General features: G+C 38.7%; 3 protein-coding genes across 4 annotated transcripts in view; 2 read left to right on the top strand and 1 right to left on the bottom strand.

The window, feature by feature from the left end:
* The window catches only part of PPM1M (protein phosphatase, Mg2+/Mn2+ dependent 1M), a 23470-nt gene extending 13096 nt beyond the window's left edge, over positions 1-10374 (top strand). Inside the window, exons 6-10 of the mRNA XM_032211914.1 lie at positions 2039-2157; positions 3000-3063; positions 5647-5754; positions 7760-7908; positions 10178-10374. Of these exons, the coding sequence (XP_032067805.1) occupies positions 2039-2157; positions 3000-3063; positions 5647-5754; positions 7760-7908; positions 10178-10322 (585 nt within the window). The 3' untranslated portion in view covers positions 10323-10374. The remainder of the gene's footprint in view (positions 1-2038; positions 2158-2999; positions 3064-5646; positions 5755-7759; positions 7909-10177) is intronic.
* Positions 10375-15935: 5561 nt separating this feature from the next.
* On the bottom strand, positions 15936-35002 carry WDR82 (WD repeat domain 82). The gene is made up of 9 exons (XM_032210809.1): positions 34527-35002; positions 29287-29384; positions 25293-25359; positions 24673-24772; positions 23251-23367; positions 22800-22955; positions 21140-21209; positions 20786-20928; positions 15936-18149 (listed from the first exon to the last, which is right to left on the bottom strand). The coding sequence occupies exons 1-9, from the start codon at positions 34685-34687 to the stop codon at positions 18120-18122; spliced, it is 942 nt and encodes a 313-aa protein (XP_032066700.1). The 5' UTR covers positions 34688-35002; the 3' UTR covers positions 15936-18119.
* A 7653-nt stretch (positions 35003-42655) lies between these two features.
* Positions 42656-62090, top strand: GLYCTK (glycerate kinase). Of its 2 annotated transcripts, none has more exons than XM_032210227.1 (5): positions 42656-42731; positions 46939-47352; positions 47717-47868; positions 58513-58688; positions 60494-62090. In XM_032210227.1, the coding sequence occupies exons 2-5, from the start codon at positions 46976-46978 to the stop codon at positions 61397-61399; spliced, it is 1611 nt and encodes a 536-aa protein (XP_032066118.1). In that variant the 5' UTR covers positions 42656-42731; positions 46939-46975; the 3' UTR covers positions 61400-62090. The 2 variants fall into 2 exon arrangements, with proteins under 2 accessions (XP_032066118.1, XP_032066116.1); XM_032210225.1 differs by lacking the exon at positions 42656-42731 and adding an exon at positions 46701-46848.
* Positions 62091-72089: the final 9999 nt, after the last annotated feature.

Genomic DNA, 72089 nt, shown 5'->3' with positions numbered 1-72089 from the left:
GATTCAGAGTAAATAGGCGGGTGTGAGTCCCTTTTTGTGAAATGGGGCCTTGGAGTCCAGGTGGGCCTTTTTGTTACGTACCTGTCTCCCTGCTACGTTTCATTGGCCCTGCCTGAGCTGCTGGATGTGTTAACCGGATTGGCGGTTGATTTCCCCAGGCTGATGATCCTGGGGGATTTCAATCTGCCTTCCATTGGTGAGACATCCAAGTCAGCTCGGGAGTTCATGACTTCCATGATGGCTATGGACCTAACTCAGTTAATTCAAGACCCCACCCATAACAGGGGACACACGCTCGACCTGATTCTTGTCTCTGGGCAGTGGATGAATGATCTAGATTTAGGGGATATTTCTATCCATATCCAACCCTTGTCATGGTCTGATCATTTCCTCATCAGGCTTGACTTCCATACTTCTACCCCTCACCGCAGGGAGGCGGAACTGACTAGATGGTTCCGCCCCAGGCGCCTGATGGAGCCTGAAAGGTTCCTGATGGAGCTTGGGACTTTTCCTGAATCGCTTGCTCACAGCTCGACCAAAGCCTGGGATAGGGCGGCCACTGGAGCCTTGGATCGTGTTGTGCCTTTGCGGCCTCTGACCTGGTGTCGATCCTGGGTAGCTCTCTGGTTTACCGAGGAGCTCCGGGAGATGAAACGTCAGAAAAGACGCCTAGAGAGTGGTTGGAGGGCCAGGCGATTACCAATGCTTCATTGAGAGAGGGGTTCTTTCCCACTGCCTTGAAGGAGGCGGTGGTGAGGCTCCTCCTTAAGAAGCCTTCCCTGGACCCAGCTTCTTTAGCCAACTATCGTCCAGTCTCCAACCTTAACTTTGTAGCAAAGGTTGTCGAGAGTGTGGTAGCACGTCAGCTTCCTCAGTACCTGGATGAAGCTGCCTACCTGGATCCGTTTCAGTCGGGTTTCAGGCCCAGGTACAGCATGGAGACAGCATTGGTCGCGTTGGTTGATGATCTCTGGCGGGCCCAGGACAGGGGCTGCTCCTCTATCCTGGTCCTATTAGACCTCTCAGTGGCTTTCGATACCATCGACCACGGTATCCTACTGCGACGACTCGGGGGGTTGGGAGTGGGGGGCACCGTTTTACAGTGGTTCTCCTCCTGCCTGTCGGATCGGTCGCAGTTCATGTTGACTGGAGGACAGGGATTGATCCTGAGGCGCGTCACTTGTAGCCTCCCACCGCCCAGTGCGATCCCACAGAGTTGGCCTCCTCAGGTGCCGTCGGCCAGACAGTGTCGGCTAGCGACCCCCAGGGGAGACCCTTCTCTGTGGGAGCGCCTCCCCTCTGGAATGAGCTGCTCCTGGAGCTTCGTATAATCCCCGACCTCTGGTCCTTCCGACGCACCCTAAAAAGTTGGCTTTTCCAGCAAGCCGGCCAGGCCTGAACAGAATAAAATAAATGATTAATTTAATTGTTAATTTTAATCTAATTTTTAAAATTGTATTGTTAATATTAATTGGGGTTTTTTTGGATACTTTTATTTAATTTTCTTTTTAACTTTTGTAATATGTGGGGTTTTTTATGTTGTATGCTGCTGTGATTCCTTTGGGAGAAGGGCGGCATATAAATCCAATAAACAAACAAACAATAAAGAAATGTTATGATTTTTTTGAATACTGCATGTTGTAATTCTGTAATATTTTCAGTATTACACTGAGCTGTGCTTAGTACAGTCTTCTCCAATTTGATACCTTTCTGATAACTTCAACTCTCTACATTTTTAGCCCATCTGCTAATGTTGGCTGCAGATTTCTGGCATTTGCATATAACTATACAAAGAGTACATTAGATTGATGCTCTTATCACTTAGAATAACAAGTTGTTTGCCCAGTGAAGAAATCCAAACCTTTTATCTTTTCTTATGAGGAAAAATACGTGTAAAAAAATCCTCATGGCGAAAATTGAGTGATTTCCCTAACATCTGTTAATATAAGAGTCAGTTCTTATCTTCAGCTTCAGCTTATCTTAAGGCTCATTGTATTCTGAGAACAATATTGTTCCCCATTTTCATTTCCCCCCCTAGGCTTTCATGTACCCAAAGCTCCTTGCAGATGAGTTCACACGGTTTGAGTTTCCAAGGAGATTGAAAGGAGATGATGTAGGCCAGAAGGTCCTCTACAGAGATTACTCAATGGAAGGCTGGTGAGTTTCTTGAATGGCCTGGTTTTAGGTGTATTGTATGAGTAATCTTTTAGGGCTTTCTGTTTCCTTCCTTTTTTTCCTTAGGTTGCTTCTTAACAACCTCGTCTTGATTATGGCTTGCATCCATTTGTCCCACCTTCTTTTGTTCTTTCCTCTCCTGATGTTTGTAATTGTTGCTTCAAATTAAACCACTTAGGCTAAGAGAACCCCAAGTAACATTGCAGGGGCCAGTTTGCCTACAGCCATATTGTTTTCGTTGCGTATCAAAAATATTGAAGCTAGAATGGATTCTGGTCTACAGAAGGAGGGAATATTTGTAAAACATAAAGGGATTTTTTTTGTTTCTTTCTATGTACTGATAAATATGCAGTGTTCCAATGATCTTTAATAGTTACCTACTTTCCTTAAAAGTGGAAATGAAAATTAGGAGTCCTCGGGGCCAAATTTATTAAATTTAGTAATAAAGAACAATAACTGATGGGGGAGAATGAAATAGGTTTGCTAAGAAAAAAATATTTTGACGTTTGTTGAAGTGGACTTCTATAGGCCAGTTCACTGAAACTGCTTTTGAACTGCTGCTTCTATTGCATTTCATGCAATGTATTCATGTATGGTGTCATTCAGATGTTGACCTCTTCGCAAATCATTTAGATTTGTATTTCTCAGTGTTTCTCAATCATTTAGAGAAAAGAATACAATTTTTCTGTATAAGGTATTCTATAAATGTCAACACAGAATTAAATGTCCATTAAGATTAGGTGGTTTAAACATCCATGTTAACTTGTAGACACTGCAATGTAATGGCAAATAAAATGACGACTCACTTATCTGGTTTGTTTCAGGGGATATAAGACAGTAATGAAAGAGGATCTCAAATACCCTCTGATTCATGGACATGGGAAACAGGTATGATGTCCCTCAGGCATCCCACTTTCATAGTTTGGATTATACTAAAACTGTGAATTCTTTTGTTCTGTTCTTGTAGAATTTGATGACCAATTCTTCTCTAGATGGCTTTTGGGTTATGGGCAAATCATTTTGTGGTCCCATTGGAAAATTAATTATCATGTCCTGTTGCCTTCCCTTTTCCATTTTTTAAGAGAGTTTCTTTTTGACCTTAATCTCAGGTCTTTTCCAAACAGTTTGTCATTCTTGAATGTGGTCAGTATGAGGAATAAATTTGGATTTTGGCCATGTTGGCTTCCATGCTTTTACCTGGAACACAAAGCTAAATAGGCTAGCATTTATGAGGTAAATCTGTATGTAGCCTTATGAGCCCTGGGGTATAAAATTTCATTCTGCCTGTCCTCTGTATGATTGATGCTTCCACTATGTTAACAAAGAGTTCAAGGTAAAAGCTACCACAGAATCCACTCTGGGGGAAGAGGTCACGAGATGATCTAACACTAGCTGAAGAAAGAGGTATGACAATCAAGGACACCTTCACTATCCTGAGCTTTATATTAATGAGTGTAATTATTAATTATCTTGGGAAACATCTATGTAGATTTTCAGTTATCCATGTCATGGTTATCGCAAAGGTACTTTTTCAAGAGGCAACTGGACTTTCTGGTTTTTCTTTCAAAAAGAAAGAAAAAAAAAGAAAGCCCAGTTGCCTCTTGAAAAAGCATCTTTGGAACTATTTTGGGAAACAGAAAACCTACAATTAGTAACCGAGGGAACTACCTCTGACCAAGAGAGTGGTTCTTTCAAGCCTTGAGTCTTGTGGTTTGTGGAAATTTTATTTTATTTCCTAGAAAAATCTGGTAGATTTGAGACCTGGCTGTTACTCCTCTTTGTCATCTAGGGACAATTCCCTATTCCTCTCCATCTGAGAAGTCCTGAGGGCACACATCTATGTAGTATAAACTAGGGAACTAGGGCATGTATCACTTGTTGAATGGCCTATCCCTTCATTCAGGTGTCAGCCTATTCTTCACTGGGTCATTGGGAATTAGACAGGAATCCTGAGGAAGAGGAGGACAGAGGAAGGGAATTGGCACCATTTTTTTCCATCCCTCTTTTTGCTTCTCTTTTCTCATGTGGCACAGTTAATGGAGAAGGCTGCTTTGACAATGGGACAGCTGAGGATCCCGTGGTCACCCAGGGAGCTCTGATGAGTGGAATGCAGGGACTTTGTGGATGGAAAGTTATTCCACTGCTACAAATTCTTAGGTGAACAGAAGTGAGGGAATAAGACATTTGGCCCTGTCAACTTCTGTCCTTTGCTATCCCAGCTATCCCAGCTCACCAGAGACGTGATGATAAATGCAGTTGGGGTGTTGGTAGCACTTTATTGTGTTCATGGCAACAGCACCAGGGACAGCCTTCTTATTTGTCCCCAACAACCAGAGAAATCCTCTGACTTGTCCACAGACAGCAAGCTGCTGTCTGTGGTTTTTTGGGCCATGAATCCTCTGCTTCTAATAATTACAGTTCACTGATTAAAGAAACAAAGTGTATAAGAAAAAAATAAAGCTACAAAGCTGTACTAAGGGAATCCTTGCCATTTGAAATGCTAATGGACATATCGGTCATGAGTGCTCTCCAGATCAGGTTAGACTAAAAGGAGAAGCTTCTCTGGCTGCTGTGTGGGTGCATGTTTCAACATTTTATGATCGTGTACTAGGGAGTAAGTGAACTATTTCAGGGGAAGTAGTTCAGAGAAACTTAATTGTGAGAATGCAATGTTTATGTTAAAACCTAAATAACCTTCAATAGTCATATGTTCCCTGGTTGTGTTAAGTTTAGAATTCCTAGCTTAAAAAGTTGTCAGCTATGTGGGTTGGAAGTTGCAATTTCAACACAATCTGGAGGACACCAGATGGGAGAAGACTAGTTACTCTTCTGGATATTTAAAAAAATCAAAGCATCCAGTTTATTTATCTTATTGGATCCTGGGTCCTCCTTGCTTCTAAAGTACCGTGCTTTCCCAAAAATAAGACAGGCTCTTATTTTTTTTGACTCACGAAATAAGCGCGGGGCCTTATTTTCAGGGAGGTCTTATTATTTTTGAGGTGCAAGCGTGGTCACCTCATGGCTGCTGCTGTGTTGCAATATTTTCAGGGAGGGCTTACTTTCGGGGTAGGGCTTATTTTAGTGCATGCACTCAAAAGCCCGATTGGGCTTATTATCTGGGGAGGTCTTATTTTCAGGGAAACAGGATAGAACTATTGGCTAAAAGCACAGTTACTAAGAGATTAAAACTCTGCCCCATGCTATTCCATCCCCATTTTGATTCTTAATTTCTAGGTAGGAACAATCTTGTCCTTTTATGGCATGCTTCTTATGCTGTGGGAAAATGCTACTTTTTACATGATAATTATACTGTTGACTATACTGATGTGGCAAGCTGCAAAATAAATATTTGGATATAAATATACTGTTAATTACCTATATATTACTGCTTACTTTAACTCTTGGTGACATTGTCTCCCATGCCTTAAGTTATTACATCTTTAGCCTGGAATCTATTCTCATCTCTTTCAGGCTCGTTTACTAGGCACCCTGGCTGTATCTCGAGGCCTGGGAGATCATCAGTTAAAAGTAATTGAAACAAATATTGAAATCAAGCCTTTCCTCTCCTGCATCCCTAAGGTAAGAAAGTACTATGTTGCATTGATAGTAGCAGCCTGTATTTTAGATACTTCCCATTCTCTATATTCAGCCTAGTCATTCTTTTGCGTAGAGCAATGGCTTTATTTCAAAGAAACTACAACAATATTCCAAGTGTTATGTCTGGATAGGCTGTGTATGTAAGTACCGTGTGGGTGTTTATATAAAAAAATAGATAGCATTGCCAAGATCTTCCTGGATTGAATACTGTAGGGAAGTCTGCCACAATCTTTTGCATTGGTTAAATTAAACATGAGAAGCCTCAGGATAATGAGGTCCCAAATCACAGGAAAGGTTCTTCTGATTTTCAAGTAGTCTCCGCTTGCAGATTTTTTACCTTAACATGAAGATTTGAGAAATGAAGTGGCATATAAGATGTTGAGGGCAAGACTGTTGATGTACATAGCCCACTTCCTTACAAGTGTCCCTATATTTTAATCAACTCAAATGCCTTCATAGAGATTTGTTACACTACATCCAAGTAGATAACTATGATTTACAGGGTTCGCAACTTGGGAGTCCTCCAGGACCCACAGCTGACCTTCGATCACCATCTGACGGCTGTGACCAGGGGGGCATTTGCCCAGGTTCGCCTGGTGCGCCAGTTGCGACCCTACCTGAACCGGGAGGCCCTCACAACAGTCACTCGGGCCCTTGTGACCTCTAGGCTGGAATACTGCAACGTGCTCTACATGGGGCTGCCCTTGAAGAGCACCCCGCGACTTCAGCTAGTCCAGAATGCGGCCGCGCGAGTGATCGTGGGTGCACCTCGGTTCGCCCACATAACACCTATCCTCCACGAGCTGCGCTGGCTACCTGTTGATCTCCGGGTGCGCTTCAAGGTGCTACTTACCACCCATAAAGCCCTTCATGGTAGTGGATCTGCGTACTTGAGAGACCGCCTCCTGCCAATTACCTCCTTGCGACCTATTAGATCGCACAGATTAGGCCTCCTCCGAGTTCCATCCGCCAGTCAGTGTCGACTGGCAACTACACGGAGGAGAGCCTTTTCAGTAGTAGCTCCGACCCTTTGGAACGATCTCCCCGTGGAGATTCGTACCCTCACCACCGTCCAGACCTTCCGCACAGCCCTCAAGACCTGGCTATCCCGTCAGGCCTGGGGATAAAGATCGTAATCCGTCCCCACCCGAATGATGAATGTTGTGTACTATTTTTACTTATGTATTGTTTTATGTCTTACTGTCTTGTACTCCCCTCCCTATATATTGTAAGCCGCCCTGAGTCCCCTCAGGGAAAAAGGCGGCCTATAAATAATAAAACCATAAACCATAAACCATTTAGATTAAGTATTGTATATACCCAGCCCATGTATCCTGTAGGAAGAATCTAGAAACTGGGAATTCAACTAATTAAGCAATGTAATTAATGTAACTCGATGAGTCTTCCTAAATGCAGAACCAAGATTCTTGGTCCCAGAAAATGCACTTTTTAATTCAGATTTTTTTCAGTGACCATATGCCATAGTGACTAAGTACTGTCAGGGAATTGAGTCACGGTGGCGCAGTGATTACAGTGCAGGCTATTTCTGCTGATTACCGGCTGTCCTGGCAGATCGAATCTCACCAGGCTCAAGGTTGACTCATCCTTCCATCCTTCCAAGGTTGGTAAAATGAGAACCCAGATTGTTGGGAGCAATAGGCTGACTCTGTAAACTGCTCAGAGAGGGCTGTAAAGCACTATGAAGCAGTATATAAGTCTAAGTGCTATTGCTATAGCTATCACATAATTGCAAACCTATACAAAATTTAGATTTTTTTTCCTTCAAAAATTTATTACAAATTGCGCCTTCAATTTTTGATTTATATTTTGGTAGTGCAATCTTCAGCGCTTCTAAAACAGAAAAATATATTGAATGGGTTGTAGATAGGGCATAGCTTTTCAGTGCACAGGTTTATAAAATTTTAGCACCGAGACATTTAGAAATCTCAACTGAAATTTTTTTTATCATTTCATTATTTCTGACTAGGTGGAAGTGTTTGACTTAACGTCAGAAAATGTTAATGAAGATGATGTCCTCATCATGGCAACAGATGGCCTTTGGGATGTTTTGTCCAATGAAGATGTTGCCCAAATTGTCAGAAATTTTCTCCAGAACAATACAACAGATCCTTACAGGTACAATTAGAGGTTGCAAAAATTATGGGAATATCAAGATTATTCTATCTCAGTGGAACTTTATAGAACAGAAGTGTAACAATAATTAATAAATTCCATTTCCTGACTGATAGTTAACTATAATTTATATTGTGTGAACTTTTTAACATTAACAGTACAACTTTTAAAGGAATCCTTAAGAAATCTAAGGCAATAAAAATACTTGGCAGAAATACTGATGTTAAAAATATAAGAAGTGAAACATGTTAGTTAATCTGTGCAATTATAGTTCTGGTCCTTTATCAGTATGCTTTACTCACAGAGCTATTAGAATACCAGGCAACTAATACATTTTTACATAGGAAAAGGGCATAGCATTTATTGCTGGAGACTTACCATATTTCTCAGAGTATAAAACATACCTTTTTCCCTCAAAAAAGAGGCTAGAAATCTGAGTACGCCTAATACACTGAATACAGCATTTTTTTGCCTCCTAAAACCCCACCCCTTCACCAAAATGGCCATGTATAGGTTGTAGGAGGCTTTCAGAGAGCTCCTGGGCCATTCTTTGCTCAATTTCCCCCCTCCCCCCCAGCCTCCAGGAACACTATAAGCTTCCTAATGCCCTTTTTTTGCCAGAAAACGGACCTGTTTTTGCAAACAAATTGGCATTTTGTGCTCATTTTTGCCCCCCTGGAACACTCTACAAGACTCCTAAGGGCTATTCATGCCCTTTAAAAAAAAGGGGGGGGTCCATTTTCACGAAAAACAGGCCATTTTGGGGAGGTTTGCAGAGTGTAAAAACTTTTTTAAAATTTTTTTGCCCCTTTAAAACCTTGGTGCGTTTTATACTCCAGTGTGTCTTATACTCCGAAAAATACAGTATAGAGGTAAAAAAAAACCCACCTGAATTAAATTTGGATGAATGTTTCATATGTGATAGCTTGAGTATTTATTCTGGGAGACATTTGATCTTTGCTTTTTAATTTACCTCTTTAGTTTGTAGACAACTGTATTTTCTATCCCAACATGATATATGATTTTTTTTCTCTTTATAATTCTTTACAGCTGGCAAAATACCTCCCTAAATTGACTAGGATGTAGGGAGATAAAGTTTAATCCATTTTTTGATAAAGAGATTTTTAATTTTTTTAATTCCTAAACTACTTTTTATAAAGATGAGAAAAAACAATTAGTAAAAGTGCTGGGGTATTTTTTTTGTTATTTTAACTTGTTCAGGTTTAAACAATATTTTGCCCTTTTTTGCTACTACAATAAACTACCATATTTTTCAAACTATAAGGTGCACATTAGCTGTAGGGGAGGAAAGCAAGAAAAAAAAATCTGCCTCTGCCTCCCAGCATCCATTCGGTATTTATCTGGCTAGTGTCCTTGCAGCAAATAGCAAACAGTCTGGTCAACCTCAGCACATTATCGCAGCCCTAGCATGTGGTTTGTCAGGGCTCCGCTCCGTTGCGCCCACCACCGGTCAACTCAGCTGAGCTGCTGCCACTGGCGGGGAACACTGGAGCCGAGCAGCTAATTGGCAATTGGATTTGCCTCCTGGAATACTGCCGATCAACTGTTCTAGGCAGTGAGGATTGTTGTTGCTGCTGCCGCCGTGGCCCATTTTTGTGTGGTTGGTCACACATTATTTTCAGTCTTTGTTGGTAAAGAACAACACAGCTTAGTACAATCCGTCAATAATATAACAGCAAAAATGTGTTTTCAGGTGTTTGGGTTAAGTAGTCACAATGCATAAGTACGATGCATATTTTTGTATTGGCAGCTGCCAGACAACAGTGTTTAGAAAACTATATATTTTTTCCATTCATAAGACAACCTGAAAATTTATTAGGAAGCACATGCGCAAAGAACACACATTAAAGCTCAAGTAATCAGCACAATTTTTGTATCTTAATATAGAGTAGAGCTTTTCTGGAACACTTGGATAATTCACACAGCCTGCTGTCCGCTCTTTGTGAAAGACAAAAATGGTTGCTCACTAAGCTTAAGGCCCTTGTAAATAGCTGTAATTTCACTTACACTTTCCTACTTATCTTTTCTGTTCCAAGAGAAATAGAATGTCTGTATGTTAAGAAAAGCCAGTGACAGCATTTAGAATGTTTTTGTCTCAAAACCTGAATTCATTTTCTGAATTTCAGTCAAAATGGTTAGTTTGTAGAATATATTGTACAATATTTATACCATTGATGGATATTTCATTTTTAGCTGTTGCTTTAGGATTATTTATAACTGCACTGCATAAAATACAGTATTATTTTCACAGGTTTTCAGAATTGGCCAAAATGCTTGTGCAGGAAGCAAGAGGGAAGGAGGATGGCTATTACTGGATCAAGGACAGTAAAGAGCCTGCTTCTTATGATGACATTTCTGTATTTGCAATTCCATTGTATAACAAGAATGAATACTAAGCAATATGCTGCTAAAGGAGGCACAACTGCTCTTCAGATGATAATGGAACTGTATCAAAACATACAGTTGCTGAGAAATACAAATCCAGACTTTGAAAGCAGAATAACAGAATTGGAAGGGACCTTGGAGACTTCTAGTCCTGTAAAGGCGAACCTATGGCACGCTTGCCAGAAGTGGCATACAGCGCCCTCAGTGGGCATGCAAACTGTCGCCCCAGTTCAGCTCCTCCACATGTGCGTGCACCTCCCACTGCCCAGCTGCTCTTCAGGTCACTGCTGCTCATGCATAGGGGGTGAGGGGTGTGTGGATGTATGCTTTGGGCACTTGGTCCAGAAAAGGTTAGCCATCACTGTTCTAGTCCAACCCCCAGCTCAAGCAGGAAATCCAGACAAATGTTGTCCAATCTCTTTTTAAAAACTTCCCAGTGTTGTAGCACCCACAACTTCTGAAGGGAAGTTGTTCCACTGATTGTTCTGTCAGGAAATTTCTCCTTACTTCTAGGTTGGTTCTCTCCTTGATAAGTTTCCATCCATTGGTACTTGTCCTGCCTTCAGGTGCTTGGAGAATAGGTTGATTCACTCTTCTTTGTGGCATCCCTTGAGATATTGGAACCCTGCTCTCATGTCACCCCTTGTCTTTCTTTTCATTAACTAGACATACCCAATTCCTGCAACTGTTTTTCATATTTTTGCCTCTGAACCTAATCATCTTTGTTGCACACTTTCTAGTCTCAATATCTTATTTATAACTGGATGCAATATTCCAAGTGTGGTCTTACCAAGGCATTATAAAGTACTACTAGCACTCCATGTGGTCTTGATTTTATCTTTCTGTTAATACAGCCTAGGACTGTGTTGGTTTTTTTGGCAGTTGCAGCACACTGCTGGCTCATATTTAAGTGACTTAAGATCCTTCTTGCAGTTACTACTATTGAACCAGATACCATCTATTATATACATGGGCATTTGGTTTTTCTTGCCTAAGTGTAGAACCTTACATTTCTCAACTATGAATTTTATTATATTAGATAGGATGTCAAAAGATGTTGAGATCCTTCTGTATCTTGAGCTCACCTTCTGGAGCATTGGCTATTTCTGCTAGCTTGGTGTCCTCTGCAAATTTGATGAGTACCCCTTGTATGTCCTCATCTGAATCATTGATGAAGATATTGAAGAGTACTGGGCCTAAGACAGAGCCTTGGGGTACTCCACTACATACTTCTCTCCATGTAGATGCAGTTCCATTGAGGACTACATATTGGGTGTGGTTGATCAGCCAGTTATGAATCCCATCTGGTGGTGATGCTGTCTAACTCAGAAAAGATCATTGACTTACTTTGTTTCACACTAATCTTGTGTTTTTCTTGGTTTTACAAGTTGCTAACTTACCATAAATGCTAATTTAGTATTTTTATTAAGATGAAGAATTTAATAGGAACTTAACATCTATTTTGTAAGAGACAATTTTTATATTGTGTCCTAAAACTTTATGCAAGATCTAGTTTCCTCAGCAATACAAAATATATTAAAAAATAGTAGTAAAAACATATTGCTATACAAAGCCATTAGCAAAGATCTGTCTTAAAGTTGCTCAAAAATTTGAACTACAGGAAATGGATTAATTTCCTGTTAAATATTAAAATGTTCTTCATTGTATGACTTCAGACTGAATCTGTCAAGACAACACACTGATTTGGGCTTTTGACAACGATTTTTATTGTAGCTCAGGTTATCTTTGTATTTTATGTGTGTGATTGTATTTATATATAAAACTTACCTGCATATTAAATTGTAATAGTATAAGCATGGCTTTAATATCAAACATAAAGAATATATATTTAATATCTTAAAATAACTTTATTTTCAATAAAATATGTACCAGCAGAATTTGTCTCATTTATTTGAAATAGCAAGGTCATTTCATATTTATTTTTTATTTATTAGCTTTAAGTGCAGTTTTAAAATATTACACAGTACTGGTACATTTTAATATACCCACTGTTTGATATATGCTATTTTCAGAATGATTGTCTTATGTAAATAGTGAAATTCCATGATTCATTATAAAATGTTTCATTACTTTGGCTTGTCACAAAAATGATTTTATCAAAATATTTTTTAAAATAAAGGTATTATCTTTTCATCTGTCCATCGAAATATTTCCCAGGTATTCCCATTGCTATAGGCAAAAATGTAATGTTTTCACTCTGTGGTTTCTTAATCTGGCCATCAAATATGCATAACAAATGAATCTTTTGTTTAGCTACATATTTCTTTAAACAGAGTCTTCCAAAATTCCAATACTTTATTGCATTCCCACTAAAGATGAAATAATGTTCTCTTTGACTGTCAGTTTCATCAGCATCTCAGAATGTTGATAAGTTACCGTATATAGGAGCTTGATGCCACTGATGTAGAAGTTGAAGATATAATTCTTTTATTAATACTGATAAAAATTCTTGATGCTGCCATAGGGATTGGCAAACATCTTTAATTTTAATATTTATTTTTAAATAACTAAAAACCCAATTGTTCCTTTTTCTCTTAAGTTCCAGTTTCTTTTAGTCCTGTGGCAGACTTGTCATAATACATTTCAAGTATGTTTTTTTGTAGTCCATCTTTATTATTTTTACCAATAACTCAAGGCAGCGAACATATCCAACACATCATCTTCCTCCCATTTTCCCCACAACAGCAACCCTATGAAGTGAGTTGGGCTGAGAGGGAGTGACTGCACCTAGGTCACCCAGCTATGGCAGTGGAGGGGATTTGAATTCATGGTCTCATGCTTTCTCTAGCCTGGTGCCTTAACCATTAGACTAAATTGGCTCTCAACAGTGTTGGAAATCCCATTTTTGGCAGCATGTTTTTATGATGGTATACGTTGATTTAAAACAGAACAAAGCTTGTTTCTGCCAATTAGAATTTTGTCAACATTTTATTTTTTTAAGAGGGTTTGAAATAAATTTTGGGCGCCACTACTTTACTGCTGTAGGACTCAAAATGTTTACATAAATCTTGTCTTCTTTTAAAACTCCAAACAGGACTATAATCATTATGGAATAGCTTCAATTATTTGATATGCTAATTCCTAATTACCTAAGATTTGAAGGGGAAGATCTAAGATATAGGAAATATTTTTTTTTATGGAGTGTATAAATGCAAACAATTGTGGACTTTTTGAAATTAACTGCTAAGCTGAAGACTGACACTCTTGTTCTTTTGCATTGGAAATTATAGTCGTTATTGACAAATACATTCAATAATTTTTACTTTCAATGCTAATTCCCTTAATTTGGTCATTTGCACAAAGTCCATTTTGGTGACTTGATGCTTCTTGCTATGAGAAATTCATGGCGGACTAAATATCCTTGAAGGAGCTGGGATGGTACTGCGGCAGAGATTGGTGGCCAGAGAAATCCTAATCAGCAGGCTTTCAGGAAAAAAGGAGAGATTGCGAGATTGCCCACTTGCACTCTGGATTGGTACGTTTCGTGAACAGACTGCAGAAACTAAAGTTGTAGTTGAGTCATGAGTGGCTGGGAATGGAGGGATTTCAATCAAGCTCGTAATCATGATGCAATAATTTCTTAAACACTTGGATGTAATTAATTTACAGTTAAGAGATTTTTGGAGCAGCAGGATAAGAGAATTCGACTTGGTGAAAATCGTTTTGAATTACAAAAGGGAAAAAAGGTTTTTTAAAACTTTTGGTAAAAACTAATGTAAGTAAATTTAAGATAAGCTATTTGATTATTTTGTGAAAATGCTTTTGAACAAATTGGGAAGGGCATTGGAGGATAAAAGAAAAAAAGAGAGATAAGCTTTCCTTTTACTTTCTCTCTTGTAATGGAGACACAGGAGAATATTACAATTACAACCACCAGAAAAGTGGCAAAACAGTAGAGGGAAGAGAGGATCACTAGAGCAATCTGCACAGAGAATTACACTAGACTTACTCCAGGGAATATTTGAGGAATTGGGAAGTACACTATATTGCCAAAAGTATTTGCTCACCCATTCAAATAATCAGAATTAGGTATTCCAATCACCTCCATGGCCACAGGTGTATAAAATCAAGTACCTAGGCACGCAGACTGTTTTTACAAACATTTGTGGAAGAATGAGTCACACTCAGGAGCTCAGTGAATTCCAGCGTGGGAGTGATAGGATGCAACTTGTGCAACAAATCCAGTCGTGAAATTTCCTCGCTCCCAAATATTCCACAGTCAACTGTCAGCTGTATTATAAGAACATGGAAGTGTTTGGGAATGATAGCAACAGCCACGAAGTGGTAGGCCACGTAAACTGACCATCATTTGTCAGCTGTGACCAGGGGGGCATTTGCCCAGGTTCGCCTGGTACGCCAGTTGCGGCCCTACCTGAATCGGGAGGCCCTCACAACAGTCACTCGAGCCCTTGTGATCTCTAGGCTGGAATACTGCAATGTGCTCTACATGGGGCTGCCCTTGAAGAGCATCTGGCGACTTCAGCTAGTCCAGAATGCGGCCGCGTGAGTGATCGTGGGCGCACCACGGTTCGCCCACATAACACCGATCCTCCGTGAGCTGCGCTGGCTACCTGTTGATCTCCGGGTGCGCTTCAAGGTGCTACTCACCATTCATAAAGCCCTCCATGGTAGTGGATCTGACTATTTGAGAGACCGCCTTCTGCCAATTACCTCCCTTCGTCCCATCAGATCGCATAGAGTAGGCCTCCTCCGAATTCCATCCGCCAGTCAGTGCCGACTGGCGACTACGCGGAGGAGAGCCTTCTCAGTTGCAGCTCCGATGCTTTGGAACGATCTCCCCGTGGAGATTCGCACCCTCACCACCGTCCAGACCTTCCGCACAGCCCTCAAGATCTGGCTATCCCATCAGGCCTGGGGATAAGACCCTAACCTCGCCCCACCCGAATGTTGAATGAATGTTGTGTTTTATTGGTTTATTTTTTTATTCACATTTTTTTTCTTGTGTTTTGTCTTGCACTCCCTTCCCATTAATTGTAAGCCGCCCTGAGTCCCCTCAGGGAAAAGGGCGGCCTATAAATGTCAAATAAATGACTGAAAATGAAAAAAAAAAAAAAACTTGTCCAACATCAGTGTGACCTCACAAATGCCCTTCTGGAAGAATGGTGAAAAATTCCCATAAAAACACTCCTGAACTTTGTGGACAGCCTTCCCAGAAGAGGTAAAGCTGTTATAACTGCAAAGGGTGGACCAATGTCATATTGAACCCTATGGATTAGGAATGGGATGTCACAGTAAGTTCATATGCGAGTAAAGGCAAGTGAGCGAATACTTTTGGCAATATAGTGTATATTAGCTAAATCCCTTAATACTAATTTGACATCTAAAAAAAACACCCAAAGTGGTATTTTGTCCAAAAACATTTAAGACAGAAGGAAATACATAAGCTCGTCAAAATATGACACTGCATTTTCAACGTCCAAATGGTTTACAATTATATGAAAACGGGTTGGATGCAATTACATATTTATCTTACTATCTTGAGCTGTTAAATAGCCAACCAATGTATTTTGACATAAGAGTGTGCTTAGAGATGAATTTAAAAAGGAATTTTAAAAAACCCAATTTATACAGGAGAGCAATCCTGTCTTATACCTAATACTGTAATTTATTTTTTAGTGAAAATATTTATAAAAAATATTCAAGCTGCAAATACAGATGTAAAAATGCAGTATGTTATTAGAATGCATAATGTAAGAAATCAGAATACATTGCAAATGATAACATTTCTAAATAAAAAAGAACGATCCCACAGTCAATTCCCAGTAAAAAATTAACTTTTACTCAGTTAAAAAAACCAGTTCAAGGTCAAGGGCAGTGTATTCAAAAGTGTATTCATTTCTTAAAAAGACATTTCTATTGATTTGTGTTACTGAAGAAATGATGCTAAAATTATGAACAGGTCTAAAGTTAATTAAATGATATCTAGTAAAAACTGGCCATAAAAAAGAATATATTTATAGTGTATTGTGCAATTAATTGTCATAAAGGGCACTGTGAACAACAATCCTGCCCTGTGTCCCAAAATTGCTGCTCATTGGCCTGCAAAATCTTTCACAAAGAAGCCAAGAGGTAGAACATTGATGTATCTACAGTAATTCCCTAAACTGGAGTTATCTGTATTATTCGATGCTGGCTGGCTAATGAAAAAATCTTACTGTGGGATATAAGATGTTGAGCATAAACACAAACCCCAGTTTAAATTTGAATCCAAGTGTCAACTTAATGTCAGGTAGGAGATTCCCCCTCCCCTTCTGTTATTTGCCAAAACAAACTTCCCTGATCATATTGCTCAGGCTGACTCATGCCTCTCAACTCCATGGAGGGTTTAGTACAATACCAATAATGCAAACATCTCCATAGAATAGGAACACTTCTGAACAAAGCCAAATGTACTAAATAAAGGTGCTGATATTATCCAAATGTTCTGATGAATGGAAAAGACAGCAGCATCTTAATATTAAGAAACCTAGAGCATGAAGCATTACAATTATGCTTCTATGAAATGCAGTTTTTTAAGTGTACAGATTGTTATCGGGTGCTGAAGATTATGGTAGCTGATACAGCACCATTAACATGTATGGGAAATGCAGTATCAATAGTATAAAATCAAAATCATAGTAAGTTAAAAGAACATGAATTTAAATTTCCTGCTGCCTTGGAAAGGATGCTTAGAGAAAGTTAAAATGGGCCCCTTCATTCTACTGCAGGGAATAAAAATGGGCTTAGATGAAATTGTATAATTACCAGTAGAAATAAAAATGAGATCAGCTGGTAGTTATACAATTTCATCCAACCCCTAGTGAAAAAGACTAATTTTCATGTACAGAATATCCCAGTGCTTAATGAATGGAGATCCCCTGTGTAGGTGGAGTTGTACTACTTACATTGTGAAGAGTGGAATGTAAGTTTGTACTTGGAAGAATAGAAACTTGGAATGCTCTCAGAAAGACAAGTACACTAACACCCATTCCAGAATACTGTGTTGGTCCAATATTACTATTTTTTTAATACCTGCTAGTAAAAAAACAATAGTGACCCTTTCACATTCTTCTACCCTTCCCTGTTATTTATAAAAATCTGAAGGAAGTGCATTTCCATCCAGCCCTGCTGAGACTTCTGTATTGCTTGGCTTTCTACCCAAATACCCCAATTATCTGTTCATGTTAGAAGCTGCCCATGACAAAGAGGATCAGTATCATTTTCTAAAGATTCAGAATCTGTTGGAGCACTTAAGGCTAAACATCTTAAAACAATGTCCCCTTAGCAATTAATATCGATCTGTCTCTCTCTGTATAAATGTATGTGTGAATGTATGTATGGCACAAAGGTAATTATATAGCACAATAGCAAACAGCATGGATACTGCTGATATTTCAAATGGGACAGAATATGTTAGAAAGTATACTTTTAACCGAGTCCAAAATCCTGGGAGTTTACAAGTCAGCTACAAAGATAAAGGACTGGCAAAATTCTTTCCGAAGCAAAGCTGCTAGTTGATTTCAGCTGTAATAGTTCTGCTTCAATTTGATGTTGGAAGAGATGGTCAGAACAGGAACTGCTCTGTGAACAGGAACTAGCCATGTGAAGAAATCCTTTGTAGGAGGTGCAGGAAAGAGCTTGACAAAAGGAGATACAGGTAGAATGTGCTTGGTGGGAATATTCATCTCCAACTGACCCAATTCCAATACTTCCACTGTTGTCTTTATAAATACTGCATTGCTTTCAATACAGTATGGACACTGTCCATTGGAAGTGATGAATTCAGATTAGTCATCTATAGTTGGCAACCAAAAAGCCTGAATAAAGAACAGAGGATAATATTAATGTTCAAGAAGGTTTGTCTTAAAACAATGCCAAAAACTGACATACTGCATCAGCAGGCAATCCTGGCTATATTGTGATGGCCACCTATGCCCTTTATTTAACAGCTATCCAAATGATTATGCAGCGGCTGTGCAGACACAATATTTTTCTACTCCACCAGTAATAGGGAAGTAGCATCAGAGAGCTAACCCTAGTTGCTAGTACTTCCTGCTGGCAAGGCTGTAGGAGTTACACTGGTGGGCAACCAGCATTCATGGCCCTTTAGAAATTCAGTTTCTAAACTGTGATACTCTTTTTGTCAGAACCTTCATATGTTCCCAAGTAACACTGACGGTCTTTAACACTCTGACTTTTCTGATACTACAATGTGATTGATTTAATGTGATACTAAGATTAAAACAACGCACTACACATTTTTCAGCTACTACTATTACTACAGTAACGCAGAATATTCGTAAATGCAACTTTTTGGCAGAGGAAAAACAGGCTAGAAGAATGTTATGCATATATATATATATATATATATATATATATATATATATATATATATATATATATACATACATACATACATACATACATACATACATACATACATATACATATACACATACATACATACATACATACATACATACAGTATCTTTATCATTAACACCACTATTACATTCTGAATGTAAGTGATCCATTAATATAACTGAAATATATTTTAAAATAAATTATTTTAGTTTTTATTAAATAAGTGTTGGGAGAAGATCAACACAAAATCAAATTCAGTATAACAATTTGTATAATACAGAAACCAGGATGCATATATGTAGGATAAAATGAAAGGTGTTTATTTAAATCAACCTGAGTGCCAAATATTTTCTATTTCAATTATTCCAATCCACATTACCTGACTGGCATAGGCCAATGGGATTCTTAAAATGATACCCTTTGATATAACCAGGGCTTTTAATTAACACTAAAGGAAGACTGTGCCTCTGAATAGTCATCATCTGAAGTATGTTTTACCACTGTTTAAAAATATTTACTTAAATAGAAAAATAAATATTGTAATAGCCTCGTAAGTCCTTGGACTTACGAATGACAGCTCGGCAGCAGCCAGGCGTGCCTTAGCCAATCAGGCGGGCCTGCGAGTTGCCGGGCTGTCATACGAGAGGCTATTGGCTCGTCCGTCTGACAGCTCCATATAAAAAGCTGTCAGACGGAGGAGAGGTGCCGGTCTACCAACAGTTACTGTTCTTGCCTGTAATAAAAAGTTTCTTACAGTTACCTCAGACGCCTCTGCTTTTCCTTCCGCCGATTTAACAAATATTTTTCTGCCTACCCAGAGAGTCATCCAAGTATACAGAAATAATTTTCCATTGTCTAACCTGGGTATGACTTGGGTGTGGGTGGGTGTCTTCCTTACAGAAATAACACATTCATTTGTGATAGTGAGAAAAATGGAGCTATCGTATTGCTTCTTTTTTAAATATTGGAGAAACAGCATTTTGGTAACATATGTAAAACAAAGTAGCAGAATGATATCCCATGAGCACCATTTTACCACTTCTCCAGATCCACTTCTAGTTGCAGTAATGACTTCAACCAGCACATATGCCTAACAGGAATTTTCGGAAAATAAAAATGACTGCAGCCTAGTGGCTTTGTTTGAAAATGTCTGCCTGGAAAAAAGATCAGGGCTATTAAGTAGAATACGGGCAGTGTATCTGGGCTTTCAAATATGGATGCTGACTACATAGTTTTCTAAACTTTCCCACTATCTCATGGTTGTCCATACCGTTATTACCCATGGAATTATAAGGCTGTACGTGACAATAGAGATCATCTATTCCAGGCCCTGTCCAGCACAGATCTGTTAGAAGTTCTCTGACAAACCTTGTACAGAAAACCTTGAGCAAAGGAGATCTTACCATATTATATGTTTGCCTGTTTCACTGGCTAACATGTTGTACAATCAGAAAGTCCTTTCTGTCATTTAGCGTACCCACAGTTCTTTCTTTAATTTTAACCTGTTGGATCTGGTCCTTCCTTCTGGGTCAATATAGAATAAACCCATTCCATCCTCAGCATTATTTCAGATATTTGATTATTACTATCTTGTCTCTTAGATGCCTCATGCCAAAGGGTGTACGGACTACTGGAAAACTGATTGCTTCCTGGTAAAAAGATATTTTGGAAATAACCATACCTGCTCTGGAAGTTGTTGTTGCATTGTTTTGAATTTGAAGCCTTTTTTACAAATAGACAAGCTCTCCATGGTAGCCATTTTGTGAGATCATTAATAATATGGTCTCAAAATTTCAAGATAATGTAGAAAATTAACAAGAATTACAAAAGTAGTGATATATTATTGATAATAATCTCTTGATCTTTTTAACTTAAGTACAATCATTCCTGAAGGTACCAATACAAGAATAATTGTAGGTCAAGTCTGAAAGGAGGATCCTTGGTGCTCTCTGAGCTTGGTTGTTTCCTTGCAGATGTTGGGTAATGAAACATCTGCAAGAAAACAGTCAAGCTCAGAAAACACCAAGATCCCCTCAATCCAGAAGGACTTGATTTGCTTAGAAATGTGAATCAACTTAGGTTTCCTTACCATATTGGAGCATGCACTGGCGAATGTCATAAACTTGGGGTTGAATTGCAAACAGGTAATGGGTCCTGTGTGTTTCCCATCAAGCACTGCTACCTTCATTCCAGTCTCTCCGTTCCAGACATGAATCTTCCCATCCTCTGATCCTGCAGTTTCAACCAGAATCAACAGAATCAGGACTGATTAATCAAGCATCTCAAGTAAACAGCAATAAAATAATACATTATAGCAAAAATGAAGTATAAAAAATCCTCCCCAAAAGATATAAACTACTTAGATGCTTTATGGAAATGTCCCAGAAATTATTTTATATAATTGGTGCTGCATTGATATATACATAGGAAATCAAACTCTTACCAATCATTATAAATTGAGAATCTGGAGTGAAGGAAGCTTCCAATGTGACAGCTTTGCTATTATTATATCCCTGTAAAAAGAGTAAGATGAACATAAATTTGAGCAAACTCTGAAATCAGTAGAGGATGGGGGGAGGGGCTAGCGTAGAGTTGGACACAATTTAGCATCTGAACAACAATAACATAAAACAGTGTGACCATAAACTGTAACAGAAAAGTTAAGGTAATTCAAGCAAAAAATGGTTTGCAATGTCAACGTGCCCAAGCCCCTTCCAACCATTGTCCTTGCCATTTCAGGAGAGAAGCAGATAAAAAGTCTGCTGAAAGCTCCAAGGAAAATGCTCACCATCAGTGAAGGAGAAAACCACGCTCTCATTCAATAATGGAGCTCATCAATCAAACTTTTCCTTAAAATACTACACGCAACCATGCTATCACAAGGTTATCCTATTTTAGAAGATTTAATTCTTCAACAGCCTTAGGACAAAATAGTCACAAAATATTTCTTAACTGTCCATCTCCTTCAAAAGGCGTTATACAATATCAAACACATTTATTTAAAATCAATTGCTATCCGTTAATCTAAATTTACAATTAGTCTTGGAAAGATCTGGCTCTATGGAAACTTTGTGTAAGAGGTTACAGCTGACAACAGAATGAAAAAGGCATCACTCAGGAGGTCACCACCACCATTTTATACTGCCCATTTTTCTGTATTGATCAACTGAAGGCAGCAAGCGTTCATAATACTCTTGCCTCCTCTTTTTCCCACAACAACAGTCATTTGAGGTTGGCTGGATGGGAGAGACAATGACTGGTCCAAAGTCATACAGCTGGCTTTCATGTCTAAGGGAGGCCTAGAACTCATATTCTATTGGTTTCAGGCCAAGTGCCTTAACTACTATGCCAAATTATCTCTCAAATTAAGCCTTTATTGATGGAAAAAATCTGAATAGCATTACAAGGACACCATCTATAATTTTCCCCAGAAAAATATAAAAATCGAAGAGCTGAAAAATTATTACCATCTCTGGACTATTTAAAAATCCAGAATGGACCACAGAACAGGAGATTTTTCTTCCTGTCATGATTAATGAGTATACTTGTAGCTATGAATGATTGTGAAATTTAGAATAATATTTTTTTTAACTCCATGGATTGAATAGAGCAGTGGTCTCCAACCTTGGCAACTTTAAGACCTGTGGACTTCAACTCCCAGAGTTCCTCAGCCAGCAAAGCTGGCTGAGGAACTCTGGGAGTTGAAGTCCACAAGTCTTAAAGTTGCCAAGGTTGGAGACCACTGGAATAGAGTATAAGAGGATGCTAAGTCATAATCTAAAGTGTGATTTTATAAAGTGCTTTTTCCTTTATCAATTATCTTTTCAACTCTTTATTCCAGTAGATCTCTTTCAGTTAAGAAGTTACTCTCAGATATTCCAGCTTAATGGCTCAGTTTTACATATGGGATGCACCATCAAACCTCAATTTTCACTTAATAAAAAGGGGTCAGCAAAAATAACCTGATGAATTAAATGTCCTTATTTTCAGCAATAAAAGTGTCTTATACTGCAATGCTAACTCAATATTCCATAAATCTTGTCTTAATTCTAAAGAACATCCAAAACGAAGACCCTATGTGGAGATATAGAAATGTCCCTCACTGTAAATGTATGAAGAACTGCTCCTTTAAAGGCATCAATGAGCCGTATGATCCCTCCATTAGTTGAAAGAAGAACAAGTTTTCCATCATTGCTGAACTTCAGGCCAGTCCACTCACAGGTTCGGTCATATTGCATCTTAAAGGTAGCAAATGGACCCTTCAAAAAAGAAAGACAGATGTTGGCATGGAGCAAAACTATTCCACATGTTCAGATCATTTTTCAAAAAATACCTTACCAGGCAGACCGTGTCTGACTTGGGAAGGAATTTCATTTTCTTAGGCCACAAAACTTGCCAAGTATAACTGAAAATTATTTATACTTCAATTCCCAGAAATCCCGAGTTTAATGTTTTGCTTTTATATGTTTGAATATTAACTCTACGATCCTAGGAATTTCATCTAAAAAAAAGATGCCATATTTAGGATGCACTTAAACATTACATACTACTTACCTTATCAAAGGAGCGAAGATCATAAAGTTTCACCATTTCAGAATTCACCCCAGCTGCAAAAATCAGCCCCTCTGGATCAAATGAGCATACAGGTTTTCCTTGTGGATGCATCAGACCCTAGAGGTTGAATACATATACATACATATAAAGCCATCCAGAATTCAATGTAAGATAAGCAGCTCTATAAATGTTGTAACACACACATACACAACACACGCATACACATACCTTTGTAGCTGCACTAGTTGCCTGTTTGCTTCAAGGCACTGATCTATAAAGCCCTTTTTGGTGTTGGGCCAAATTACTTCAGGGACTGTCTGTCTTCCATAGTTATTTACTTGGCTTATTCAATCTCCAGGTTCCATTGACTATTAAGCAATGAGCTACTGGGACTCTGGAAGCAGCATTTCTCTGCTGCTGCACATGTCCTCTGGAATGAGTTTCCCTCTAAAATCTGATCCCACCTATTGGTGCTTCAAAGGAATTTGAAGACTGTGCTGTATATCTGAGTCTTTGAGTTGTATAGGTCTGTGTCACTTTCATTTCTGTTGGGCGCTTGTCATCCTTGTCATCTTTTATTCTTGTCTCTTGACTGCATTTTGTGTTTTGAATAGTTGTACTTGTGGGCTGCCCAGAATCATTGGGAGTTGGGCATGTGCAAATTTAAATAATAACAATGATTAATTAAAGTCATGATTTGTTAGAAGCATCCATGGTGGATCTATATTAATTCTCCAAACTACTAAAATAGTTAGAGCCATATGTTTGTATTTCCAATGTTGAAAAAGAAGCCTTTTGCTTACATGTTCATTTTCACTATTAAAAAGTCAACACCCATGCAATTAAAGTAAATTTCAGGCTGAGTTAATATATTCAACTGCTTTTTATCAAAATACAAAGATCTATTTAAATAAAGTGATAGCATCTCTAACAGAAATGCAAAACAATCATTTCTGAAATAAGGCTTTTTCTTGAAAATGATGTGATCTAGAAATGTACTGAAATGTTTGGGCTTTTTTATTAGGTTATTAAAAAATTCAGGTAAAAAAATTCAAAAGTAGAAACATAAATACACATATGCTTAGTCAACAAAATTTCAAAAAACAATTAAAAGGAATAGATCAATTGATATTTTGGTAGCCCCTCCCCTTTTCCTCTAGCCATTGTTACTTATTGTACTTTACTTTGGCCATTGGTTTGAATCCTTTCAATTTTTGTTATTACTATTATTATTCAAAACTGTTTATTTTTCTTAAGAATCACCTAAGACTAAATGTACTTTTTAACATGCCAGGCTTAGGCTTGAGGTTCTGTGTATGTGTGTGCATTGTTCATATCTACTACTACACTGGAAATAAAGTCTATAACCTACACAATATTTGAAATACATTAACATACTTCATGTGGACTTTAGAAGTTTACCTGACAATTTGGTGACCGAAGATCCCAAAGTCTGATAGTCTTATCAAGTGAGCCAGATATAAAGGTATCATCCACTGGAGACATAGATAAAGCAACAACTCTGAAATGAACAAGAAAAAAAATAAAGCCAAAGCAGTCTGCATCATATATGCCATATATATTTTATTCTTCAAAAAAAGGTGAAAATTTAGGCAACATAAGTAAAAACAGAACAAAATCTATTGTGGATTAGTTATAATGACTCTTAAGTGTTTAATTCTTCCTATAGTCAAAGCAGTGGTGGGTTCTGGATCCCGTTGCAATTGGTACGGTTGCAATGGGCCCAGCATCCTCCACATGAACACACGCAGCGCATGCGTCTTACCGTCCAGTCATGCTTCCACGACACTCCAGCTGCTTGGCAGAGTGTTGCGCAGGTGCTGTACGCACCATGCGTGTAACCACCGAAGAGTTTAAAGACAGGTAAGGACCATGGGCGGGCGGGCCTCCGGAGCACTGTACTGGAACAGTACCTGGTGCTCTGGGCAGGCTCCAGTACGCCAGTACTAGGGTGTACTGCCTGCAACCCACCACTGAGTTAATGCAATATAAAAGTACAAGCTATACTCAACTCATCTTACCTCTTGCTATGTCCTGGAAAGTATCTAATGTATTTATTGTCATGAAGAGAAAGGTATCTGATAGTATCTGTATGGAAACATCAACAAGGCAAACATTATATAAAAGTACTCTCTAATGCAGCTTGCTTATTAGAGTAAGACTTTTGTGAATAATATTAGCCTACTTGCACATCTCACATTTTAATAATGGAATTAACTACCGTGTTTAAGTTCACACACATTCAGCCATGAACCACGGTTCCTAGTTCATCCACGCATACAAAGATTTAGTGCTATGTATGAATTCAGGTATATGGTTTGGTATTTTATATGAACTAAACACAATTAAAATCACAGTGAAAATAAACCATGGCATAACAATATATGTAAATCCAATCAGCTACTGTAGGTGTAAACAATAGGGTCAGTGTAACATTCTGTAAGAATCTGGCTCAAACAGATACAGTATTTCTATAGTCACAGATATAGAACCAGAATTCCTCTCTAGCTCAGAATTGCTATAAAAATGTTTATATGAAACACTGATTACACCTTATATTATAAAGCAGATAAACCACGTAAAAGAAAATAATTTAGTAGCATATATAAACTATGACTTTGAAATCAAGAGAATTGTGTAATATTTTATTGCAGCATTTCTTAACTAATTTAAATGTAGATAATTGTTAAATATAGGTTGAATGCATTGGAAGGTTGATAAATATAGGACTTTCTTAAAAAATAATTCACCTGTAGGTGATCAAGTCTCAAAGTATATGTAAGTCAGCTACAACAGGTTAAGTATATGTTTCCTACAGGATAATAAGTCAAATTTCCTTTCTTCAAAGATAAACTAAATGATATCAATTTATGCCTGCAAGCTCATATTTCTGCAGTTTTTTCTATTTTGTGGAAATAATCTGCTCCAGGATTTTCCGATGAATCAGCAAGCATTTATTCCAGCACATAGTTTTTACAGAGAAACATGAATGAACAAGATTAGACCTAAAGGTTTGAAGAGCTGACTCTCCACTAAACAAAAGAGCTACAAGGAAATCTGCAACATATACAAGCATTTGAGATAAGCTGGTGCTTTCCAGAGAACAACGGTTACCTGGCACCAAACAAACATGGGCAGGAAATCTCTTCTTGTAGTCGTCAAGCTCTGCCCCAGGCAAGGCAGTGGCCTGTACAGTTATCTCCTGTACCGGGTGGTATCATAGACCCTCAAACTGTACAAACTACTACCTCAGCCTGGAACCAGGCAATGTGCAGTAAGCAGAAGAAAAGCTAAAAAATTGAGAATTCTTCATACAGGATGATATGAATAGTCCACATTCAAGATATAAATCAGACACACTAATTTCTAGCAGGAAAAAAGAAAATTAATTTATCTGTGTTTTTGTAGGCTTCCTCATAAGAAAAATGACCATTACTATGTAGTAAATACAGTAAGTAACATACCATACCATATCACACATACCACACCACACCACACATAACGGTGCTCTTCTAAAATACTTTTTTAACATCAAACATTTGGAAAGCAAAGAAAGAATTTGATCAGGATTATTCCACCTGTATCATCTTGCAGCATATGAAATTGATTCTCAGTGAATGAAGGTGAATATACGTGTCCAGGGGTAACGTTGCAGGATCCAATTTTGGTAGGTCACCATAACCAGAATTTTAATCTTCTGAACCTGTGCTGGAGCCCATCTTCAGGAAATCGCTCTCTAGCTACAGAGAAGTTTCCTGAAGATGGGCTCTACCACATGTCCAAAAGCTCAGAAGACAAAACCTTTGGTCCCAGGACCGACCCAGATTGGACCTTGCTTCTCAGACTCACAAATTTGTGATACAAACAGGAAAGTAATAGTAATATAGAGCAAAGCATGTAGATTAAGCACAATAATGAGTTACATACAGGAAAATGTATTAAAATGCTCCACCCAATAGCTATATGGCATCTTCAATACACATTCACTACTAAAGTGATGATACATCTTCTACAGTGCCCTCTGGGACCGACTTGCTGGTCAGAAACCTCTCTGTCATTAACATGGCCTGGTTATTGGGCTTTTTAAAACATTAATTTCCTTTTCTAATTCCTGCATTTCTGACATGAGAATACACCAATGATATCTAATTGCATACATCACAATCCTGAGACAGGCTGGAGACATTGTTAAAGTTCTGTTCCAGTGCCTGGAAGCGGGGTAGGTCTACATGAATGAGAACAGACCTAAAGAAATGCTAGCAAGATGGAGCTACAATATTATTCATATTCTAGGACTCCAACACACACTCTTTGTCTCTGGATGGAGTTGCATTGCCCCTGGAAGAGATCTATGAGTTGAGAGTCTTCCTGGATTTGTTTTCTTTTGTTTAATCCACAGGTGGAAACTGCAGCCACGAGGATCTTTGCCCATCTTTGGCTGGTACAGCAGTTGTGACTTTACATGGCACAGAAAGACCTGATTACAATAGCACAGGACCTCATTACCACCCTTATTAGACTGCTGCATTGTGTCCTACATAGGGCCGCCTTTGCAGATAATCTGGAAGCTTCAACTGATGCAAAATAAAGTGACTAAGGTGCTTACAGGACACCTTATATCTGTTTTTTAAGTCTCTAAATGGTTTCCAATTAGCTATCAGGTACAATTTAAAGTGCTAGTTTGAACCTATAAAGCCATTTATCCCTTGACATCTAGATACTTGCAGGACTTTCCTCACTAGAGTTGGACTCAGCACTTCCAATCATTCCAGAAGCAGCTGTTTCTCTCCTATTTGGGCTAAGTTAGGGAAAGAAACCCAGAAGCTTTGTTTTTTCAGAGGACTGGCCCTCTGGAAAGACCTCTATATAGAGCTTTTTCCATCTCCAACGTTGCCCACTTTCTGAAAAAAAATGAAGTTTTTTTTTTTACAGAGGGTCTTTGGGCCCTGAAGTTATGAATTAGGTCTGGGTTCAATTGGCCTATGTTTATTTTATAACTCCCTGTATTTTGTAAGCCATTCAGTTTTATTACTGTAGCAGGATACAAATTGTTTAATAATAATAATAATCCAACAAATATTTTATTAGTTGAGGATAGCAATAAACCAGAGGTAAAACTGCTGTCTCTGAAAGAATTAGAAAAAACAAAAGACATGGAAAACTAGTTGTTACCAAAGAATCAGGAGGAAACGTATTAAAAGGAGGCCCTGAAAGAAAAAGACATGCCAACTAGGTGTAAATTTTCAAAATGCAGAGATTTTCAAGTTACAATTTTTACTTTGTGTGATTTCAGACTTTATAGGAACATGTAACAGATTTTAGACCTTAGTGACATTTGTGTGTTGTTTATGGTTGCTAAGAAAGGCATACACAGTCTCCAGAGTAAATGAAGACATTCCTGAATTAGGCAAAAGATCTTGCAGAAACCCAAAGCTTTTTAAGAGAAACTTTGAAAGGATAAAAGTAAGTGAAAAACTGTTGCTTAAATGGATAAGAGGGTCTATGGAGATTGATATGTTTAACAGGATTTTTTATTGCTTTGATAAAGGACAACAATTTGCATTTTTACTGATGTGCACTGTTCTAATAAAGTATAAAATTTACTGTCATCTAATGGAGGAAGCGGGAAAGAGAAGTAGCCTGTTTCTCTTGTTTGCAAGTTAAAACAATAAAAGCCATCTCATTAAATGTACAATTTATTCCTTGACAAAAACTTTATTAATTGTTCAAAGAATAGAGAAACTTCTTAAAAAGTTAAAAACTGATATTACATTGCTACTGTATGCTTGCATTTCATTCTGATTTATTTCTGACTCAAAGTTAATCAGGAAACTACCTTAAAACAGTGCTTTAAAATTAGTATTCAAAATTAAGAAACATTACATTATCAATTAACAGCTTCAATGAAAATAATTATTATTTTCAGTCAAAATCAGTCTTCTCAAATCTTCAATACTTATTATTGTTAAACATCCAATATGCAAAGGCAAGTATCAGGAAGAATGGCTCACTTACCATCTATTTTATTGGAACTGTATACAACTGTGTTGGCAGCATGAGTGTATCTGATGAGATCAACTCCATATTTTTTACTATAAAGTGTTCTCTTGGGCCTGCCAAGGAGGAAAAAAAAATATTATAGAGAAATTCCGTTTTGCCATACAGATAGTTCTTGACTTAATGACCATAACTTTCCATTGCTAATCAAGGCAGGTGTTAAATGAGTTTTGCCTTATTTATGGCTTTTTTTGTTAATGCAGTTTTGAAGTGAAGCATGTAGTCATTAAATGAATCTGGCTTTCCCCACTGACTTTGTTGTTGGAACCTGGCTGGGAAGATTACAAATGGTGACCACAGGACTGCACAGCTGTCATAAATACATGCTTGTTGCTAAGTGCCTGAATTTTGATCATGTGACAGTGGGGATGCTGTGATAGTTATAAATGAGAAATAAGGTCACTTTTTCAGTACTATTGTAACTTCAAATAAGTTACTTCAAGTAAGCAAATGACTGTAAGTGAAGGACTACTTGTACACAATGTTTACTCATAAGATAGAATAATTATAAGCAATATATGTGTGTGTTGACAACCAGAATTTTCATTATATTTCTACTATGTACAACTAAGATATGTTTACATTTAGTGATATTTAGTTTCCACAGGAAGACTACTTTTTGGTTTAGTTAGTTTGAACAAGACTTCAGTTAATAGCAGTATTGTAATTTTGCAAGATGACTGTTAGCATTTTTTAAAATTTAAATGTAGTTATTTCATGTCAAAATTCTAAGTCTAGATGTAATACCGTGCAAGGCATGGAGGTGCTACAGAACAAAAACAAAATGAAAATAGTCTGTTGTTTTTTTATGATTAGCTTTCAGCAAATTAGAAGAAGAGCTGGAAGCTCCCCTCTTTTTAATCCAAATATTTAGGGAACTATAACAAGCTCTTTGATATAGTCTAACTTGGAAAATGCTGGCCACTTTTAATTATAACATTTAACTAAACTTTTAAATTTGAAATAAAATCCAGGACTAATTGTATTTTATTTCTAAACATATTGGTAGTACTATTATTGAATTATAACCTATGTTGCTCCCTAGACTGACATACAGCAAAGAAGCCCGTCTTTGAGAGAGATGAGCAGTTTAGAAATAAGAAACGTAAATAAATGAAACAGGACGCAATTTTAACAGTGACAATGGAGAGGAATGACAATGTGGTTAGTATTGATACTGTTTGCAAAAGGTTTCAGTTCTAAGATGATATTTATGTATTTATGAGGCATATGGTTGCTTCTCCCAACAGCAATAACTGTGGGCAACTCATTCCAACAGCAATAAAAAGATAAAAGAAGCAATGAAAACCAGCACCCACAAAACAACTCCTGGCGCTCTAAGCAACACTCCCTAATACATAAACAGTCAGAATCACTGGGCTCCAGCCTTACCCCATCCCGATGCTTGGGAGAAAAGCCAGTACTTTAAAGCTTTTTGGAAGATCAAAGTGATAGGAATTGTGTGGATGTTAGTGCCTGGCAAGAAATATTTGTTCCTGTTACCAGAAAAGTAGCTGAAGTAAAGCTATTTTTCTTGGCTGAAAAGTGAAAAACACATAGTTTCTCTGCAAGCTATCCAAAACCCCATTTAAGAGTACAAGCTGGTGCAGCAAAAACAACGCTCACATCCCACTACTCCCATTGTTTTAGATTCTAAGTCATCTAAGTTAGTAAAAGGGTCATGAAATCTTGAAAGTTAACCAATAAAAGATTTCTGGATATTTTCCCTGATATCGGTCTCCTTTTTGTTGTATATGTTAAACTGCATTCAAACTACAGTAATTGTCAATAACTTGAGACATACAGTACCTATCTAAATAAGAATTAGCAATTCATTACCAGTTTGAAGATTTAACAAATTTGCTTATTGTTACTTAAGGAACTGAGAAGGTCAGCCTCATGCTTAAAAATTGAAGAATGCCTGGCAAGTGTGAAGGTCAAATACTTTGCTGACAGATAAAGTTTTGGATTTGGGACAAGATAACACTGATAGTTTATATATAAACTGTATGCTTAATTATAAAAAAACAGACAATATCTATCTCCAACTTCACTATCCACTTCATTAAAATCCACTGCTATGAAACTGCATTTGCAATAATGATCCCCAAATCATTGAGTTCCAACTATACAGAAAAATAAATACAGAACAGTTCTTGAAGTAATCACAGCTACAATTTCATTTTTATTGGTTCACAGTAGTGAAAGTATGGTCACTTAGCAAATAAGTAATTGCCTGATGTGATTACTAAATTAAGTAAGGTCATAAAGGATATTTGTAGCTCAGAGTTGAAATGAGTTCTTGGTGCTTCTGCGTTTGGCTGTTTTCTTGCAGACATTTCCTTACCTAAAACTAGGATACCGAAAGACTAGCAGAACACATCCATGAACACCAATTAGCTGTCAGAAGATATGAGAACTCCATCATTTCACAACCTATGAACAGACTTAACCACAGTTTCAACTGGGAAACCACAGTTTCAACTGTGACCATCCTAGACCAGGAGCCTGCAACCTTAAACACTCAAAGAGCCATTTGGACCAATTTCCCATAGAAAACAATGGAAGCCACAAAACCTGGGTGGGTGTGGCCATCTCCATGTCATTCACTCCCACCAAGTCACATGACCCCTCCAGTCACACCTACCCAGGTTTTGTGGCTCCGGGTGTTTTCTTTTCTGTGGGGAAACATGTATCTCTCTCTTTCCCTCTCTCTCCCTCTTTTCTCTTTCTCTCATCTCTCTCCCTCCCTATCTCTCTCTTTCTATCTCTCATATTGCTCTCATATCTCTCTCTCTCTCTCTCTCGTGTTCCCTCTTGAATCATTTCCAAAAACAGGTAAGGAGTGGATGGTTTCCTGGAAGCCTGGCTTTTTGACAAAATGGCCATCCACAGGCACATAGAAATAAACAATATCTACATACTCTTTAAAAGAGACAAGCCAAAAAGGAAACATAAAGACCAGAACACAACCTCACTAGTAACCAACCCCCAGATGAGCATAGATTAATACCAAGTTTAATACCAGACCTCCAATCAAGTAAACAATACTCCAATCAAGGAACTGTCAAAAAAGCTAACAATAAACATCCCAAACAAAGAATCACCAAGATCATTCCTAGTAACACTCACAGGGCAAGCCACTAGAATATAAATTCAGAGCAAACCCCATTCCTTACAAGCACTGATGATTTTACTTACTTTGGGTAATGAAATTTCTGCAAGAAAACAACCAAGCTCAGAGAGCACCAAGCATCTTTCATAGTTAAGCCTATTTCATATTTTACTATTAACCCTAAGGTAAATAATTATTGAATAGTGTCTCAAACTATTCACACTAAACCCACAAATATTCTTGCAAACTGTTATCTGAGTTCTCCTCCAGTATAATACTGTCCGACACAGCCTACATTTGATGATCAAATGTGTACACTGCCCATTTTACTAAGTAGGCAATTTACAAACAAATACAGAATAAATAACACTTCTTGAAATGGTGAGAAATTTAAGAGTACAGTACTAACCTAGATTTGAGATTTTGGAATGCTGCCACAGGAGACTTATTGATATTTTATAGTTTTTTATTTATTTACAAGTCTATGCAACCGAAAGACTCAATAAAAGCCACTGCAAATCTCATTTCTCCCCCACCCCTCATTTTTGCTTTCCGATGGCCCCTAGACTCAAATTACATATTTATGTACTTTAAAGATAACATACAGGAGATGGTGAACAAGACATTTGGCAGCCATATGACATCATTGCATGATTTGCATGATTACATATCACCTTTCTGGTATCACGTTAATGTTATGGGGTAGCCTCTATCCTTGACCATTTTTAAAATTATGAATGATGAAGATGGAGGTATTCCATGTTGGAGATGGTTAGTGAACTAGGAAGAAGATCCCATCTCTACCCATAATATTCCGGCTTTTAAAACTTATTTCTTATGTTATAGTCCTTGACTTAACAATAGTTCTCCTTCTTGAGCAGGGGGCTGGACTAGAAGACCTCCAAGGTCCCTTCCAGCTCATTCATTCTATTCTATTCTATAGTTTGTGACAGGAGTTTTAAACAGAGGTGCCTTTCATATATTAAAAAATATACATTCTGAGTTAGAATGGGAATTGTTAGAATCATAGTTTAGCAGAATATGAACACGAACAAAGTTTTAAAAACATATGTTTAATTTAGGCCAAGGGTCAGCAACCCATGGCTCTGGAGCTGCGTGTGGCTCTTTCATCCCTCTGCTGTGGCTCTGTTGCTCAAAATATGCATCACAACCACCAATGTGTAACACCCGGCACATTATTTATTGAGCTTTTCAACCCCCATATGGCCAACCATGGTTAAATCCAAGAAAAGAAAGGTTTCAGAAGAAAACAGAATGTTTAATTCAACTACATATACTAGTTTTGTGGCTGCTCAGAAAAAAGTCAGGCACAGGATTTTGTCGCTCCTGGTGTTTTCTTTCCTGTGGGAAATAGGTCCAAATGGCTCTTTTGAGTGTTTAAGATTGCCAACCCCTGATTTAGGCTTATCACACATCTTTTTCAGAGCAAGATAAAAAATGTTCCTGGTTTCTTCTACTTTCAGACCTTGTTCCTGCAATGCAGACTGAGAGATGCACCTGAGCATCCACCTAAAAAAGTAACATCTCTCCCCCCCAACCATTAAAAGCTCAAAAGAGCCCCCTCTGAGCAAATGATAATAAGAAAGGTACTTGAATGTGCAGAGATGGATAGGTTAACCATGGAGTTAAAGGACAGAGAAGAACTGGATTCTATAAAATCTCGAATATACGGTACATTTGGTTGGAAGACAGCCATAAAGCTAATGCATATAGAATATGTAAGATATATATAAAAAAGAAAGAGAAACGGATATGTACGTAAATATTGCTATAATTTAATTGTATATATAATACATAGTATAGTAATCTCTATAGTTAGTAACTATATGTTAATGTGAGTGACATTGATACAGAAACGCTGTAATGATTGGAACTATATGTTTAATGTTGAAATATATTTAATAAAGCTTTTAAAATAAAACTAAAAAAAGCTCAAAAGTCCCGTTCTTTGGGTGAAAAGAAAAGCCGCTTCTCTCCTTCGGGTCTTTATCCCGCCTTCCCTAACCCGAGAAAGGCCTTTTTTCCGCGAAAAGCTCCTCGCACCCCCCACATCGCCACTCACTTCCCCTCCTGGCAGTCGTAGAGCACGATGGAGTCATCGTCGCTGCTGGAGATGACCGTCTCGCCATTCGGGCTGAAGTCGAAGCAGTTGATCTTGTCCGAGTTCTCGCGGAACACTTTGGCCACGCGGAAGCTCCGCAGCACGTTGTCCGTCAGCTTCATGCCGCCGCCGCCTCCTCCTCCGCGGGGAAAGGGAGCCGGCGGGGCCTGCGCGCTGGCCAAGGTGAGGGAAGCGGAGTCGGGCAGGGCTACTAAGCCTACGAGCGGGAGGAGAAGGGGAAAGGCGGGAGGAGAAGGCTGGGCCGGCGAAGGGCCGAAGCGACTGTGCCCTCGGGCGGGATTCCACCTCAGGCGGCGGGGAGGAGGCGGCGGCAATTCTGGCTCATTGTGTCCGCCATTTTGCGGCTTTGGGGCGGAGGGGAGAGGGGGGTGAGCGGCGGCGGCGGTGGCGGCCCGCGTGGGATTGTGGGCCACCGGAGGAAATAGAAGCGACGAAAAGGAGCAGCGAGGGAGACGCTACCGGTCTGGTGCATGCTGGGATAGGCGAGTGAGGCTCGAGGCCCGCGAGGCGTATTTTAGCGCGCGCAGGGGGTGGAGGTGGGAAGAGGCTGAAAGCGCGCGCAACTGATTGTGGGGGGTCTAACGATCCACTACTACAGAGGTGTTCAAACTTAGCAACTTTAAGATTTGTGGACTTCAACTCCCAGAATTCTCCGGCCAGCATAGCTTCAAGATCAAAATCTTCCACAGCTGGCCGGAGAATTCTGGGAGTTGAAGTCCACATGTCTTAAAAGTTGCTAAGTTTGGGGACCACTGCTGCTACTACTACTAGGCGGGACTATTGTGGTGATTGCCGCCCATCCCTACCTAGGGTTGGGAACCTTGTCCCGCTCTTCTCTTTTGGGAGAGATTGAGTCTTTTGCAGGGCCTGCTATGCGGTGCCATGTCCCTCAAATTTGGCAATTTTTAAAGATGTTTGGATTTGAAAAACTGGCTGGGTGTTGAAGTCGGCACACCACCTTCAGTCGATAAGTTGTATCCAATTCTTCGTGACCCCATGGACCGCAGCATACAGTGCCCCCCTGTCCTCCACTGTCTTCCCAAATTCATGTTTTCAGGGTTCCCAAAGTTTCCCCAAATCCAAAGTTTCCCCAAATTCATGATCGTTGAGTCCGTGACATGATCTAAGCCATCTCATCCTCTGCTGTCTTCTCCTTTTGCCTTCAATCTTGCTTAACATTGGGGTCTTTTTCCAATGAGTTCTCTCTTCTCATCTGGTGGCCAAAATATTTGAGCTACAACTTATGAATTTGTCCTTCCAAAGGACAATGGGTTGGTTTCTTTTAGCGTTGACTGATTTTGATCTTGAAGTGTAAGCACCACAATTCAAAAGTGTCAGTTATTTTGGTGCTCAGCTTTCCTTATGGTTCAACTCTCATTACATCTGGGAAAACCATAGCTTTGACTTAATGGACATTTATTGGCAAGGTGGTGTGTCTGCTTTTTATTATGCTGTCTAAGTTTGCTATAGCTTTCCTCCCAAGGAGCAAGTGTGCTTTAATTTCATGGCTGCAGGTGTCGTGGCTGCAGAGATCGTGGAAGCCAAGAAAATAAAATCTGTCACTGTTTCCATTTCTTCCCCTTCTATTTGGCAGGGAGTGATGGGGTTGGATACCACGATCTTAGTTTTTTAAGGCTGAGTTTCAAGCCAACCTTTGCACTCTTTTCTTTTATCCTGATAAAGAAAGTTTGTCAAATTTGATAAACACTAGGAAAAGGCATGCCTTTCCAAGTGCTATATGGAGAGAAGATTCTGACTGCTTTTGTACATTGAACATAGATACTAACCTTATGTGTAGAATTGGGCTGTACACAAAAATCAATTTATTACATATGACTACCCATCTCATGGAAAATTGCTCTGGGCAGTATACAATCCTCTAAAATAAATATAAAATAGTTATATAAAACCACTATGTAATTGTTAAAAATATTTAAAACTAAAAAACCTTTGTATACCATGCAAAAATGTTGCCTTTAAAAAAAAATCTTAAATTCCCAATGTTAACACTCCGTTTAGTGAATGGAAGGTCATGTAATAATAAATAGTAAATATCAAACACCATTAAGCAACGTCTATGCATACAACAATTTTCAAGGGTTAAGAACAAGTGGCTCTTACCTCCGGTCCTTGGACTGTCACTGGGCTGCGGCATGCCAGAAACTGGTCTGTGCAAACAAGTGAAACTCCTCCCGAGGGATGCAGGAACACACAAAAGTACGCCCCCTAGGTTTGTGGAAAAAAACTTCTCCACAGAACCAATCCCAGGTGCCCAAAAAGTTAGGGGCCGCTGATCTAGACTAACCAGTATGGGAATGCCTCGGTTGAGTCTCCTGAGAGCCATCTTTCATAGGCAATGAAAATCTTGAGTTATCAAAAGTTTTGTGGTTCTATTTTCTAAACCTCCTTGGATGTTCCACAGATTCTAATATTAGAAGAGGAAATGTAGCATCTGACTATATTTTATTTATTTATGAAACATACCCCATAATAGTCAAATGACTCTTGTGCATGCTTCACTTTACACACTTTTATGGAATTCCCCATGGTCATTTTTTCCTAAATTAAAATACTTCAAATTATATTACTTATCTTCTAAAGGAGAGGCTTGAGATTACTCCTAGTTTTCACAATACCAGGCTATGTTTTTCCAGTTCTGAAGCGTACTTTGTAAGAAATAGTAAGAAATTCATTGTTGTGCACTCAGCATTGTGCACAACAGCAATTTTTTTCACTTGCTGTTAGTAAATTATCTGGTCAGTCCATCTACTCTGATGTGTCATTTGTCTTCTTTTGAAGGACCTGATTTGTAGTTTGGGACTGTTTTTAGATCTAGTCTCAATCTGGCATGGTTCCATAAATGAATTGTTCTCTTTCCAAGTAATAATATCACAAAACATTTATCTTCCACTCTCAAGTCCAGTTGCTACTAGCAGTGGTGCTAGTTTTCATAGTAATTAAACAAATACTGAATTGCTGGAAAGCGGAACATAATTGCAGTAGCCTTTTTTGACTCTGATCCCCTCAACAATGCGATTCAGTGGCAATCTAAGTTTTCTTTTTAGATGTGGCTAATAATGGTAGTCCTTGACTTAACAATCACAATTGAGCCCAACATTTCTGTTGCTAAGCAAGGCAGTTATTAAGTGACTTTGCCCCATTTTATAACCTTTCTTGTCACAGTTGCTAAGTGAATCACTACAGTTAAGTTAGCAACATGGTTGTAAAGTGAATCTGGCTTCCCCATTGACTTTGCTTTTTAGAAGGTGATCGCAAAAGGTGATCACATGACCCTGGGACACTGCAACCATCATAAATATGAGTCAGTTGGCAAGCATCCAAATTTTGATCATATGGCTCATGAAGGGTTCACCGACAAATGCGCGCTGGACAAAAGCACGCCGACGAAACCGCGGGGAAAAAACCCGCGAGTTTGAAATCGCACCGATGAATGAGCGCAGAAGCGCGCTGACAACAGCGCGCCGACAGAAGCGCGCTCTAAACCTAACCCTAAAGGTAACCCTAAAGGTAACCCTAAAGGTAACCCTAAACCTAACCCTGAACCTAACCCTAAACCTAACCCTGAACCTAACCCTAACCCTTACCCTAACCCTTACCTTAACTGTAATCGCGCTTCTGTCACTGCTCTTTTGTCGGCACGCCCTTGTGGGTGCGCTGTTGACATCGCGGTTTTGTCGGGCACACTGTTGTCAGGTCACGCTCATGAAGATGCTGCAACAATCCTAAGTATGAAAAACTGTCATAAGTCACCTTTTTCAGTGCCGTTGTAACTTTGAACTGTCACCAAATGAACAGTTGTTCTACCTGTAATTTATGATAATTTAACCTTTGTAGATTTCTTCTTTTTTTTTTTACTATTTGAAAGCTTCTAAGCTAGAATAAGTCCTAGTGTTATATTTTCGGCTGGCCCATTGCCTTCCCTTCTTCTTTCCATTGTCTTGCCTTCCTTCGTTTATCCACCATAAATCTCCATAATAGGGATGCTGATAATGAAATGTTGGGGTTACTTCACTACTAGAAGGGAAGCCAGATTCACTTTACAACCATGTTGCTAAGTTACTTCACTACTAGACTGGTATATAACAAGGAGGGAGAAAGCAAAAATGTTTGGTAACTGATAGCAGCTGCACACCTGCACTGTGGCTGAAGCTTTTTTTCTTTGTTTCCTCTGTCTTTGTCCAGAAGTGTTTTCTTTTTTTTAATGTGCTTATTTGGTGCCTACAGCAGACGACAGCACTTTGTCAGCCTTGCTTGATCTCAGAAAAGAAAATATTTGGCCTGAATTACTACTTAGATGGCAGACCTCCAGAGAATACTAGGGCTGTAGGCTAGTAGACTGAAAAGCAAAAATGAAATCTCAGGCAAGTGACAAATCACTTCTGTATTGCTGCCACAGATTTGTTCATGTAGCCAGCAAGAATCGGGCATGACTTAAATCATTCTTTTTCTAAGGTTTATATGACAATTATATTTTACAAAACAATAGGAAACTGCCATGAGTTTTCAGGGAGTGGAAGGTCATTTTCAGAAGCAGAGTAATGTTGGTATAAATTTATTTGTTTGTTTAATTTCTACGCTGTCCATCTCCTCTACAAGCTGACTCTAAAGTCTAAATTGATGGAAGAGATGTTTATTTTTTTTTACCCTGCTCCGGTTCTTTGTGTTGCTTTCCTCCCTCTAAGCTCTTTTCTCTTACCCTGTCTGTATTAAAAAGTTCCAAAATAGATGGGAAAATTACTTGAAAATATAATCAAATAAGGCACAGCTAGGAAAATATTGCCTTTCTTGATTTTAAATGATAGGTTGGAAAGGTTACGGGCAGGTGAACAAACCTCGGGAAAGGTCTCAGTGCTTCCATTTCTGAACTTAAACTCATTTTTCTCTTATGTGTGATTTGCAAAATCTCCTTTTTATGTACCTTATTCTGACAGCTGGAACATTATAAGGATTTTTTTTAGTGTAGTGGTGAGTTAACAGAATAACCAGTTCCTGAAGAGAAATTGTGTTTAATATACTGATGTAAACTTCAATGGCTGTTATCAATGAACTTCTGAGCTGAATTGCTGTAGTCCAGATTTCTTTTGTCTGGCAGCATCTGGTGTTTTCAGGCTGGCATCTTCAAGAGAGAGTGAGCTGCTTTATGGTGTACCTTTCGGCAACTCAGAAGCAACTGAACTAGGATGACTGGGCTCTTGTGGTTTTTTTTTCAACCTGGCAAACTGATCTCTGATTGGTCTGTGTCAATTAGTTCCTAACTGGTATTGCATTTAACTGTTTTTTCATTGAATACTTAATCCAGCCTTTTAAAAATAGGTACCTTCCAGAGATATTGGGATATACATTCCATGTCGAGATATTACTATTTTGTTCTACTTTATGCATTCCTGTTCATTAATCCAAATATATGCTCTTTTTCTCAGAGAATTACATCACAACATTTAAAAACACGCAGCTACTAGGGAATTCATGTATTGATTCACAAAGAATGAAACTGGTAAATTCTAAAATTGTCTTGATCTTGATCTTAGTTGTAAATACTGGAATAATGCATGGTCACAAATTCCAATAACAAATTAATGAGGTTTCAGTTGTGTTAGGTCCGCATGTCTCTATGCATTTGTCCTAAATTATTTCTCAGTGAAGCCGAAATTAAGAGTTGAAGTTTAAGCAAGAAATGTAATCAGAAGTTTGCAACAATGCACCTCAGTTTTTGCCTTATTTGAGAACAGCTAACTTTGGAACTACAGTGGTTTTTAGAACTGTATATTATTATTTTGTTAATAAGGAAAAAAAACTCAACACAATTCAATGCTGTTTAGTGGAACTGTATTTCTTTAGATTCAGATTATTAATAGGCAAATGTCAATGGGAGCTGAGGAATCTGTGTGCTTAATCATGGTTTGCCCCCAAAATGGCAGCAGCTGATGTCTGAGTTGATGCAAGGACAACAAGGAATATTTGGGTGCCTTAATTAGCTTGAGGCTCATTTGTTGAAGGCCAACAGAAGATGAGGGGGAGAGTTCTACTGTTGACACAAAGTCTTCTTGCATGGATATTCTTTATATACCTCTCCTCTATTTGTAAACCCACAGTTTATGCCCATAATTGCACTAACTGTGTCTATACACTTAACCTCCCAAAGCCAGGGCAATCCTTCACCATAGGGGGAAGTGGTTGCTGCTTCTTCAGGAAGCACCATTTCAAAGTAGTAGTTGCCAAGCTTTCTCCTCTTCCTTTCCTTTTTTCTCTTTCCGCTGCCTGGTGAGTTGAGTGTCAGGAACTGCCTGTAATGAGCTTATGTGCCAGAAAGTGATGATTTCCAACAGGACAAACTACAAGGGGTCTTGGTTGTTTAATCACAAATGTTTCATTACTCAAACTAGGTAATGAGAAGAGCAACGAAGAAGAGCAGCTTCAGTGCCTGGATTGAGGGGCATACAAGGCCACAGTGTATGTTGTTGTGAAAAGATATTAGGAAGCAACTGATTAGGGATATGCATAACAATAGATGCTCTTAGTTTTTTCTTTTTCTAGTTACAATGTATTATTACAACCAAAAGGTCACACATGACTATCCAAAGGCATATAAAATGTCTAGAATAGAATAGAATAGAATAACATAGGTGGAAGGTCTTCTAGTCCAACCCCTTGCTTAGGCAGGAAACTCTACACTACTTCAGACAAATGGTTATCCAACATCTTGTTAAAAACTTCCAGTGTTGGAGCCTTCACAACTTCTGGAAGCAAGTTGTTCCACTGACTAATTTTTCTGCCAGGAAATTTCTCCTTAGTTCTAGGTTGCTTCTAAAAATACATATTTCCTAGGTTGCTAGAGTGTGTTGCTGTTGTTCCCATTGTTATTTGGTTATGTCTCACAACTGCCTGATTTCATATAATTATTCTCTCTCCTCTCCCCTCCTCTCCCTGCCCCAACTCCCGGCTTAATCACCTTTCTTTGTAGAGGTTGGTGTTAAATGGTGTCATTATTCAGTGATTTTGTAGACCGCCTTAATTAATTCATTTTTAAAAAAAAATTATTCTTGTAATGTTATATCTATTTCTAGTATAGTATATGTTATTATTTATTCTCTGATTCAGTTATTTATTTTAGAATGTTTTTGGTATATCACTGTGGAATTAATAAGATTTTAAAAGTTACTTCCATTTTTATATAGTGAAACTAAACAAGAAGTCACAAGGAACCATCAGAGGAACATGTTGGAATGATTTATTCAAATTAATATGCAGATTAGGACCAGTTTTCATTAATGACAGCTTATGAAGTTTTCATTTAAAAGAGATTAATCTAAGCTCTTCGCAGTCCCAGAGCAATGCTCTCATAGAAGATGCAATTCTCAGCTGATCTGCCAAGATTAATGATGGCTTCTGGATCACTTTCTGAGCAGCTGCTACGATCAAGTGAAAAAAAGAACAAGAAAAAGAAATTTCATTTCGATCTAGCTAGCCATAACTCTTGCCTCAAAGTCCCAGTTTCAGTGCAGAGAATAAATTATTCCCCTTTTGGTCTGCTCTGTTGTTCAGAATTGAGAAGGCGGCAGGGAAGCCCTTGTGGCTCTGAGATCTTAGTGCCATCCCTGATACGCTTGTGACCTTGCTTGCCAGTGGGAATGAAAACATCAGGCTCTTGGCCAAACTGCGGCAGATTAAAGTAGACAAAACAACTCAAGAACATAGACAAAACTTTTAAGCGGAGTGGAGGATTTATTTTCTTCAGCTGCATATGTAGCTGGATGGCATTTGATTATTGTACTATCGCCAGCACTTGATCAGTAATAGCAGAAAAGAGTAGAAAAGGAGATTTATTATCCCAGGTTAGCCACATTTATGAGAAGACATTTTGTAGAAATTAAATAATTTTAGGATTTTATTTTATTTTTCACTCTTATTACAGGTAGCCCTTGACTTACAGCAGTTCATTTAGTAACCATTCAAAGTTACAACGGCACTGAAAAAAGTGACTTGTGACCATTTTTCACACTTACAACCTTTGTAGCATCCTCATGGTCCTCTGGAAAAAATTTAGATGCTTGGTAACTGACTCATACTTATGACCACTGCTGTCTTCTAAGGTTATGTGCGGCCTTCTGGCAAGCAAGTCAATGGGTAAGTCAAATTCAATAACAACTGGGTTACTAACTTATCAATTGCAGTGATTCACTTAACAACTGTGGCAAAACAGGTCATAAAACTCACTTAATAAATATTTCACTTAACAACAGAAATGTTGGGCTCAATTGTGGTCTTAGGTTGAGGATTACCTGTACTTTGTAAGTCAAGAAACAAGAATGCAAGAAAACTGCACAGAACAATGTATCTCAAAATTTCATCATACTTTACTTATACCAATAAATTTAAAAGAAAAATTATTATTGTTAGCATTAGGTTTTCCCAGATCTAATGCAAATGTTATCCATCTGAGAAGTCACTATTCAAATTTTATCAGCAGTTTTTTTTCCCCATAAGAGCAATTTACCATATCTTTGCATATCAATTGTTCAATAATAGGTTATCTAAAAATGTCCACTTTTGAAACAGAATGATTTTCAGAGAAAGAGAAATACTGTATATCTGCTTCATGAAATTGGTAGATTATCTTTGTTTAAATCCTTGAACAATTGGCAAGGTTAACATGCTCTGCAGACTGGAATGGCTTGCTTCACACAATTTGTTAAATCAAACCAAACAAACTCAAATACAGCTTACCCACAGTGTATACAATCTAGTCCTAAAATGGGACTTCTGATGAAGATTTATGGCAAACTAAACATCCCTAAAGGACCAGGAACAGTGTTAAACAGAGATGTGAATTCTGGCCAGTGAAGTATCTCTAGAAAAAAGAGAAATCATGAAATTTGCTCACTTGTACTCTGGGTAGCTGCTCGTTGTGACTGTAGGAATTGAGATTTTGGTTCTCAGTTCATGAGTTGAATGGCTGGGTTTGAGGGATTTCACTCAAGCTCACTGCTGTAATGCAGCCTATATGGACATAAGGTTGCTGAGAGTCATTTCTTAATCACTTTCAGAAATTGCTTCTTAATTACTTTTTAGCTATTACCAACCTTTGCAACAGAATGATATGGAGAAAGATGCTCCACTGGAAATACAAATGAAAGCAGCTGGTGTCTTAATAATTAAAAGGGATATACAAATAACAAATCAAAAGAGTGACCTGGATAACTTTCCTATATTAGTTTTACAAAACAAATTTCTTAAAGTTTGAAAAATTTTGTAAGAAGGGACAATGAGAAATAAGGGAACAAATCAAATTTTTGCCCAGTATTTGAAAGGATTAAAGACTGTTAAAAGAAAAAAGAAGGAATATAAACTTGGTGTTTTTGGTCAAGGTTAAAATAGTTTGTTATCTCTGGTAACTTGCTGACCAGAATTGGATGACAAGGTTTTGTTTATAGATAAGAGATAAGATATGGGAAAATAGATCATTTGTTATATTTTAAGAGAAGTTATGAAAATTGTTTATACTTGTGGTGAAGGGAGAAGCCATTGCTTTATATATTTCTTTTATTTTCTTTACTATATTGTTACTCTTTTTCTATTGTTTTTTCCTCTGTACTTTATGTTTTTCTTTTTTTAGTTTACATTAGTTTTTATCTTTATAATTGTTATGCAGGGAATCAGGTGTGGCTTGGCACGAACTAAGAAGTAGAATCCAAATTCTCTTTCTGTCACATATTTATTCAGGCCTGGACGAAGGTGGGTCCCCCCATAAGACTGGATGAAACTCAAGTGCACATTTATATAGATTTCTTACTTTTATTTGGTTACATAAGCAGGAAACAACTCATAGTAGATAAGACAAGAAATTCACACACATCCTGACACGCTCATTATCAAGCTCTGTGGTTTCTTTTACAAGGTTTTCATGATGTTTTCACAAGATCTTCATGAGGCTGGAGGCCTGCTGAGGCCAGTCTTTTATTTCTGTTATTTCAACATAAGAATCTACATCATCAGACCAACTCTCAAATCAGTTATTAAAATTCTGATTAACATAATGTTTAATAAAATTGTTACATAAAACTAGAAATCTAATCCTAAAATCAGAAGTCTATAAAATTTCAATTGAATTGTCTCCTTTGACAGTAAAAAAATTAATCACAGCACATTGCTTGATGTGAGAATATAATAATATAATAATCAATTAATAGAATAACAGTTGGAAGGGACCTCGGAGATCATCTACTCCAACCCCCTGCTCGAACAGGAAAGTCTAAACTGTTTTAGACAAATGGACGTTCAGTTTCTTGAATGCCTGATGGGGCATTCACAAGTACTGAAGGCAAGTCATTCCACTGTTCATTGTTCTCACTGTTAGGAAATTTCTCCTTGGTTCTAGCTTGTTTCTCTCCTTGATTAGTTTCCATCCATTGGTTTTTGTCTTGCCTGCTGGTGCTTTGGAAAATAGTTTGCCCCCCTCATCTTTGTGGCAGTCCCTTGAATACTGGAACACTGTTGTCATATCTCCCCTAGCCCTTCTTTTTACTAGACTAGACATACCCAGTTCCTGCAACCGTTCTTCATATGTTTTAGTTTCCTGCCCCCTAATCATCTTAGCTGCTCTTCTCTGCACTTTTCAGAGTCTCAGTGTTCATTGCAAGCTTATATTTCACAAATAATAGAAACACAATATCTTCTCAGAGCAACTTCCTCTCAACTTAAGTGAAAGAACAGAGGCTAAAGAACATGTCAGAGCTTGTAACTCATCAGTTTTGCCATTTGTTGGCATCTTTGAACATCAATTAACTGCTGTTAACATAGAAAGTCTGTGTGTATGTGTGTGTGTGCACATGCATACATACATATGTGTAGTTGGAAGATCCAAAAATATACAGTTTTGCAAAGACTCTTGGGAGTCTTTTTAGGGCCCCTGGGAAGCCGGTGAGATGGTTCCAAATACCACAGAATTCAGGATGTCTTAAACTCGACACTCATTTGAAGGACAGTCTAGAAATTTGGATTCCATATACTACAAGACTTGAATGCAAAGTAACATCTCCAATGTTTTGTCTTCTGAGTCAGTGATCAGATAATGAGTTATGAAGCTGAATTTCTTTCTTGATTATTAGGTTGATTCTTAAGACTTGGAGATTTTTCTTTCATGTTTAGTATGTAAGGACAAATTAGTACATTCATTGTTTCATCACCATCAATATCTCTCACTCTTGGGTTAAGACCTTTCTTACTATCTGATGTTCTTATTGACACTATTGCATGACTCCATAGAAAGTCCTTACCAGTGAGGTAATTCACAGCTGGAGAGAGAAAAATTCATTCTCTTATTTATTCATATTTATATTCGTGTGTGTGTGTGTGTGAGTGTGTGTAAAATACATACATACATACATACATACATACATACATACATGTATGTATGTATGTATTTATATATATATAAAACTCGCACACAATACACCCCTGCAAGGTGAGTTATGCTGAGAGAAAGTGACTGCCTAAAGTCACCCAGCTGGCTTTCATGTACAAGACAGGAATAGAACTCTTAGTCTCCTGGTTTCTATCCTGTGTTAAACAACAGAGCAATCTCAATCTCTCTCTCTCTCTCTCTCTCTCTCTCTCTCTCTCTCTCTCTCTCTCTCTCTCTCTCCCTCCCTCCCTCCCTCCCTCCCTCCCTCCCTCCCTCCCTCTCTCCCTCTCCGCCTCTCCCTCTCTCCCTCTCTCCCTTCCTCTCCCTCTCCTTGTCTCTCCTTCCCCCTCTCCCAAGCCAGCAAACTTTTTCCTAGGAAGTTTTAAGTAATTATTTGAAGCTTCATTCATTGTCTCTGCACCTCTGCATCTGACCGGAACTAGATGGGTGGAAATCCCAGCGTGACAGAAGAAGATTGGACCATATGATAGACTTGTGATATTTGGAATGCTGACACTTATTTTGTTACCTTAGCTTCACAAAATACCCATGCTTGAAATGTTATTGTTTTGTAATCAGTAATTTATTTTGTATTGTATGTTTTTGGGTAGGGAGGAAAAGAAAATATGTGGCATATGTTTCTTTTTCAAGATTATGTTGCTTAACTCATACTAGTTTTTTTCCATTCCCTAAATGCCAGATAGATTGTTTTAAAGAAATTCTTGCTGGCAAATTATTAACTTTCCCATTTGATCTATCAAATTGGGTGTATAAAAAGACCTTTGGATCTTCCCAAGAGAACAAAAACACAGGATGGTGAGGAAAAAGAGAAGACTTATGGCAAGCAAAGTTTCTATAAAACTTATATTCTGGAGTGAAAAGCAACTCGCCAGATATCCTTAATACATCAATTTATCCACTTTTTTTCAGGATATTAATCATCACTTATTCCTGGTGGATTCGGGGCATGGTTTCTTTTTTCAAAAGCTTGCCAATCACTGGTAAAATCTGTTGGAGGCTCAATTTTAGTTTCACCAGTGAGAAATCCTCTCTCAAAATGACTCTCAAGGACCATGGGCTACATTTCTTCCGCAGTGCTGTGGATACGGTCTTGCCGGGGCCGATGCTGAGAAGGGCCTTGGTGCTAGAACCAGGTGGGTGCCCCAGACTTTTGCTACATGGCCGTCCTTTTGAACTGAGGAGAAATCTATACCTGGTTGGCTTTGGAAAGGCTGTTCTGGGCATGGCAGCAGTGGCTGAGGACATCCTCGGAGGCTACCTCACTCAGGGAATAATCAGTGTTCCTCGAGGCATCCAAGAAACTCTGCGACATGCAGGAACGAGGTAAGGAAGACGGCCATATTTTATGGAGATGACATACAAAATCTGCCTTGGAAGCCAGCTTCAAGAATCCTATCTTGAGTCCTTCTTGGCTTGGTGTAGCTTAAATTTCAGTTTCCTACTTAGCTACTTGGACAGGTTTATGGAGATACTTCCTATTTTTACTTACCCTGAGGAAAAAACAGAAGCCTGATGTTTTGAGTTGCTCCTTAGAATTTTAGGTGATCAATATTCTTTTGTTTTCCTTTCATTATCACATTAATTATCCTGGCTGGCCATCTGTTTAAGAAGTTTTGAATATCATGGGTTTCAGCAGTACAAAGCTCAGCTAATAAATGACTCTTTTTTGGAAAAACAAATGCTGCAGGGAAATGTTGCTGAAGCCGCACAGCCGAATCCAAGTCCTGGAAGGAGCGAAAGACAACCTTCCCGATAAAGAAGCTTTGGAGGCGGCCAGGGCCATCTTAGAATTAGCCAAGAGTCTCACAGCAGATGACCTTCTCCTGGTATTAATTTCAGGTGAGGCTTAAGAGCCCAAAAGGACAGAGAGGCTTTTGTCACCTCCAGATGCTTTTTAAATTCCCATTTCTAGCCTTGTTATATTTTTGCACGTTCTGCAAGTGTGGTTGGCAACTAGGTTGAGTTGTCTGCTGTGACAAAGAAGAAGAGCAGATGGCATGGGGAGGTGACTCAGGGTGGTTTTCAGTATGACTTTGCCCTGGGTGATGCTGACTGGCCCTTGAAGCACCCTTGTGCTTCCTTGTGTCAGCGTGCTTTGGAAATCGTAATCTTGCTGGCCCTGGTAGCCTTCTCCATCACCTGCCCTTAGCTTTTGCTGTTGTTCTGCCATGGGGAAAGTGGGATCTTCTACAATGGAAGGAAATCTAATACTAATAGTTTAGCGTAAATGTTTTTTTTGTATAGCTTGCTAAAATAAATGTGGTAATTTCATATGAGTCATTTGTATATACAGGGCGGGGCATAACCTTTTCCTAGGGGGTCACAGCAAGATCGACAGCAGTTTACAACTTCCGCGACACCTCATTTTAAAGCCCATAAAAAACTGAATTGAATGAGCTATTAAATGTTAAATTTGCTTTAAGAATGGCTGGAAAATTCGATTCGGAAGAACAAAGGATCATTGACAGAATAAAATGCATTGCCTTTCGAGAGGCTCGCGATGCTGGAGCGACGTTTATCAATCGAAAATGGATTGCAAACAAATTGAAACGTCATCCGGATTGGGTTACTGATAATTGGAACAAAACAGCCCAAGAATGTTTCACAAAATTTGGAGAAGGGCGTCCTCTGCAACTGTCCCAAGAAAGCAAAGCCATCATTGCAACTGGCAGTCGCAAACAACGAAAAGGAAACCGAAAAGTGGCCCAAGAAATCCTTCAAATTCGTGGAAAACGAGTTGATCAAAGGACAATCGGCCGATATCGAGAACGAGAAGGTTTGAAGCCATTCCACGTCATTTGAAAACCATTGAAAACTCAAACACACGTTCAAGATCGGCTTTGGTTGTGCGATTGGTTGTCTGAATGGACCGAGGAAGATTTTCTTCATTTGGCGCCATCTGACGAATTCTTCGTTTATGCCATTCGAAAACCGAATTTCCAGAACGATCGAATTTGGGCTAAAGACGTCGACGACATCGCCAAACATGAACGATATCGACAAATCGTTCGCAATCCGACTTGCATCGGGATTTTCGTCATTTTCACAGCCAAGAAACTGCATTGGGTTTTGAAGGATAAAGGGGAATCCTGGGATGGCAGTTATTTCCGTGAGAAAATTTTATTGGAGAATGTCATTCCATTTCTCAGTGATCCAGACAATGTCTTGGTGGTTGGTGAGGCTGTTTTTCTTCATGACAAAGCTCCTTGCATGCGTGCAAATGCGACTCAGCAATTGTTAAAGGAAAACAATATCGAATTTTGGGGCAATGACGTCTGGCCGGGAAATTCGCCAGATCTCAATCCGGCAGAGAACATTGGGGCCATAATTAAGGATGAAGTGGAAGCTCTGATGATTCAGGAGCAAGGTCAAAATCGATATTCGGTTGAAACTTTGAGAATGAATTTGGAAACTGTGTTGAAAAATCTGGAAAATCGAACGGAACTGTTTGAAGATTTGTTGTGTTCTTATCCACCTCGTTTGAATGCTGTTCGAAGGGCTAATGGTGGTCATACTGACTATTAAATCATGTCAATAAACTCAGTTTTTGATGGGCTTTCGAATGGTGTATGAATTATTTGTGTTGTTATTACAAGTGTTGCTGTGACCCCCTAGGAAAAGGTTATGCCCCGCCCTGTAGTTTCCATGATCCACACAGATGGGTTCTGTGTCTGCCTGATGCATTTTTTTCCCTCTTTCTCCATCTAATTCAGCTTTACTGAAAAATAAGATGTATGTATGCTCTGGCTCTTAATTTGCAACTGATCTCTAAAATAGATTCTGTTGTTCTATTGAGCTTTCCAGTCCAATGAAACTGCTCTAGCTTTTCTTGCTTAGAAATTTCAACACTACTTGGCTTTTTTTTGTCCAGAAGGTGGCAGTCCAGAATCAGAATATACCATGTAATATTGAAAAATACAGTAAGCTGAGAAGTAGCATGAACATAGAATATAGAATAACAGAGTTGGAAGCGACCTTGGAGGTCTTCAAGTCCAACCCCCTGCTTGAGCAGGGGACCCTAAACCATTTTAGACAAATGGTTGTCCGGTCTCTTTTTGAAAACATCCAATGTTGGAACACACACAGCTTCTGAAGGCAAGCTGTTTCACTGATTAATTGTTCTCATTTAAGGAAAATTCTCCTTAATACTAGGTTGCATCTCTCTTTAATAATATTTTACCCATTACTCCTCTTCCCATCCCCAGGTGCTTTAGAGAATAGGTTGATCCTGTTGTCCATGGAAGAGTCAAGTGTGCCAAAAAGTTGACAAATTTGTTTGGTCTGAAGGGCAAGGAAGAACTGAATAGAACATTCTAAGTAGTCATGTTTTGGAGGTATACATCATAGCATTCATTTCATCTTGATGTTCTTGGTATCAGTTATGTTGGTGCTATTAATGCACAGATTGTTCTTTCCACTATTTTCTTAACTCAACTACCGTATTTTTTTTGGAGTATAACACGCTCCGAAGTATAAGACACACCTAGCTTTTCGGGAGGAAAACAAGAAAAAAAAATCTGCCTCTGTCTCCCAACAATTTGTCTCCTTGTAGCAAATAGCAAACAGCCTGTTTCAGTTTCAGTTTAAAATCTGATTAGCACAAGGGGGAAAAATCTGCCTTTGCCTCCCAGTAATTTGCCTCCTTGCAGCAAACAGCGTGTTTCAATTTCAGCACAGCCTGATTAGCCCAGGAAAAAAAAATCTGCCCAGCAATTTGCTTCCTTGCAGCAAACAGCATGTTTCTATTTCAGCACAGCATGATTAGCACAAGCAGCTGATTGTCGGTTGGATCGGCCTCCTGATGATCAGCTGTTTCTGGCTGCAGGGATTGCCATAGCCTATTGTGGCCTCTGCACTCCCCATTTTCTGCCTGTTCTGGGAGGCGGGGATCGGAATGGGCAGAAAATGGGGGCACAGCTGATGGTCGGGATGCCAATCCAGCCGACAATCAGCTGTTTGTGCTAATCAAGCTGTACTGAAGCCGAAACAGGCTGTTTGTTGCAAGGAGACAAATTTCTGGGAGGCAGAGGCCAAAGGGTGGGGGCCGGTGGATGGGTGGGGCTACATTTGGTGTATAAGATGCACCCAAATTTCCACCCTCTTTTGGGGGGGGGAAGTGCGTCTTATACTCTGAAAAATATAGTTTTTCTTTTTGTTTTAGGCATAAGCAATAGTATGACTACATCAGTATGCCCTAAAGGCAGTCTAGGAAACCCAAATATTTGCAGAATCTCTCTTTAAAAGAAGAAAAAACTTTACTTGTAAATATATTTGAATTGTAAGCAGCCCAGAATCATTGACTAAGATGGGCAGCTGTAGAAATTGAATGAATGAATAAACAAATACATAAAACATCTTTAATAAATTTAAGAAACTCTTGAGCAGCCTACATGAGAATGTTATGGGGAGTTCTTAAACAGGAACTTAATTCCCTTTATTAGCTTGAAACAGAATATTCACTGAATTATATGAAACAAAGATACTGAGCCAGCTAGTAATTGCACAGTATGATAGGGTAAAATATATACATAATCATTTTGAGTAACTGAAGCAATTTTAAAATGTTTAGTTTCAGTTGTATAATGCTACGCGAAACATAAGTAAACAAAAATTAAGATCTTATTCATAATATAGCTCTTCTGAAGATTACCCATGATCAAACTGCTTTTATCTAAGAAATAACAGATACCATTAAATTTATGTAAGGAAGGAAGTTTTCAGTCTGAATGCATATTCCATTGGCTGGTATAAGATCTCTTCAGCTCTTTCCTTTATTTCATTGAAGGTATAAAAATGCCATTCCCCAAGTCCCCCCCCCCCCTTTCACTAAGGCTTGTGTTACCTGAAACTCTGCAATTGATCATCTGATTTCTCTTTTCAAGACAGGTGAAAATGTTAACAGAAATTTTATTTATTTATTTTATTTGGTTTGTCAAACATGTACAAGATAACAGGTATAAGTATAAACATGAACATGAACAAAGGAAATGACTACAAATAAATGGGGCCAGTTGGACAGGGACGGAAGGCATGTGGTGCGTTTATGCAACCCCCCCCCCCCTTTACAGACCTCTTAGGAATAGGGGAGGTCCACGGTAGACAGTTTGAGATTGAAGCTGTGGTAGTTTGAGGATGTAACAATGGAGTCAGGTAGAACATTCCAGGCATTGACCATTCTATTGCTGAAGTTGTATTTTGTACAATCAAGTTTGTTGTTAGTTTGAATTTGTTGTTGTTGCTGCTGCTAAGTCTGTTTGGCTCTCCACAGCCCCATGGACCACATCTCCCCAGGCTCCCCTGTCCTCCCCTGTCTCCTGAAGTTCACCCAAACCCATACTCTTTGCATCAGGAGCAGTATATAATCATCTCATCGTCTGCTGTTCCTCGTCTCCTCTTGTCTTCTGTCTTTCCCAACATCAGGGTCTTTTCCAATGAATTAACAGCAATCCTGGTCTACAAATGACAGACAGTATTAGCTCTGACTACTGAATCCCTTCTGCACATCTAGTTTTATAAAAGATCGTCAAGCATCTGATAGTATCAGATTACTAATTTCTATTCTGGATATACATTCAGAAAAACTGAAATTGGCATTGATAGTTTTGTTGAATGACGGAAAAAGCCTTCCGTGTGATGTAGTGGCAATAGATTCTGCCTAAACACAGATTTTTTAAATTTTAATTCTATTCATATGTGATATTCAAATATTTAAAGCATTTAAATTATTGCAGGAAGAATTTGGATTGCCTAACATTGCAAAATGCCAATGTAGAATGCATTGTCCAAATGCATTGTCAGTTTCTCTAGATTTTCAAAACATTTCCCCAAAATCACTGATTTGGGAATGATTCTAATTCTACCTTTTTTTCCTAAATAAACAATTAAAAAGTTCCACTAAGGTAGGCATTAGTTATTTGGAAGAAGAATTGAATAAAGAATTGAAGCATCTCATTAAAAATGAGTGGTTAAGAGTTTTTAAGAATAGTATGTTTCTTCTGATTTCAATATGACATTAATAAAAGTACTTTTAACATATTATAAGCACACCAAATAATATTTTTAAATGTTTGGATGTCAGTCACATGTAGCATGTATAAAAAGGATGAAGGAACACGTATATGTTCTTTTATGTGACTTGATCCACATTACCCAGTTAATGGTTTTATACTCATAAACGTATTAGTGTGGTACAACAAACTTCAATACAATTTAAAGATGTGAATGTACTTTTAATTATGGACCACTACCACCATCACACAAATTAGAACTACTGTATTTTTTGGACTGTAAGACACACTTTCTATAAGACATACCTAAATATACAGGAGGAAAACAAGAAAAAAATAGTTTTTAGTCTCCATGTGTTGCATTTTCACCCTCCCCGGCCCCCAGAAGCACTCTGCAGTGCTTTGCATGGCCCGTTTTAGCAAAAAAAAAAAAAAAAAAAGCCCATTGTGGGCCTCCCAAGCCCTCTGTGCGTCTCGTTTTCACCCTCCCAGATCCACAGAAGCACTCCATGTCAGGTTTCTGAAAAATGCCCTAATTAACTTCTGAGCCTCGAGTTGACACGGCCAGTTTTCACCAAAAATGGGCCTGTTTTTGCAAAAAAATGGCTTGTTTTTGCCAAAAACTAGGCTGCAGTGTGCTTCTGGAGGTCTGGGAGGGCAAAAATGGGACACATGGAGGGCTTGGCAGCCCAAAAATGGGTCTGTTTTTTGGCCTGTAACGTGCTTTTGGGGCCCTGGGAGGGCAAAAATGGGATACATGGAGGGCTTGGGAGACCAAAAATGGGCCTGTTTTTGATGAAAACAGGACATGCTGAGCACTGCAGAGCGCTTCTGGGGGCCAGGGAGGGTGAAAACACGATGCATGGAGGGTTTGGGAGGCCAAAAACACCTGTATTCAGTGTATAAGACACACCTAAATTATTTACCCACTTTTTTGGGGGGTGGGAAGGTGTGTTTTATACTCTGAAAAATACGGTAATCTCTGTCGAAGATTATACTTCAATGGTGGAACGATGGTATGGTCCCAGATTTATAATTTGTAGATTAGCAATATGTATTTTCTTTCTGTTTATGAATGGAATCTCTCTTGACGTAATGGAAAGATTGGTCAATATTAATTTGTGTTGTCAAGATGCAAAGATGAATTTAAATATTGGTTTGATATGTTCTGTTATTTGTTTTTTTCCCTTTTTCTCTCTATATGTTTTCTTTTAATTTCACCCATTTTGTCTCTTTTTTGCATATTAAAGAACGTTAAAACATTGCATGGGTTATTGGGCATCTCAAGCTACAGTGTGTGTCACTGTAGGACACAAAGGCCTGCGATCCTGGCGTCCTTTCTAGAAGCATTGCTATTTACTCGGTTGTAAGATAACTGTCATGCAAAACTGATTCATGGTATGGACATGGTTGGATCAGGGATGAAGCTGAGACAAAAGAAGTCTGGAGCAGGGGTCAGCTTGCTTGTGTTTCACTCACAATGCCTTTCCGCTTAAATTGGCACAATTCTGCAAGCTTGGGTAGCATGTTCTTTATTCAGGGGCAATATCGGCTATGTGGGAACTTTCAGGCAGATCTTTTAAAAATACATTCACGCTTACACCTCACTCATCCTCCACCACTGGCCACAATCAACCTTTTTTTAGGTCTTGCATTTTAGATGTGTTAAATTTACATTTTTAAAATGTAAAAACATAGGTTGCGTGAAGAAGGAATTCCAGATCAGGGAGGCAGAAATTAATCAGCGTGGCTACTGATTTTATTTTTATATGTATAGGCACATTGTGTTCCTGACCTTTAATGCATATGCATCACACGGGGCACCTTAAAACACTTGAAATAAGTGCAAGATTTACATTTTGGCAGCGTTCGGAAAAGCATACAAAGATATCTAATAGGAATAATCATGTCTTCTAAAACTGAACTGGATATTGAATGCCTTCTTAAAATAGAAAGGCTTTGCCTATTTGCAAAATATTATCCAATAGGGCGACAGTCTAGACTCCCAAGGAGAAGATTCCAGAGTTTGAAAGCTACCGTATTTTTTGGAATATAAGACGTAACTTTTTCCCTCAAAAAATCTGGGTGCATCTTATACACTGAATACAGCAATTTTTTCCCTCCTGAAACTCTGCCCCCTTCACCAAAATGGCCGTGCATAGCCTTTAGGAGGCTTCCAACGTGCTCCTGGGGCTGGGGAGGGCAGAAATGAGAAAAAAACGGGCCGTTTTTTGCTCAATTTTGCCCCCCCCAGCCCCCAGGAGCACTCTATAAGCCTCCTAAAGGCTATGCATGCCCTTTTTGGGGACAAAAAAAACGGGCCAGTTTTCATGAAAAATGGGCTTTTTGCTCATTTTTGCCTCAACCCCCCCCCCAGCACTTTACAAGCCTCCTAAAGACTATTCACGCTCTTTCTTTGAAGAAAAAAAAAAAGCATGTTTTTGCAAAAAAAAGGCTGTTTTTGGGAGGTCTGCAGAGTGCAAAACCTTTTTTTTAAATTTGCCTCTTCAAAATCTTGATGTGTCTTATACTCCGGTTCATCTTATACTCCAAAAGATACGTTATTAAGAAGGCAATCCCTGAGGTATCTTGGACCCTAAGCCTATAATGAATTACAAAATTACTCTGAGTGCTTTGAATTGTGCTACAAAATAAAGAGGTAATTGTTGGCAATTGTTATAGGACTGGGGTATAGCAATGCCTTCAGACATCTAACCCATTTGCCTCACCTATTGCTATTGCTAGAACCCAATGTAGAACCCACACAATCCCTAGCAGTAGATAAAAAAGAGAAGTGGAGCTACATGCCACTGAGAGGTCCTGCAGAATGACAGGGACATAATCCCCCTGTCTTGATTTCACGGTGGATTATTTACCAGGGCAACCAAAGTTTTTTCTAGCCCTCATTCCCAGTTCTCAAGCTAAAATGAGTCTAAGCAACTTGTTTCATCCAGGAACTCCTGAATCTGAGGTGCCATACTATGGTTAACCACCTTGTTCAAGAATAGCAAATTGGAAAATTATCTAACAGGATGGGGAACTAGAAAGGACTTTTTTAATTAGAGGTTTCATACTAGCGCTCCCTCCCCCCCCCAAAGGCTGGATGTTCAATGGAGGATTGGTCATCTATCTGACTGGAACTTCCTTGATTGCCTTAGATAGAGAAGACAAGTGTCAAGGGTACGTATAGTTTGTCTTAATCTACTAAAGAAGTTGTTAATAACCTGCTGTATGAATAGAACCTCATCTGTCACATCAAAACACAAGGAGACATAGCGGGATCTGATTCTGACATATGAATGAGAGTAATTGTTCTTGAATCTAGGGTGGAGACATTCCCTACAACTTGAGTAAAGATCTGCTGGCAATGAGATAGAAGATAGATGAACCTAATGAGATAGATATAAAGAGAATCTACCATCCCAGGAAGAGTGATCAGTATGATACTGCAGTTTGAAGGAAAGTCTACTCATATTTATACAGGCAATTCTTTGAAAAGACATCCTTATCATATGCCACTGCCTACTGTCCTTAGGTTTTTGGAAGCCACTGTTCTCATATGAGAAGAATTCCCTTTCTGGTTAATGTTGCCATGAGTAAAATTCTAACAGTTGGTTAAAAATCCCTATATAATGGTTTTTCAGGGGTATTATTTTGCAAGATATTGTGCTTCAATCTTCAGCCTATTTTGTATTTCATGGCAGTTTTTGAACTGACATTGACATAGAGTTGACCTTGAGGCCTTTCACTACTCTCTTGATCTATTATTTCCATGGACTTTCTGTTAGTTGTGATTGTGCACCCATTGCTCAGGTGGTCTGTCTGGTTCTTGAGATACTGTTTTTTAATGGATTGTCTCCCTCTAATCCATCCATCCCTGACACCCAGCTGAAATGTTCAGTTGCAGTTCACTTCCCTTCTCTATTTTGCTTAAACTGACCTTGTATTTACAGTTCGTTTTATGCAGAAATAACAAGCACTGTAAGATGTATTCTCATCTGTACACGTGATTCCACCCTGTGAGTCTATGGCTTTCTTTACATAAGTAAACCTGAATGGATTTCAGGATGAAACTTTCAATTCACTGGATTATTGGGTGTCTAATTTTGAGAGCTGTGTGTTCTGAAAATAATTCTTAAGAAGTGTGTTGGATTTTGTGTGAGCTCAATCCTTCTCAGCTATTCGTTTACCCTACTTTATATGAAAAAAATGCCACTGTTTGAAGAGACATGTTAACTTAAATCTGTAGATTCCTTAAACCATAATCATCTTTTTTTCAGGCTTACACAAAAAAGCAGGGGAGCTTTAATGGCTAGCAGAAATAGGTTGCAATCATGTGAGTTCAGAGGCATTTCTCAATATTGTAGATTTGGGGAGGGGAGGAGTGTTTAGGAAGTGAATGATCCCTATTATATCTCATTGTCACGTCCAGCCTAAGAATGAGATAAAACGATACAGCCAACATTCAGTTATTTAGTTGCTCACATCATATAGACAGAATCTTGCCAGACTAAACCTATACTACTCTCACCCTAACTAGATTCTAGGGAGTGGCTATTCTAGCTTTCTTCTTAATCCAACTTCGGGTTGTGGTGCCTCTTGTCTTGCTCCCCTCCTTGGAATATTCTTTCTTCTTTCTGAGAAACTGCCCCTTCACTGCAATCCAACCCCTTCATACACACAATCCATCATACACAATGATATGTAGTTAACTTTCCTGTGCTGCCATTGCTGCCACATCATCATCATCATTTCCAGATTTTCTATCTCGTACTTGCAAAGATGAATTTCGTAAGATATTAACACAGCCCACCTGTAGTTTTCTTGGCAAGGTATTTCAGAAGAGGTTTGCCCTTTACTTCTTCCTGGGGCTGGGAGTGACTGCCCAAGGTCACCTGGATGTCTTAATGCCTTAAGGCAGGATTAGAACTCAAGGTCTCTGGTTTCTAGTCTGATGCCTTAACCACTGCACTAAATTGGCTCGCTACCTTTAATAGACATGGGAGGAAAGCTACTTTGCCCTTTTAGAAGGAGTTTATATGTAAATCTCTGTTTTAATCACTTGATAGGAAAGTAACCCCGGTTGTCATTCTGTAAAATAATCACTGAAAAGCAGGAGGAGAAAAATTGCAAAGGATGGAAAGAGGCAAAGAAGAAAATATTGCCTTGATAGGCCCCTCTTTGGGGGGAGGGGTGTCTGTTGTCGTCTGATAGAGGCTTGGCAAGAAAGGAGCCTTAGCACTAGCACTTAGACTTATATACCGCTTCATAGTTTACAACCCTCTTTAAGCGGTTTACAGAGCCAGCATATTCTGGCATAATCTGGAGGAATTTTACCCACCTCGGAAGGATGGAAGGCTGGTGAGATTCGATCTGCCAAACTGCTGGCAGCTGGTGATCAGCAGAAGTAGCCTGCAGCACTGCACTCTAACTACTGTGGCTCATGTTGCCTAAAGGCATACTTTCTACCTTTTAGGAGGTGGATCTGCCCTTTTGCCTGCGCCTATCCCTCCTGCCACCCTCGAAGACAAGGCCACCATCACCAGGTTACTTGCTTCAAAAGGAGCCACCATTCAAGAGCTGAATACTGTTCGGAAGGCTCTCTCTTTGTCAAAAGGTGGGGGGCTGGCTCGGGTGGCTCATCCTGCCCAGGTAAGTGTATTAAAAGCTGTCTTGGCCCAATAACTCTTGTTTTTTTTTTTTAAAAAAAATGCCAATTGTAGCCTCTAGACCCGTGATGGTGAATCTAAGGCAATGCGTGCCCGAAGTGGCACATGGAGCCATATCTCCTGGCAGGCACGGCATTGTCCATTCCTCTTCCGGGTTTCTGGTGCGCATGTGCACGCAATGATCAGCTGGCCGTGTGTGCAGCAGTGCCGGAATCTAGAAGAGCTGGTATTCTATATTCTGGTGTGAGCATGTGTGCCGCCCAGCTGATCATCGTGCACGCATCCGCACCGGAAACCAGACGTTCATTTTCCAGCTGTGCTAAAAACTTGCAAAGCATGCCATCAAAAAGTATGATTGTTCAGCTGTAATGAAGACTATGAATTACCATAAGTAAAAACAATGCCTTGTTGCTTAATTTTTCTTTTACCCAATTTGTAAATAATTTGGGTTGAGGGATTTGATTTTTAAAAAAACTTTTCTGTTTTGCAGAAATTGCATGTACATTTAACAATTAAGAACTTAATTGTTAAATGTACAGGTAGCTTTTGACTTACAATCAATTGTTTAACATGTTTGAAGTTACAATGGTGCTGGGGAAAAAAAAAGTCTGGTCCTCACATTTATGCCCACTTACAAATGTTACATCACCACCATGGTCAAATAGTCACATGCTCATGATTTGTAACTTATTTTGCCAGTTTCCAGCAAAAACCTGGTGATTGGGAAAATTGTGGATTCGCTTAATGACTAGAGTGAGTCACTTAACAAGTGTTGTAAAAATAATCATAAAATTGAATTCAACAACTGCAAGAATGTATGGCAGAAATTCTGGTCCTAATTGTGGTCATAAGACAAGTACTACCTGTATAAGCAATGAAATATGACCTATTTTTCATAAAAGCGAAAGACAATAAATAATTTTGTCAGAGCAGTAGGGAAGAAATTGAAGAATGATTCATACTTTATATGTCAAACACAGTTCTGTCTATTAGTAATACACTGAGGCTGTTCTTTTTTAGAGCAGGAATCATATAGTATATAAAGACATCGATTAGTTACATCAGTTTTTCAGCAGGCAGGAAATGTGAAGGTGGCTGCCTTTCCTTTTCCTAGGACTCTGGCTCAGTTTCCTTTCACTTATGTAGGATTTTTCCAAATCCCTTTCAGTGCAGATTCAAATATATATGTTATTTTGTATACGATTCCAAGGAGTGCAGTTAGTCAACTAAAGCCTCTTACAGCATTAATGTAATTATTTTATTTTAGTCTATCAATCTTATGATAAAATTGGCGTAGGTTTATAACTGAGCTTTTAAAATGCCTCCAATTGCAATCTATTGTTTCCAGACAGGATTTGTGGTAGGGTGGGCTTTTTTTTTTGTGCCTTCGAGTTAAGTTTTTGTCAGGTTAAACACAAGAATAATGAAGAGCAATTCAGCCAGAGTTCAATTCTTTATTTGCCTACACACAGAGTCATTGTTAAACAATGGAATTATTGGGATAATATTTCAAAGGATAGATGGAAAGATGAGATCTGGTCTTTGAAAAGTATCTGATAAAAATCCATCCTGTAACAATCCAAAATAGAGAAATGTTGTTTTATAAGGAATGGTGGAATGTCATTTGTTGTATAAGTCATACCTGAAAGCAATTTATTTTAAATATTATCAGCATATTAAAATTCACAAATACTTTTTTTTCAAAAAATTCAGGGTAGACATAGTTTAAAATAAGACCAAATTCCAATACAATATGAAGAATATTTTACTATTGCTTATTTATTTCAGGTTTTGAGCCTCATCCTCTCTGATGTCATTGGAGACCCATTGGACATTATAGCAAGTGGCCCGACCGTTGCCAGTTCTCACAGCATGCAGGACTGCTTTCAGATACTGGCCAAATACAGTGTATTGAATGCCTTGCCAAAGTCTGTGTTGACAGTCCTCTCTAGCTCTGTCACAAAGCACAGCACCCAGCAAGACTATTCCCACATCTACAATGTTGTGATTGGATCCAACAGGCTAGCTTTGGAGGGAGCCAAATGCCAGGCAGAACAGTTGGGTTACCTGACTATTCTCTTGAGTGATGCTGTGGGTGGGGAGGTCAGCACTGTTGCCCATTTCTATAGCCTATTGATTCAGTTTGTGTGCTTGAGCCTTCTGAAAGATGCTGGAAATAGACCTTTAAGAGAGACTGTGAAAGAGAGGCTCGCGGTCGTTGCAGAACAGCTGGAGATTCCAGTCTCGAGCCTGATAGACTCTCTAACAACAATGAAAGAAACTCATGCAGAAAACCCCATATGTCTTCTGGCAGGTGGAGAAACCACCGTGCAGATTCAAGGAAATGGGAAGGGTGGAAGGAACCAGGAACTGGCTCTGCGAGTGGCCTTGGAACTGCACAGAGCTAAATCCACTATGGAGGGAAGCTGTCTTAATAAATACGAAGTCATGTTTTTGAGTAGTGGAACTGATGGACAAGATGGGCCAACAGAGGCTGCTGGGGCCTTCTGCAGCCAGGATCTGGTGGAGGAGGCCGAGCAGGAGGGCTTTGACGTAGGAAGCACATTGAGCAATAATGATTCATACACATTTTTCACCAAGTTCCAAAATGGACATCACCTTTTGATGACAGGCCTGACAGGCACAAATGTCATGGACATTCATGCTGTTTTAATCAGAACCCGAAAAACTTAGTGATGTCACAGACACTGAGTTGTTTTGATTACGAAGGAATCTGTGGTCAACCCAAATGGAATGTCTCTGTACAGGCTGTTAATAACAGGGACCTAATGGACGGATATTGATAAACAAGTGAAGGACACTTTGCTGTTCTAATTAGATCATGGAAACAGCTGCTTGAAACTTTTTCATCACAATTAGATTTTTATAGCAACTTTATTCAGTAGTATGAAGAATTCTTCTGGTCATTCTGAATGGGGCAGGCCGAAAAAGAGGAGCTAACAAAACTCTATTTAATCATGAGAATGGCATCCAGAGGGCACCTCAGTTTTGTAAATCTTTTGTCATTTAAGGTTGGCTCACAGTATTTTATAACTGTAGCTTCTCAGATATTAAACAGGACTTTGTCTCGTACGGAGCTTGCTTTCCTTCCTCCACCCCCGCCCCCCCCCCCAGCTTTCATGCATGTGATGATATTTTTTTTCCAGACATCTAGAAATACAGGGTGCATGTATGTAGATAGTGGGAAGGGTTTGTTTGTGTAGCCTTGTTCACCCACGCAAGCAGGAATTGAGATAGTGACCAAGGTACTTGGTCACTAAGATGCTTGCTCACTTGGGATTCTTCATGTATCAAGAGCCGAGGTGGCGCAGTGGTTAGGGTGCAGTACTGCAGGCCACTTCAGCTGACTGTTATCTGCAGTTCAGCGGTTCTAATCTCACCGGCTCAAGGTTGACTCAGCCTTCCATCCTTCCGAGGTGGGTGAAATGAGGACCCAGACTGTGGGGGCAATATGCTGACTCTGTAAACCACTTAGAGAGAGCTGAAAGCCCTATGAAGCGGTATATAAGTCTAACTGCTATTGCTATTGCTATGTACATGGGACAGTTTCCTGCCATTCAGACTTGTAGACGTGTAGACAGAGTCATAGTTGTGAGAGACGTGACATTGGGAGGAATGGCTTCATATGGAAGCAATACTGTACTAACGTTTTCCCCGTGGATTTGCTGAAGCAGTTTCTGAAGCTAATACAGTGTCACTGAACCTTTTGTGTATCACAGCAAAATAAAGCCTTTTCTTCAAGAATTGTTTATTATCTCCTGCCGTGGGACATGCAGCCTAAATTCATATCTGAAACAATTTCCCCACCATAACTGAAAAGTAATAACAGAAAAAGCTTCAGATCAGGGATCTCAGGTTCGCATTAGCTCTATACTTATGGTTTCCCAACATGAAAAATCAGCTTGTCATTGTATGTTAACTCATCCTGGTGGAAACTCAGAGCTCCAAGTCTCCTTTGTTCAGCTGGAGAGTCCACATCAAATGAGGTTGGAACTGAGAATCAAATTTCCATCAAATCCAGGCAGGATATGCATTTTTTAACACCTGCTCCATTTCAGTATTACGACCTGTTATTGGAAGAAGAGTTTGAAAAATGGGCTAGATGTGCTGAAACTAATGTAACCTTGACCTTGCTCACAACTTTTATAATGGCTTTTTCTTGCTGATTGATAATTTCATGGGGGAATGCATTGTGCAGAATGGAAGCTGCGAGCATTTTATGTATCAGTTTACCATTGACTGGGAAACAATGGAGCCTCAGGTTTGTGACCTTTCTAACTATATCAAGCCAGAAGTCACTGTCGCTTTGATTAACCCCTCTAATCCCCGAGAACAAAGACAAGAAAGACCCACACAGGCAACTGTTGCCAAATTGCTGCATTGCACAATGCAGTCGATTATTGGAGTAACATCACCAAGTTCATCTGGTCACTTGGATGAGCTAAACAAAACATCAGTTTTTGATCATACGTGTAACGTAATTGACTTTCACGAAAGTCACCCATTGTGATTCATTTAAACGAATTGTTGCTGATTCTGTTCAGCAAAATGGGTGAATTAGAATACCAATCCATTTTTCAATGAGGCTTGTGCTACTTTAATGAAAATAGTAAATTGAATATTCCATAAATTAACCACAACTTAGTTTTTGTTACTACAACATTCTACCCTTACTTTGCAACAAACTAAAATGGTGCTCCTCTGGTACCCTCTTTTTTAACATACACACAGAGCGTAATCTTATGGTCCTTGGGAACCATAGGCTTGCTCAAATCTGCCCCCATTTAAATAAAAAAGGTGGACATTAATATTTGGTTCAATTCTCACACTGACTCTACATTGGTGTCTTCCTTAATCAAAATCCCTAAACTTGGAAAATATTCAAAGATTTGCTGGGCCCTAAGTTTCCCCAGGTCTCCATCAGATTTCCATCAATAACATTTAAACGAGCCGAAGATTTATTCCAGCCAGCTGGCTGCAGAACTTTTTGCTGGTATATTAAGTGTTTGGAAATCTGCTGCCAGCAGATCTTTTTATTTCACTGAAATTGAGTGCACAATGTGAAATGCTTAGGAAAAAAAACTAAGCTTTTCTCCTTCGGCATTACTGTATTTATATATCACATTTAAAAAACCTCCCTCACAGAATGACTCTGGACAATGTGCAAATGAGACATAAAAACCTAAAAGCTATATATAAATATTATAATAGGCAGCAGTTTAAACAAGAACAGGCTCATTAAAATTCAAAATTAAATTTAAAAGTGAGGCGGGCCTTCAAGGCAGTAACCGGCCCCATGGCTGCATATGCTCCTCTGGGCACCAAACAATTTGGCAGAGCCAGGTATTCAGACATTTCCAGAAGGCCAAAATTGTGGGGGGCCCACCTCAACTTTGGGGAGCAGAATCCTCCAAAGGCTGGGGACAAAGGCAGAGAAGTTAAAATAAAAACAATTCTGCAAATGTTTGCCTGCTATCTCCTGCTGAAACACCTATTAACTATTATGACCATTTTTTTTTTAAAAAAAAGCTGTAGTAAATAAATGAGAGATCATGGCAGTGATTATTGCATGACTCAGATGCCCTTTAGCTGATCATTTAGTTATAATGGAAACCATGCATCTGAGACAAGAGGCTGCTTAGCTTAGAGAACAGCCATTGGGAAATAGATCCACATAATCAGGATTTGCTCACGAGTTGGTGGCTAAAATCATTTCCCAAATATTTGAGAGCTGTTCATGAGCAAATATCTTCCATCTAGCTGGCAACATTTGAAAGCTGATCCGTCTCATTCCTAAGAGTAAATCACCCTCCACAATTAAATTATGTAATTTAAAATCCAACAAGATGTAGAAAACCAATTAAAAATGAAACATATTCTTTTAGACATTTTGGTCTTTAAAGGCAGTCTAGAAATAGTCTGAGGGTTAATTGTTGTATCTTCTCTAAATATTACATACTTGCATTTTGATCAAGAGATGTAAGATTAAAGCATCAACTTCTAACTTGTTATTTACAAGATAATGCTAAAACTATATCGTCATTAGAAGGTTAGGGTAGATAAGCAAACTCTTTTCAATTGGGGTGTGGGGTCTTGGGGTATGCGGGATGCTAAATATTTGTTACTTGGTCTCTCATCAGGTTACCTTAATACAACACAGAGTATTCCTAGCAGGTACTTACTACATTTGCACCACTACAAAGCAGCCTTCCCTTGTTTTTCATATTACTGTACTGCATTTAGCGTCCAATGAATATAGTGCACTTCAAGCACTTAATGGCATATGAAGGGTTAATGGCAAATGAGATGCTTTTTTTGCCAAAGTTTCAGTGAACAACCTTTGTGTTAGAGGACCAGGAATTAAGGCTTGTATTGCTAAAACTACTCAAGGGTGAAAGCCTACTTATATCTGCCTTCCTGCACAGGTTTGAACCAATTTTGTGTCCTCGTTGTGTTTTCTGTATCCCTCACAGCAACAGCTTCAGGAGAGCTTTTTTTTTAAAAAAAAACAAACCCCCACACCAAAACAGTTTCTTTATATCAGCAGAGTTCTTCGTTAATCCTTGGAGATACTGTTCATGCGTGATTTCAGGCTCATTCGCAAAGCCTTGGCAGCAGCTATTTCTTCAGGGTAATCCCATTGCTCTTAAAGTTGTGTGTGTGTGTGTGTGTGTTTAAAATGAACATTTCACTGATTATTAAACTAAACACCTTTTTCAAAAAGGAAATCTGATGAAAACAGATGAAAGGACGTTGTTGCTTGAAGCACACTTCACAGCTGTGTTCTCTTGGCTTTTCTCCTCTCTGAATATCTTTTTTTCCCACTCTCCTTTAATGAGGTGAAACTAGAAATGGGGAAAGTTGGTCAAGGACAACAAAACTATCAGAATGCATTTTCGAAACGTGATGTACATGTTTTGCAACCCTTACTGTTATTATAGATAGAGAAAGAAAAACATACAGGATGTAAGCAAATCCGGGTATTCTCTTGTTTCTATAGTAGAAGAGTCGTAGGAAGGGCTGTGTGTAAGAGGGATGGCAGGGGGATAAAGCTAGACTCCACCACTAATCCTTTCCATTCTTCTGATGCCGCTGATTAAAAATCTCCATGTAAGTTTTCTATCATATCTTCCATGGGTTCCTTTGCAAATAAAAGTGACCAAAGGGGGAGACTTACAAATGCAATTTATGAACTAGGACATTTGCACAATGAAAGTGAAAGTCTGCTCTGCTAACACCCATGCCAAGTTTCATATTTTTTTGAATCCACACCACCATATATCATCATTCGGTAGTTTCTGGCTGGGAGTGAAGTCATGGGAAGTCATTGGTTTAATTATTGTACTGAAGGCACATAAGTCATTGTCATATCCAACAGAATACTCTTTGGTACCTGGTGTTTTTGCTCTATGTGAAAAGAAGAAGGAGACATGTGAATTAATCATTTCCTTTCATTTCGGTACTAATGGCTTTGCTAGAAACTGGTTCTGCCAGCACCGCAGGAACTCTATAAATACTAATCCAATAGTAAAGCATTAGCGGTTTAATTTCTATTTACCATCTGCAGGAGCAGTGACTTAGAAAAATAGTAAAAAAGGCAAGTGTCAGAGTAAGAAAAATAGAGCACCAGAAGATTCTAGTACTCTAGAATGACCTTATGAGCGTTTCTTCATCTAAATAGGATATACGTCCATAAATAGGTCTACACATTAAAATCTACCTTGTTCTAAAATAGCCAAGGTAGAGAAAAGATAGGCAAGTCTCTTTAGTCAGCTTCTACATTACCCATACAAGGAAAGTAAAAGAAAAGGAAAGGAAAGAAGGAAAATAGTAAAAGAGTAGCATATCTTACATGGTTCTGGTGTTTGGCATTCTAAAATATTCTTGCAACATTTTCCCATTTCCCCCCAGAAATGGGAGCAATGTGATGTAGCATCCTTCCTAAACCCAGATGGGTATTCTATTAATTGAAACCTGGTGCATCTGAAGAGCCTCAGGCTGAGAATCACTTTGATAGATCTATGTTTACCTGTCATTGATTGATCCCAAAGCAGAATGGCACCTGCTTAGGGTTTGGCAGAAATGCCCAGAGCAAGACTGAGCAAGCTGAGAAAACATTTAGGAAGAAAGCTGTGCCAGTCATGTCTCTATTGCTGCCAACTATGTTCCATAGATATATTGACAGAATTTCCAGGATTTGGGGTCCATTGTAGGAAGTTTTTTATATGTAAGTCTATTTCATATGTCATTCAGGCTGTGCTTTGTAGAAGTTCCAAAATCTGCAAAAATATTTTGACTGGAGAACAATTGCATTACTCCCTTCTACCCTGTTTCCCCAAAAATAATACCTCCCCAGATAACAAGCCCTCCCCAAAAATATTGCAACACAGCAGCAGCCATGATGCACCTCAAAAACAATAAGACCTCCCTGAAAATAAGGCCAAGTGCCTATTTCAGGGTGTGTGTGTGTGTCAAAAGAAAATAAGACCATGTCTTATTTTTGGGGAAACACTTGTGGTCCTTCAGTTTTTGACCAAAGAAGAAGAACACTCTTCTAAAGTTGATTGTATGCTTTCAAAATATGGAATGGGTGGTTTTTTAAAAAGAAAAATGGTTAAAGACTACTGTATTTTTGCTAGACTTTGATAGTGTTAGGTGAAACAGGTCAAGTCAAGTGTGGCACAGAGGCTGACAGTTTATGTTCTCAAAGTATTCTCTCTTTGGAAGAATGGATCCCATACTGCTATCATGACCAAACAAGAAAACAAAACCATGGCTTGAATGGCACCGTCAGTTGGGTAGGATGAATTAGACACCGATTCCACCAGGCGGAATAGAGGCAGATGGGAAGAGGATCAACAGCCCAACAGCTGGCACCTTCTCAGGGCTGAGCTCATTTACGTAAGTGGAACACTTGTGGCCAAACAGTGCTAATGGCTGAGGATAAGTAACTACCTTATTAACAGTGGAAGCTTTTGGCACTAAATTAAAAACCTTGGCTTCTAGCCTTTCCACTGCTCTGGACTCTTAGGAGACATTAATATCCCTTCTCCCCAGCATTCTTATTATCGCTTCATTAAGGATCAGATAATGATATGTGTGGGTAGTTTATTCTGCCCAGATTCTGATTAATGGCTAATGTTTCACAAGGTGTTAATGGGTGCTTTATGATGTGAGCAGAAGGGGTCCTCCAATAATCTCTTTCACAAACTAATTTTGCCATTTTCACTAATGTGACAGATTTAACACATTCTTTATAAAAGCCCCTGGTGACGCCTCAGAAAGTTTTGGGCACATTATATAACTGCGGTAATACTTCTGCCACAGCATCATTTTCAGCTTTCCACTTCCCGAACTCACAAAAAACCAAGGGTGCCTCTTGGCTGCAGATAAAAAATATATATTTGTCCATCACATCTTAATCAGGCAGGATCAGTGGCTGGATGTGTCTTCACCCTGTGCTAAAGGGAAGAGCCCCCCTTCAGAAGGAGCCCTTTGGCCTCAGCTTTTCAGAGGAAAAGCAACTTGGCTCATTTTTGAACACAAGCAGATACCAAAGGGTGGAATGAAGAAGCATAATCATTCTTCTCCAGATGTAGCTGCAAACAGCTCTCAGATATTTGAACATAGGAAGTGGCATACACATTTTAAACAAGTATAAATGGATACATATAAATAAATAAAACAGACTCTTGAAAGTATTTCTTCCATTGTTTGTGCTTCTCTTCAAATGATGGTGGAGAACCACTTCAGAAAGCTGCTTAGATGCAGGTGCTTGAAAATACTGCTCTAGGCATGTTTTCTGTAGTTAAGGATGAACTATATAAGATACCGCTGTAGATGGTCACATGTGAGAATCCCTGGATAAAATAGAGTTTGGGGAAGGAAGGAGGGAGGGAGGGAGGGAGGGAGGGAAGGAAGGAAGGAAGGAAGGAAAGAAGGAAGGAAGGGCTAACACATGGCAAAAGGTCCCATGTACCCATCAGATCTGGATAATTATTAGTGGTATCTGGTTTCTTCTTGGTCTTAAAATGACAGGGCATGTAATTTACTGAGAAATAATTCTTACATACATGTATTTAAAGAGCTCTTCTCAATCTGAAAAAACATTTTCATCATCACCAGTTTTTTCTTTGTTTTTAAACTGCTACAACAGAAAACACTGATGTCTCAACTTTTCTTCTGAAGGACATACTGAAAGCTCAATTCAGATTGATGACATTCTTATTTTATTGCCATATATCATATATCTAAGTAGCAGAGGTGAGCAACACCCTTTAAAGTCAGTAGAAACTCCTGTGTTTCTGTACGTCTGGTGAATCATTTCAATCAGACGCAGAAACAAAATCTGGCAGGAAGTGGGTAAAGCTCTAATATATCACCCCATTTCCAGCTGCCAATGCAACATGACATGTTGCACCAGCCTGCCCCCCCCCTCACCCTCCAACAGGTCCCATCTTCTCCTCCGCTGCCGCTCCAGCTGCTGACCCAGTGCAGCATCTCACTCTGCTTAACCATCCCCAATTTTCCCGGCTCTTTCCTTTCCCTTCCTCTGTTCAGCTGTAGCCCCTGGCTCTGCCCTTCTCCTTCTATAATGTCCCCAATAGGAGAAGCCAGCCTGTCTGTGTATCATCACCCATTAGCATGTTCAGGCTTCCCAGTACTTCCTTCCCATCTTTCCCTAGGAGCAACCAATGTGCTTGACTTTCCCCACTCCTTCCCACCTGAGCCCCCTTTGCCTGCATCAAAACAGCCTGGTAAGGGCAAGTAACACCCCTTAAAATAAGTTGTACTGTGTTTTTAGAAAAGTTCAGTCTCTCATAGTTTACAAATCTGTACTCTGTGGTGCATGGTTTCCGCATAACCCCACAACAGAAAAGAAGCCAGCCATATGCAATGACATCCAGTCAATTCTGCATGTTACATGAAGAGTCAGATTGCTTAAAAAAAACACACCCATCCGGCAATATCCTTGTTTAGCAGAGGCTTTTCTTGCAGTGGGGAAAGAGAAGGAAAAATGGTCACTGATGTAGCAGAGCAGATAAAAGCAGGATGTAACAACCACACTTGATAAAGATTAATGGAGACAATTCTTTCCCGTTTATGAAGAACTGAGTTCTCTCCACTGAACAAGGCATTTAAAGACATCCTCTGTTGCAAGTCCCCAATGTATTGCATGGCTTCAATCCCTATATGAAATTAGCAATATAATCACATAGGAATAAAAAGCCATAGAAGACAATGGGATAATGCTGTATCCATATATCCTGCTTAGCAAATTTATTGTAAATTCTTCCGCACTGCCTCTTTTCATTCTTCTTTTCCCCAAATACATTTTCAGGCCACAGCCTTCATTGTTCAGAGTTTTAAAAAAACAGACCAAGGTTTAGGCTGAACCGAAGTCATTAAGTGTCCTAGGACGAGTGCCGTGTTGCGTTAAAGAAGGGAAAGACAAGGAGGGAAATGTGTTATGTTGAGCTTGGATAAAAAAGAAGTGGAAAAGAAGTGAATAAGACATGAAAATGGAAACAAGCTTGTTTCTGTGTTTTTATTCCTGCCATCAGGCTATGGATATTTATTTATGCCATTAATGTTTATATTTTCATTGTTCTTTGGTCATTCTTTTGGAGGTTATACAATCACCTTTGGGAAAAGCATTCTTTCAAAAATATAGTCCAGGCAGTCTTTTCATGGCCCTTGGAATCACTCGGATAAACTTATGAAATAATTGTGGATTTTGATATACTATATCAAAATAGTATTTCAAATAATTGTTTTGATAGACTATATGCCTAAATTTCTGGGGCAAAAATATACTATGTTTGGTCTATTACAGATAAATGTATGTTGTTAAACATACTTTAGTTACTAAATTGGTGCAAAGCTTTACTTTATCTTTCATGTGTCATAGTTATTAAATCTGTACAAAGCATACCAAAGTGGTGTTTTTGCAAAGAGTGTCTACATCTTACCCCTGATGCTCTCATGAACATTGGCATTGGTCTCTTAATCTTGCCAATATGAATTACAAACATCAATGGGAGCTACAACTGGTATATTCTAGAATATAAGTAGAATACTAATAGAGATGAGAACCCTAATCATGCTGTGTTCCCAGACAAGTGGAGTCTTTGCAAATATTGATGCCAATGCTTCCTTCCTTCCCTTAATCTGCTACACGTTAGCACATTAGTACATTACAATATTAATTTCACTGGGCTATAATCAAGTCAATAGTAGTTGGGAGTTATACAAAAAACATTAGTTGGGAATTATACAAAATATAGTCTAACTAACACTTTCAAGTTGGCAAAGAGTTCATTTAAAAATGCTCACCTGTCTGTTGCACCACTGTTTGTTACCCTCTGGAGCTTGTTGACAGTAATCACGAAGCTATGAGAAATTGCAAAAATATAAAAATGGTTTGATGAGTAAACACCTCAGCAAGGCCTGATAAGAAACACATACGTTACATACCATCCCAGAATTGTAATTCCAAATCTCTTATCATCTGAAAAGAACTAATCATTCAGTATAAATTGGCTTGCCAAATGAAAGCAAGACCTTATTATCTGATAAAAAAAAATATTTCTCTCTTCTCTATTACAAGGTGAAGGAGTTAGTTCCTTGGTTTTTTTTTTGAAAAATAAGTGGGCATTAGTATACCAATAAAGACTCAATTATTTATAAGATCTTTATCCATTATTTCTCACTCACTCTCACTCATACCACCATATACTGCTGGGTAAATTTATGCAGATTTATTTGAGCCATCTTTAAACTTAGCTATAAAATCTTGTGCTGACAGCAGTCTGGAGTAACAACTCTTAATGCTAAATATACTTAGAGGAAAAAAACTTAGCAACAATGTTTTTAAATCAAAGAATATTTGTGTGTCCTTCAGAGGTATTCTAGAAGACATTAGAGCAAACACATTCAAATTCATTTTTGTGGGACCTTCCCATCCTGAAAATATTTTGATTTCAGGAATATAGAATTCACCAGCTTTGTCTATGATCTAGTCTACCATTTTATTCAGAATTATTGAGAATGAAAAAGGCATAATTTTTGCTGCAGTTTTACCAAAGGCGAGCAGTGTATTTGTGTGTGCGCTCTCACACACTTGGTTATCTCATTTCTAGTACATGTAAGCAATATTCGATATATTTACATCTATCGAAAACTGAATTTGCAGAACTATTTTGTTTGTTATTGTTGTTATTATGGTTGTTCCTGCTGAATTGAACCTTAGAAGGCTGTTCATGACTATGGTTTGGTATTGGAATTGACCAATGGATGCTAACTGAATGTCAATGTACAATTTTGAATGCTGAAAGACTCAGACAGTTAATATTATCATGCT

This window comes from Thamnophis elegans, chromosome 2 (genome assembly GCF_009769535.1).
Source record: "Thamnophis elegans isolate rThaEle1 chromosome 2, rThaEle1.pri, whole genome shotgun sequence".
Classification (NCBI taxonomy): domain Eukaryota; kingdom Metazoa; phylum Chordata; class Lepidosauria; order Squamata; family Colubridae; genus Thamnophis; species Thamnophis elegans.
This window is presented reverse-complemented; position numbering and strand designations above follow the sequence as displayed.

Coding starts and splice junctions, on each gene's coding strand:
- WDR82 (XM_032210809.1), bottom strand. CDS start 34,687: ATGAAGCTGACGGACAACGTGCTGCGGAGCTTCCGCGTGGCCAAAGTG. Junction 20,929..21,139: donor TTCTCAATTTATAATGATTG/GTAAGAGTTTGA, acceptor TTGAAACTGCAG/GATCAGAGGATGGGAAGATT. Junction 18,150..20,785: donor CCAGTGCATGCTCCAATATG/GTAAGGAAACCT, acceptor TTCTTTATTCAG/GCTTTTTGGTTGCCAACTAT.
- GLYCTK (XM_032210227.1), top strand. CDS start 46,976: ATGGTTTCTTTTTTCAAAAGCTTGCCAATCACTGGTAAAATCTGTTGG. Junction 47,353..47,716: donor CTGCGACATGCAGGAACGAG/GTAAGGAAGACG, acceptor CAAATGCTGCAG/GGAAATGTTGCTGAAGCCGC. Junction 47,869..58,512: donor TCTCCTGGTATTAATTTCAG/GTGAGGCTTAAG, acceptor TCTACCTTTTAG/GAGGTGGATCTGCCCTTTTG.